The sequence below is a fragment of the Theobroma umbraticum genome, unplaced genomic scaffold (genome assembly GCF_002168275.2).
Source record: "Theobroma umbraticum cultivar Fairchild unplaced genomic scaffold, ASM216827v3 scaffold_86.0, whole genome shotgun sequence".
NCBI lineage: Eukaryota > Viridiplantae > Streptophyta > Magnoliopsida > Malvales > Malvaceae > Theobroma > Theobroma umbraticum.
The window spans coordinates 4,097,073-4,158,214 of record NW_018397263.1 but is presented as its reverse complement, the minus strand read 5'-3'; the positions used below and the strand labels follow the sequence as shown (position 1 = coordinate 4,158,214).

General features: G+C 31.6%; 3 protein-coding genes and 1 pseudogene across 5 annotated transcripts; 2 read left to right on the top strand and 2 right to left on the bottom strand.

Annotated features, from left to right (window-relative positions):
• The first annotated feature begins 558 nt into the window (after positions 1–558).
• LOC110420555 (uncharacterized) lies at positions 559–4,648 on the top strand (annotated as a pseudogene). The gene is made up of 5 exons (XR_016351465.1): positions 559–1,115; positions 1,201–1,514; positions 2,867–3,215; positions 3,512–3,841; positions 4,181–4,648. The product of XR_016351465.1 is annotated as an uncharacterized LOC110420555 (transcript).
• Positions 4,649–29,061: 24,413 nt separating this feature from the next.
• Positions 29,062–29,948, bottom strand: LOC149526930 (uncharacterized). 2 transcript variants are annotated; one of them, XM_089784315.1, is made up of 2 exons: positions 29,548–29,948; positions 29,062–29,345 (listed from the first exon to the last, which is right to left on the bottom strand). In XM_089784315.1, the coding sequence occupies exon 1, from the start codon at positions 29,946–29,948 to the stop codon at positions 29,580–29,582; it is 369 nt and encodes a 122-aa protein (XP_089640441.1). In that variant the 3' UTR covers positions 29,062–29,345; positions 29,548–29,579. The 2 variants fall into 2 exon arrangements, with proteins under 2 accessions (XP_089640441.1, XP_089640442.1); XM_089784316.1 differs by having other exon boundaries at positions 29,062–29,306.
• Positions 29,949–47,145: 17,197 nt separating this feature from the next.
• On the bottom strand, positions 47,146–48,127 carry LOC110420481 (Integral membrane Yip1 family protein). Its single transcript, XM_021433806.2, has one exon. The coding sequence runs from the start codon at positions 48,122–48,124 to the stop codon at positions 47,279–47,281; it is 846 nt and encodes a 281-aa protein (XP_021289481.1). The 5' UTR covers positions 48,125–48,127; the 3' UTR covers positions 47,146–47,278.
• Positions 48,128–49,741: 1,614 nt separating this feature from the next.
• FACE2 (farnesylated protein-converting enzyme 2) lies at positions 49,742–53,233 on the top strand. The gene is made up of 8 exons (XM_021433837.2): positions 49,742–50,217; positions 50,628–50,687; positions 50,845–51,057; positions 51,357–51,468; positions 51,851–51,922; positions 52,144–52,206; positions 52,610–52,687; positions 52,810–53,233. The coding sequence occupies exons 1-8, from the start codon at positions 50,008–50,010 to the stop codon at positions 52,941–52,943; spliced, it is 942 nt and encodes a 313-aa protein (XP_021289512.1). The 5' UTR covers positions 49,742–50,007; the 3' UTR covers positions 52,944–53,233.
• The last annotated feature ends 7,909 nt before the right edge of the window (positions 53,234–61,142 follow it).

The following is a 61,142-nucleotide window of genomic DNA, read 5'->3' as shown; positions in this document are numbered from 1 at the left end:
TTTTCTTGAGGCCTTTGATAGATGAGTTGAAAGTATTGTGGACTGAGGGTGTTGTCACATATGATGCATATAGGAAACAAAATTTTTATTTGAGGGCAACATTATTATGGACGATTAATGATTTTTCAACGTATGGTATGTTGTCAGGGTGGAGTACTCATGGACGATTATCATGTCCCTATTGCATGGAACGCTTTAAGTCTTTCATATTGGATCATGGTAGGAAACCTTGTTTTTTTTATTGTCATCGGTAATTCTTAAGAGATAATCATCTTTTTAGGAGGAAAAAAAGATAAATTAATTAAAAAAAGAGTTGAGCAAGACTTACTATTCACTCGATTATCAACTGAAGAAATATTGTCACGTTTGAATTCGCTTCCTTATATCCCATTTGGAACAAAATGTGGGGAGCAGAAGATTTCGAGTTATGGTGTAAGTCATAATTGGGTGAAAAAGAATATATTTTGGGATCTATCTTATTGGCATACGCTTTTTATTCATCACAATCTAGATGTGATGCATATTGAATGTAATGTATTTGAGAATATATTCAACACAATGATGGATGTTAAGGGAAAGACGAAAGACAATTTAAAAGCACGACAAGATTTGAAAGTGTATTGCAAACGGCCAGAATTGGAATTGGTGGAAAATAGTGGAAAACTTTTTCAAGCCTAAGGCTTTGTATACCTTAAATAAAGAGGAAATAAAAAAAGTTTGTGCTTGGGTGAAACAATTGAGATTATCTGATGGCTTTGCGTCCAACATATCTCAGTGTGTTAATGAGATTGATTGCAAATTTTATGGGATGAAAAGTCATGATTGTCATTTTTTTTGCAACGATTGCTCCCCATTATCTTTTGTGACATGGTGCTTCACTCAATTTGGGATGCAATTACTGAGATATCTCACTTTTTTAGAGATCTATGCGCAACTGAAATACCTGTAGATCATATGAAAGCTTTGGAAGGAAAAATATGTGAAACTATATGCAAACTAGAAAAGATCTTTCCTCCAAGTTTCTTTGACTCTATTGAGCATTTGCTAATTCATTTACCTTATAAGGCAAAGGTTGGTGGACCCATACAGTATCGATGGATGTATCCATTTGAGAGGTACTATAATTGTTATTTGTTTTCAAAAAGTTTATTACAAGAGTTTAAGGTACTTATTAAGTTTGATAAATATTGTGATTTTTAGGTTTTTGTAACATTTGAAAAAGAAAGTAAAAAATCAAGCTTCTGTTGAAGGATCTATATGTGAGGCTATATGATTGAGGAAATCTCCGTGTTTTGCTCATGGTATTTTGAACCTACTGTGCGAACAAGATTAAATCGAGTGCCACGTAATGATGATGGGGGAGAGGTGGACTCTCTTGGTCATCTTTCAATTTTTACTCATCCTTGGTGAGCTTTTGGTCCATTAGATGAATCTCGATTGTTAGATGAGGATGAGTTCTATGCTGCTGAGCTATATGTTTTAATGAATTGTGAAGAAATGCTCCCATATATTACGTAAGTACCATTCTACCATACTCTCAAATGATTAATCATAATAATGAATTTAATCTGTAAATTGTGGATATGATGATAGGATATTTGATAAAATGGTGACGAGAGATGTTGTGCATATATCGGAAGATGAATTGGAGAAAGTACATGATGCAAGATTTGTGAAATGGTTTAAAAATTATATAAGTTTATGTAAATTGGCAGTGAATTTTCAATAACATTGAGGCATTAATTATTTAATTAATAATTTTTTGTTTTGTATTTCATGTTCGTAGGTTGCTAAACGTAAGGATGAAATTGACCCATGTATACTTGAAATCTGTCATAGTCCAAGATGTATGATAAGGTGTTACAAAGGATACTTTGTAAATGGGTTCAAGTTTCACACCCTAGATTACGGACAAAATCGTAAGATTATGAATAGTGGGGTCTACATAAAAGGGAGTTTTTACAATGATTATGAGTGTGACTTTTATGGTATTTTAGTGGATATAATCGAGTTGGAGTATTTTGGTATTGGAAATAGAGTTATGCTATTTAAGTGTCATTGGTTTGACACTAAAAAAGGTATTAAGGTAGATCCTTTGCATGGTCTTGTTGAAATTAAACACAACTCAATACTTGCCACTAATAAACCATTTGTTTTAGCTGCACAAGCTCACCAAGTTTATTATAGTAGTTATTCATCAACCAAAAGAGATCGACATGATTAGTGGGTAGTACCTAAAACAAAAGCTAAGAGTAGATTTCACAATCTTAATAGTGGAGATAGAGCAAATGAAATTGATTTGAATAAAGAAGTATACCAAGAATATGTGTCTATTTCAATTAATGATACTCCATCGGAAGCACTTAATAATTTTACAGCTTTATCAAGTGGTGGTTATGAAGAGGTTAATCTCTTGATTGAGGATGAAGAAGATGACATGCAAAGAGATGAAAATGAAAAAGATGAGATGAAAAAAATGAGATGGAGGGAGATGAAAATGATGAAGATGAAGATGAAATTGAAGACGAAGACAAAGAAGCTTTAAGTGATGATAGTGATAATAATGAAGAGGGTGAGTTTGCTTATTCTGAAAGTGATTGATGATGGTATACACATATGATATTGGTTTTATATTTTTGTTACCTAGTTGTTTAACTTTAAGTTTATAATATTGAAAGATCTTGACATATGGTAAAATTATTATAATTTATATTTATAAAGGTTGAAATGAATACTTTACAATGGCATCTTTGATTATACAAATGATTATGAATTACTTTTGATTGTTGTAAATTGATGATTTTTATACTTTCTTTCAATTTTTTTTTAAATTTGTGTATGCATTTTAATAAAAAAACTATTGCAGGAATGATGGTTAAAGGGAAGCACTCAAAATCGAGACCTAGATCAACAAATGCCTCTGGAATTATGTCACTGCCCATAAATGCTAGTGCGTTTGCTGATCTATCCATTCAACCATAGACGCAGCAGGTCAATAATGATGGGCCTTCTGAGCCACCTTTTTTGTTGGGTGCATCTGCAGAGCAAGTAGAAAATGAGTCGTCTACTAACGATTCTCGTAGATCTCCATCTATTGATTTAGGTGCAAGTGTAGATGATACATCTTCAAGGTCAAGGGGCAGGGGGTTTGATGTAGGATTACAAACTCCTGTAGATCCATCGGACAGATTGCGTATAACTTCTATTAGGGAAAGGTAAGTTACCTTCTATTATAATGAAATAGTTTTATTTGTTATATATTTTAATATGTAATACTTTTTTTTATCTTGTACAAGTACTTTTTTTGAGCGAGGGGTCACAACTACAATAACAAGGATCATAAAAAATCACTTTCATGGTCCATGGTCGACATGGAGGAAAGTCCCTAATGACATAAAGGAGTTAATGTTTCACAAATTTCAAGTACTATGTTTGTTATTCAATTAAATTATAACTTCTTTTTCAATTAATTTGTATCAAATTTTTTAGTTACTCTATTATTTTGATGTAGGAAAAATGTGTTTGGCCTGTAAATCAAGATCTGTTGGTTCGACGAATATGAGATAAACTTTATTTCGATCGGTTAAGAGATATGTTTTTAGAAAAAAGGAATAAAGCAATGACAGAAGCTAAAACAGACAACATTAGGGATTGCAAAGGCATGTCAAGGGAATGAATCACAAATGAAAATTGGGATGCCCTTATCGATACGGCATGGGGTACAGAAGAATGGGAAAACAAATCGAGAAAAGCAAGGAAAAATCGTTTAACGCCAAAAGAAGGAAACATGCCAAAGTACACTGGTGGTTCAGTTCCATCTGTGGTTCATGCAAAAAGGATGGTATGAATTAATCTTACTTCGAATTTATATGTATGGTTTTCCTTTAAACTAAATTTAAATTATATGTTTACTAGTTTGACTTTAGTTTTTCCTTACATGTTATTTATATATATCGATTATGATTGAGCATATATAGTTGTAAATAAGTGTAGGCGATTGAGATGAAATGAGATATTAGCTTTTTGGAAGTGTTCAACCGCACTCATAAGCGTTTAGGGGGTCATAGTGATTTTATAGATAACAAGTCCAAATCTACAAGTATATGTACAAAATTGATTAATTTTTACTTCAAAGTTGACGATATAATTGAATACTAATTTTATTCAATTTTTTATGTAGGAAATGTATAATTTTGTATTATCGCAGAAGTATGGTGAAGATTCATCTTCTCAGCTAGAATTCGATCCGTATGCTTGAACTGAAGCAATTGGAGGGATGGAGGTTACACACACTCACGTGTATGGGTTTGGTACTCGAGTGCCAATTACAGCTCCATTGAGTGAAACCCACTGCAATGTAGCAACATCTGAGTCTGCATGTGGCCCTATCAGCTTAAACATGTCCAGTCCTGTAATTGCATTAGAAGAAAAAGTAAAAAATCTATGAAAAAATTTAAGCAAGATACGTGAAGAAATACGTGAAGAAATTAAGAATGCAATGGTAGAAAGCATGACTGAATTTATAGCATGTATAGAAACCATGATCATGGCTAATGCGCTTTTAAAACAAGGAAATGCGGGTACTTCATGATCAAATCTCGACAAGTAAGAACATAGCAATTTTCATGATATGATGTATCTTTTTCACTGCTAGACTTGGATACTTTTTAGTATAGGTGTTTAATAACATATTTAGCTTTATATTAATATGTGTTTGACATTTTTAGATATTGTGTGTTTATGAGCATGTTTAATTGTATGAACTTAAGTTTGAATTTTAGTTTTTAATGTGTGTTTCTATTATATATATTGAAACTTAATTGTGTATGTCAATTGATAATTTATTATTGAAATTTTAATTAAAAATTTTCAATGAAATTCAGGTAGAAATGCATTTTGAACAAAAAAGTATGCTGGAAAATTCCAACAGAATTTTTCTATTGGGAATGCTTTTTTGAGGAAATTTTCTGTCAGAAATGCTTTTCCAATGGAAAATTCCATTGGTAATTTCCAATGTAATATTTCATTGGAAAAGCATTTCCGACAGAATTTTTATCGAAAATTTCCAACGAAATTTTGCGTGGGAAATGCTATTCCAATGAAAATTTTCCAACGGAATTCCATTGCAAATTCTTTTTCAACGGAAATTTCGTTGAAAATTTTCAATAGAATTCCATTCAAAATTCTTTTCCAAAGGAATTACTATAGGGTAGCTAACAGATTATGCAACTTTTCCAATGAAATTTTTTGATGAAATTTTTTGTTGGAAATTTTCAACGGATTTTCAACGGAAAGTATTACCAACGAGGCTTTTACCGATGGATTTTTTCGTTGAAAATTCGTGAAAAAAAGGTATTTCCAATGGAATTCTAAGTATTTTCAACAGAAAATTTCGTCGAAAAACGCATGTTTTTTGGTAGTGATGTTACCCATTTGCACTCTCCCAACCTAGTTTATTTTTGAACCATACAACCTAAACATTATTGTGGATTTGGACTCAAGCCAAATAGCCCACCCTGACATTAATTTTTCCCTTTTTCAAATTCATACATTCTCCAAATCTACCTTTAGCTCACTCGCATCTATTCATCCTTCAAATCAGGACATTTCACTTCAATAATCCACTGTCAATTCTAACTCTGATGAAGGTATTTACTCTTTTTCGAAAAGTATATCTCTATCCCCTAATGATTCCTTTCATGAGTTTGATAACAAAATTAAGAAGAGATGAAAAGGCCTAAAGAGGTTAAGGAAAAATGGCATTCAAATTCTAAATCGGAAAGCCACTCAATCCAATGCATCAGTTAACACCAGTGAAGTAGTCTCTACTTGGAATCTCAACAAACAATTAGGGTTTGCTCTTTAGCCCCATTACCCTGAACATGCTGTGATTGATAATCTTGGGCTAAGTGATAAAGTAATTGTGCAAAAATGGTTCGCTACCAAATTGTCTTTGTTATCAACTGTATATTTTTTTTCTTAAGAATTATCTGATCTGGTAAGGTTTATATAAGTTCACACTATTTTTTGGTTTTTGATTTTTTCTCCATGTTCAACTGATGTGGTTGTTATTTTGGTTTCTTGGACTGAATCTTTGGTTTGCTCACTCCTTTACTAACATTTTGTATTTGGTTTCTTTTATGTGAAATCTATGTTTTCTCTGTTGGAAAATTAGGGCCTCGAGTAGCTCTCTGAAGATCAACATGGTCCGTAGGGTAGTCCTTCATTATGAGGTTGATATGTTTCTCATACAAGAAACAAAACCGAAAACCATTGATGATAGAATCATTAAAGGAATTTAGCAATTTGATAACCTAGAATGGTTTTTCAAACCAACTAATGGAAGATCTAGTGGCATCTTCTTTGTTTGGGACAAACTCTTTCATCTTTAAAGATGTCCTTTTTAAAGATAAATTTATTCTTATCTGAGGCTGTTGATAAACTTCCACTTTGTGAAGACCTTCTTTCTATCCGTTCAATCTTTCCATGGATTGGGGTCCTCGACCCTTTTGTTTTATTGATTGTTAGTTGTCTTCTTATGATTTTTCTGATGTTGTGGCTCAAAAATGGAACTCAATTAAAGTAAGCGGATCGACAAGCTTATGTCTCAAGGTTCGTCCAAATAAATTTCTCTGCATTGTGGTAAAGATCACTACAAAAACAAAGGGTATTACCAATGAAATGTTCTATCAGTAATATATAATATTCCATCGGTATCATGCATCAGTAATGGATTTGTCGACAAAAAGTTTCATTAGCACTCGGTCAGAAAAGACGTCACTGATAATGCAAAATCCATTGGTAATGGAATTTTTCATCGATAAATAACTAGTCAAAATTTTTATCGACCATTCCGTCAAAAAAGAGTTGGTTTCATCGCTAAAATGTTCATCGGTTTTTGTTGAAATCTGTTGGTAAATTCCATCATTAATTATCAACAAAATAATATTTGTCAACAATTTTGTCGTTAATCACCAACGAAATTACAGACGGATTATCGATGGAACCAACTGTGAAGCTTTCCAGTTGTATCCATTGGCAATGTCCAATTCCGTTGGTAATCCATCGGTATTGCGTATGAACTCCATTGGCAATTTTGTTAATAACTGATGAAATCCATTGCTAATAGATGAACTCCATCAGCAATTTTGTTGGTAATATGACAATGCAAGTTTTTTTTTTTGTTTTGGAAATTAAATTTTTCTTGTTTGTAATAAAATTATGATATGATGCTATTATTGGTAAAGTAAACATATAGCAAACAAATATGCATATAGAAAATATGAAAATTTAATAGAAATCATTATTAATAAAAAATATTCTAATGTAAACATTTGTCAATAATCCAAATATTTCGTCAACAAATCTCACTATAGGGGTGGGAGTCGCTACTGCTATTATTATTGTGGTGGAGGCTTTGAAGGCCTGGACTCGTCTAACTAAAACTACAATCTCCCAAATCCAATTAACATCTATCAGCAAACACTTAATATCAATGAAACTTGTCATCAAGGTCTTCATGTAGCCAAGCAATTGTCGATATCCCTCAAGCTCAAGCGTAGGAGTCAACGTGGAAAGTGGTGCATTGTTAAGGCCATAAACAGACTTAAATGTTGCTATTGTAACTAGAAATCTCGAAGTATGGATTGAGGTGCCAAATCTGCATACATGGGTTTGGGTACTCATCAACCTTCCAATGGCCTTGGTCCATGCCTCTAGATCAAACTTTGGTTGCCTCGACGGCTTTGCACCATACTTCGCCACTATTGCCTGAGTGTATGCTCTTTACAAATAGAAAATCAAGTAATTTATTAAGCTATTTAATCATAAGCAACATATATATCGAATATATATAAACACACATTATTTTCACAAACAATCTTGGACTTGTTACCCATAAATTCTTTAGTACCCTTATGCCACTTGTGAGTGTGTTCGAAAAGCTCAGAGAATGTAACTTGTCACTTTTTTTCCTCTTCATGTAAGCATAAAAAGTGAAAAACAAAATATACACATCATTAAAAGTATTGCAATTATTGATTAACATAAAGAATTATATGATTAAATTGAATGATTTATGTAATATATATATTAAAATAAAAGCACTTACCATCCTTTTTTGGTGAAGGGTGAAATGCAAGGAACCGTCGATATGTTTTGACAAACTACCTTCTTTTTATGTGAGGTAGTTCTACTTTGCCTTGCATGAGCATGATTGCCACTCTGGTGTTGACTATACCTGATCAGCAAGCTGGTCCTATACCTCAACAGTGATCCACAGTTATGCCTTACCCACTGTCAATACAAGATCGACGTAAAGGCCGTTCACTTCTTTCTTTGCCTTATCATGCTCATCCATTAATAGGTCCTTAATTTGGTCCTTGTAGATCTTCTCCCATATGAACTTCACCTCTGTTGCATCTGCAATAGCCCATGTGAAATATTCTTACATGAAAAATATAATTTAGTATGAAAAATTATGATATATTTACAATAATATATACTATATCTTTACGGTACCTCAAATTTTTGCTAGATGTTGTCCTTATGCTCTAAAGGAACCTACCTCCATATCGACCAAGGCCCACTAAAGTTACTCTTGATAATCCTCATAATTGTGAGAGTAACACTAGTTTCCTCAAAAGTACTAAAAAAAGACTTATTGGTTAGTAAAACTCATTACTTAATTAACTAAATATCGAGTGGATATAATTAATGATATAAATTTGTCTAAAGGAAATTAGCTCCTTTTGAAAGGATGAAGTAATATCCATCGATTTAGATGAGTTAGAGTCAACAAGCTGAGACTCACCCTCGGCCCCTAGCCCGTGATATGCTGTTGGACGCAATATCATCATCTAGAGTAGTAGGGATTTCGACTAAAGTAATCGGACTCGGCCTCAATACCTTTTTCTTTGACTGTACCTTACTATCTGCAACTGAAGTAATGGGAGTTCATCGTCTAATGGAAGGATACGGTGGTAGGGGGTCGGTTGAGGTGGAGGCAACGACAAAAGAGGTCGGCCAATTGAAGGGCTAGCATTACTAGCACTGCTTTAGCCTCAAAGGCCTTCCTTTGACTTGTTTTTCACCACAACCATATCTATCCAATAAGAAGAAACATGTACAACTATTAGTAAATTTATGAAAAAAAAAACCCTAAATGATATGAATATTAATTTAACTCTAAATGTAAAAAAATAAAAATAAACTTGTACATTTTTGCAACTAGTAAAAAAAAAACATCCATTAATCATCATCAGAATAAGAGACATCACGAACTTTATTATCACCTTCATCATCATAGTTGTCATTTTTGTTAGCTTTATTAGCTAAAAAATTATTGTAGTTTTGAAATGATAAAAGTGATCAAAATTGCTTTAATGATCTTTGAACTTGTTTGAGTAATCTTTGAACTTGTTTGAATCATCTTTGAAGTTGTTTAAATGAGTCTTTGAACTTGTTTGAATAGTTTTTAAACTTTTTTAATTAATTTTTGAAGGTCTTAAGTGTTCCATGTGAAAAGTTTTAAAATTGCTTGACTGAGATTTGAAATTACTTGAATGATTTTTGAACTTATTTAAATAGTTTTTAAACTTGTTTAAATTAGTTTTAAACCTCCCTTGCAATTGATTTTGAAATGTCCTAGTATTTGGCATCAAATAGGGTTTAAAAAAGAAGAATTTTCTATGTTTTAAGCAAAAGTATTGATACTTTGATCAAAAGTATCGATACATTTTAAACAAAAAGGTTCTACCCAAAATGTATCGATACATTTAGTCTAGAGCTAGCCGTTGCACACGAAAATCAAAGGAAAACAGTTAATTTCTTCACCAAACCTTTTTCAATGGCTCCAAAGCTTCTCCAACTGTAAAAAGACTTCTCTAATACATTTACAAGGCTAGAAGAGTGGAGAAAAACATCATTTGATCAAAAATCAAATTACATGAAGAAAAAGAAGAAAAAAAAAAGAGAAACCAAGTTAGAGCAAGCAATTCACATTCTTTCACCAAGCTTTTAAGCTTTCTTGTGCTATAATTCCTTTGTGTCTTATCCCTATCTTTTGTAATCATTTTTATACTCATCATACTCTTCCTACATTGCACTTACTTAGCAAAACCCACCTTCTAGAGGTATCTTTGCTATTCAAAATTGTAAGAGAGAAAAAGGTTATGTCTTAACCTTTAAAAGACATTGTGAAGGTTGTGCTTAATCCATAATAGGCATTATATTGAGAGGTTGTGCTTGATCCTTGAAAAGCATTGTAAAGGTTATACTTGAGCCTTAAAAAGTATTTTTCATGGTGGATTTAAAATTTCTTAGTGACCTAAAGAAGAAGATGTAGGCAAGGAAGTCAAACCTCTATAAAAATATTGTATCTTCTTTCTTTATTTTTCCCTCTTTGAATTTATGCATTTACATTAAAGAATTTATCAAATTTTTTCTTTACTTGTTTATTCCTTAGTTTACTCTTCAAATTATTATTGACACACTTTGATAGAAAACAAATTTATGAAAATTATTTTTAACTTGACTTGATTGGAAGCTTGTGAAAATTTTACACTAGTGCATTTTGCCTTAAAGAGTTTGAAAATTTATTTTCAACTTGTTTGTTCATTACTTTGCTTAAATTACTTTTGGCATGTTTTAAAATGAAAACAAATTTGAGAAACTTGCTTTCAAACTTGCATTTATAAAAGTTTAAATTTGTTGAAAAGAATTTTTAAAAATCCAATTCACCCCCCGCTTTGATATTTTTCTCATTAATATAGAGCTAACACTTCCAACAATTGGTATCAAAGGTTGATCTCAATTTTGTAGGTGTAATCGCCTTTAAGTGATCTTTGTTAGCTCCATGCCATGGCGATGAACTCTAATGTAACAATCCTTGGTGAAGGGTGATCACTTATGGAACCTCCTCTATTTAATGGTGAAAACTACATTTATGAGAAGAATAGAATGAAGTACTTTATTCCAGCCAAAAATTATGAAATTCAACGAACAATTGTTAATGGTCCATACAATCCAACTAAGGAAGAAAGAGAATGGGTTACAAGTGACATGAATATGGTACAACTCATTGCCAAGGCTATGCATATTCTTCTTTGTGCACTTGATGATAATGATTACAAGAGAGTTTCCAAGTGTTAAAGTGCTAAAGAGATTTGAGAAAAATTAGAAGAGTTGTATGGAGAAATAGTTAAGGAAGAGGAATCGAAAGAAAAACCTTGTAAAGGTCAATGCTCAACATGTGGCAAGACAACTAGAGATGAAGAATCAAGTGAAATTCAATCCTCAATCCAATTCAAATCATGCCTCATGACTCTTGAAGAGCTTAAGGTAAACCCTTCACTTTTCGAATACATTTCATATTTATTTGGTGAATTGCTAAATGCCTTTGAATAACTAGCTAGTGAATTGGAGAAAATAAATTTGAAACGCAAGAAAATGATTTCAAAACTTAATGTTAAAAATGAATTCTTATAGAAGGCAAAAGATGAATTAGAAAAAGAAAATGAAAAATTGAAAATTAATTTTGAAGCTTGCCAAAAGAAAATTGATGTTTTAGAAAAGGAGAATTTAGATGTGAAAATGAAGCTTAAGGATTTGACAAATGAAAAACAAAATGTTTTCATGAGTTTCCCATTTTTAAAGATGACTAAATGCATTTATCTTAAACTTTTTGGTCATTATTCATGCACTTGTCCAATTAGAAAATGTTTATCTTACAAGACTAGACAAGTGTGGATTTCAAAACGGACTATCTGCAATAAGACTAACTTTCAAGGATCCAAAGAAATTTGGATACCAAAAATCAAATAAAAATGTCTCATATAAGTGTGCTAGAGCAAGGAGAAACAAACTCTTGAAGATTGAAAGCTCTCTAGACACACAAAGAAAAATGGGTGATTTCCTTACCAAAAGTCTTTTTTTTTTGTCAAATTGTGAACTTTGATTGGCTGCTTTTATTTTGTTTTTGATTGAATTGATTTAGCCTGATTTCTCAAGTCATTTACTTTTTTTTTTATTGAGAACTTGATTGCCTTTTCTTGCTTGAATATTAAGTGCATAATTATTTGTTTACTCTCTTTGAACTTTGTTGATAAATTTTGGTTATACAATTTGATTTGATATGATACATACTATAAATTGCATAATCTTAAAGGAAGTACAAGCCTAAATATTATGCTTGTGGTTGATATTGAATATATCCTTACGCTTATGCCAAAAGTTATTAATTTTTTTGGGAAATTGCTTATTTTCTTATATATTTGAGTTTTATTGATTTTGCTTGATTGTAGAAAATTGCTTTGATATAATTTCCTCATGCTTTGTGAAATCGATTTCATATTTTTTTGAAAAAACAAAGGATTTTTTAACAGATCTTTAAGTATAAAAGGTTTGATGTTCATGGCATGTGAAGTGGTTAATGTGATTAATAGATTGATTTGCACAATTGCCTATTCTAGTACTCTAAACAAGGAAAATTGAGTTTGCAAAGTTGATCTTTGTTTTCGTTGTGACTAAGATAAGTTGACCATTTGAACAATCTTGGTTTACATTCTAGAACTTGCTTGAATAGTTTAAGATGGTTGATAATGAACTTGAAAGTTGTGATTACTTGAATTGGCATTTTTTTTAGGCAAAAACAAACTAATATCTTAAATGCTTTCCATCCTTGAGCTTATCATGATTTATGAATTGAACAAGGTTTTTTCATGATGAAGATACTTATTGACTTGTTCTTATTGGATGTGCAAGCTTGCTTATAAATTTGAATGGTCATTGGGGCATTTTTTATAAATAATTGTTGGATATTTAAAAATCACCCTTGGCGTACATAAATATGATTCATTACGCTCATTACACATTTTATAAATCATTTAAAGCATAACTGAAAAAAATTGAGTAACATTGAGTTCATAATTTTACACAAAGCATGTCTTACTCACACCTTGTATGTTTCATATGCAATATTTTGAAAAGAGAGATTAAACATCAAATGATTTTCTTTCAAAACCTCTTATTCCCTTTAGTTGAAATTGGTTTATTAATTCCTTGATTATGTTGATATAGCTTGCTTGAGCAAAATTGGTTTCATATATGTATATAAATTGCACAAATTTCTACTTGGTATTTTTCTTATGATTTGTGAAATTGATTGAAAAGGTTTTCTTGAACTTGATACTGAGTATGAAAATTCGACATTGATTGTCATTTTTCAAGCAAAATGAATTAGTTTATTGGAAATGCTTGTCATTCTTGAAGTTATAATGATTTCAATGATATAAAACTTGAATAAGTGTGCCTTGTGTTGAAAATGATATTATAACTTGTTCTTGTTGCAAATGAATGCATGATTAAATGCCTGAATGACCTCAAGGGCATTTCTTCCCATATGCTGAAAATGTTGAAAACGCTAAATTTGATGCTTATTATGTTTAAATGGTTCCTAACATGTGTCTTGTACATTTTTACATCATATTCATGCATCATGATGAAAATTGAGCATGCTTGATCATATTAAAGGAATAAATTTTAAATGAGCTATCTAACTTCTTAGTGTTTGACCACAATAAGCAAATATTAAAAAAATTGATAGCAAATTTTGGTTTCACATATTTTTTTTGAAGAATCTTAGGCTATACATGTCCAAAATGATGTTTCAAGTGTTTTTGACAAAAAAAAAATTCAACTCATTTTTACTCAAAAGTCAATTTTGGACCTGTCACGAGTTTTTGGAAAAAAAATCTTATTTCAAGAGTTAATGATTATTTCAAGATTGAATCCTTGTTCATGCATATAGAATTGATCACGATGAACTCTTTGAACTTAATAAAAAATATTTTTGGTTCATCTATTATTTTGGTCAAATTGCATGTTTACATTATTTTTAATTTTGCTTAACCTAATTATTGAAGTCTCAAGATTTGACTTAAGTCATAAAACTATTTCTAATGCTTAATTTCATAACTCAAGTCAAGTTTGATACCAACATATATTTGGTGTTGACATAGTTGAAAGTTATTTTGAACATGAATTTGACTATTGACTATGTCTTCCATGAGCTTTATTGTATACATGATCAAAAAAAGAAAATGGGTGAACATCAATTGATCACTCTAGCTTAGAGGTTACCTATAAATGACATGGATTCTCAAATGAAATATGACCTATAGTTTGGGTTAGCAATAAATGCTTAATGTGCTTTGATTGAATACTCATTTCTTGGATCATGACAATTGGTATTCATTGATGTTTTGATGTTCACTTTGAATATATTCATGAGTTGAATGCTTTACTTTCAATATTTTATCACAATTGGTATCACTCATGAATTATGAAGATTATTGAGAAGTAGCTTATACCTTGAACTTCAATGATTGCATACATTTTAATGGGTATATGTTTATATATTTTTTGAACAATAGAATCATGCTTGCATTTCATGAAACAAATTGGAATTAGGATTAATGAAGATAATCATATCATTTCTTGTTTGTGCTAACTTGAACATAATATTCTCTTACATGATTGCAACAATTGCAAAATGCATTGATAATGCTTCATTGATAATGATATGTTTTTTGTGTGAAAATTCTCCTTGAATTGATAGTTTTATATATAATTTGAAGAATATTTCTTGAAATGCTTGCTTAACATAGATTTGAAAGAATGCTTGCTATATGAATAATTGACGATGATTAAGAGTGCTAAATGATGATATTCTTTTGATATGGAATTTCTCTTTGAGTTGCCATTTTCATATAAATTGAAAATTTCCTTAGAAATAATTGATTGATATTGCTTGGTAATACTTTCTTGATAATGATGATGGTTGAGAATACATAATGAATGCTTAATGGTATTCAATGATGGATAATGCTTGACGAAAAGTGAGAAAGCTAAATGATGCTTGATGATGTTTGAGAATGATGCTTGATGATTAATGTTGCCTTGGACATGCATTGGAACTCATTTGCATAAACGTCTTGAAACATATAAGTAGTTGATGCATGTGTTGAATATCTACTTAAATGCTCACACTTATGTAGTTCCATGAATACTTGACTATTAGATTAACATATTAAATATCTACTTAACTACTCATTTTTTCTGAGCTCATGATTTCTCTCCTAACAATAAGTGTTAATCTTATGATTTCTTAAGGGGGAGTTTATCATTAACATCTAGATATGCACTATCCCATGTTTTTTTTAATCAAAATTGGTGTCATTAGCACTTGATATCTTCAATGAGTTGTGATGAGAATCCAACATTTGGTGTCTTTTACTATTGGTAACATCCTTTAACACCATAATTGGAATTGTGCTTTACATTCTATGCTTCTCACTTATGCTTGAATGTTGAAATCAACAATTAATATCAAGTGTTTAAGCTCATTTCAAAATATTGGTATTAAGCTTAATCAATTGGTATCTAGCATTAAGCTTTATATTACTTGAGCTTTAAAATTGATTAAATCCTTCTTAAATGTGTTTGAGCTTTGAAATTAACAAATCGATATACTTGGTCTAATGTCCTTTTAAAAGAGGGGAGCCTTTACTAGTGTTTTGTCAATTGGTATAATGAGTTTTAACATGATTTTATCCCTCACAATTGATTTTGTGCCTATTTGCTTATACAAAAGAGGAGCTTTTACTTTTATCTGCCACTTGGTATATTGAGACTTATCTTGATCTTTAAACAATGGGTACTTGTGGCATCATATCTTTCAAAATTGGCTTGGTGATAATTGAGGTTATTGAATTTTTTTTTCTAACAATTGGTGTTGGTGTTGAATATTGGTTGTAAGTATTGAATATTTATTTTTTTAATAATTGGTAAATCCCTTATTGTACTTATGGTATTTTGCAAATTGTGCTTCTATCTTCCTTTTTGATATATAAAAAAAGGGTAAAAATATTGCTTGAGAAGATTTGCATCTTCAAAAAGGAATGACTTGTAACTTGACTCAAGTTTTGAACCTTGCAACTATTGAGGAGGAGTTTTTGAATTTTTTAAAACATTTCAACCCTTCTCAAAGTTTTATAAAAGCTTAACATTTCTAATCAAAGTACTTGATGATTAAAATTAAGGGAGTAATTTTTTACAAGCAAATTTTGCTCAAAGTTTGTCATATTAAAAAAAGAGAGATTGTTTGCTTTATTAGCTCTAAAATGATTATAGCTTTGAAATGATGGAAATGATCAACATTGCTTCAATGATCTTTGAACTTGTTTGAATGATCTTTCAACTTGTTTAAATGATTTTTGAAGTTGTTTAAATGAGTTTTGGAACTTGTTTGAATAGTTTTTAAAACTTTTTTAATTAATTTTTGAAGATCCTAAGTGTTTCCATGTGAAAATTTTTAAAATTACTTGAATGAGTTTTGAAATTGTGTGAATGATTTTTGAACTTGTTTGCATAGTTTTTAAACTTGTTTAAATTAGTTTTAAAGCTTTTTTGCATTTGATTTTGAAATGTCCTAGTATTTGATATCAAATTGGGTTTAAAAAAGAAGAATTTTATATGTTTTAAGCAAAAAGTATTGATACTTTGGTCAAAAGTATTGATATATTTTAAACAAAATGGTTCTGCCCAAAATGTATACATTTCAAAATGTATCGATACATTCCAAAACTAGCCATTGCACACGAAAATCAAAGGAAAAATAGTTAGTTTCTTCACCAAACCTTCTCCAACTATAAAAGGGACTTTTCTAACACATTTACAAGGTCAGAAGAGTGGAGAAAAACATTATTTGATCAAGAATGAAATTATATGAAGAAAAAGAAGAAAAAAGAGAGAAACTAAGCTAGAGCAAGCAATTCACATTCTTCCACCAAGCTTTTAAGCTTTCTTGTGCTATAATTCCTTTGTGTTTTCATTCCTATCTTTTTGTAATCATTTTTGTACTCATCACACTCTTCTTACATTGTACTTACTTAGCAAAATCTACCTTCTAGAGGTATCTTGATATTCAAAATTGTAAGAGAGAAAAAGGTTGTGTTTTAGCCTTTAAAAGGCATTGTGAAGGTTGTGCTTGATCCATAAAAGGCATTATATTGAGAGATTGTGCTTGATCCTTGAAAGGCATTGTAAAGGTTATGCTTGAGCCTTAAAAAGTATTTTTCATAATAGATTTGAAATTCCTTAGTGAGCTAAGGGAGAGGAAGTAGGCAAGGAAGTCGAACCTCTATAAAAATATTGTGCCTTCTCTCTTTATTTTTTACTCCTTGAATTTATACATTTACATTAAAGAATTTATCAAATTTTTCCTTTAGTTGTTTATTCCTTAATTTACTCTTCAAATTATTATTGACACATATTGATAGAAAACAAATTTATGAAAATTATTTTTAGCTTGACTTGATTGGAAGCTAGTGAAAATTTTACACTATTGCATTTTGCCTTGAAGAGTTTAATTTATTTTCAACTTGTTTGGTCATCACTTTGCTTAAATTACTTTTGGCATGTTTAAAGTGAAAACAAATTTGAGAAACTTGTTTTCAAACTTGCCTTAATAAAAAGTTTAAATTTGTTGAAAAGAATTTTTAAAAATCCAATTCACCCTTATCTTGGATATTGTTCTCATTATTAGATAGCTAACATTTCTAACAGTACTCTTCATGTTCATTTGATTCTTCCCCTGTCTTGTCGTATTCTCCTTCAGCCTCCTCATCTCCATCATCTTCTTCATTATGTTCAACATCTACAAACATATTAACCGCTTCATGTTCACCACTAACAGGAAGTGTATTATTGTCAAGGTTGATCAAAATATGATCAAATGGTGAATTAAAGGAAACTTAATCTTCTTGATACATCTTTTCATTTCTTGCTCATTATCCATAATGAGAAATCGACTTCAAGCTTTCATTGTGAATACTGCCCACCAATCACATCAATCTCTTTTATTTGATGGATACGGAGTGTAGTACACTTAAGTTGCTTATTCGGCTAAAACAAAAGGCTCATTATTAGTAAGAATTGAGTTGATTTTAATTTCAAGCAACCCATGAACAGGATTTACTCAAACTCCTCTATCGATATCAACTCAAACAATAGGACTCAATCGTTGACACTAAAGTATTCTAACCCAACGATATCTACCAACAATCTGTAAATGTTATGATCATAATCATTACAACAACTTCCCTTTATGCATATACCACTACTCATCATTTTACTATTGTCACCATAAGACAATGTGTGAAACTTGTATCTATTGACGTAATAACCTTTGAAACACCTTGCCATACAACCAAGACCGTAACCTCGACCACACATGAATCAATTTGACTCGATATTAGCTAACCTATGAAAAAAGTTGCATGGCTTCTAATTATTTGAAGTATTAAATTAAAAAAACCAAATTGACTTATTAAATATAAATTACATATCGTTTAAACCAATTACGAAATGATGCATCATGAACTTTTTCCAATCTCATATCGAAATACCATATTGTTCTCTGTTAACCATATTGTCGAACATCTTATAAATAAATCACTAATTAACAAAATTATTCTCCATTCACAATTTTCTAAATTATTGGTTAAACTTATACCTACTCAATGTACGGTAAAATCTCCTCGTAATTCATTAATAGATATAGTTCAATGGCATAGAACTCATCCTCTTTTAGGTAACAACATTCTCAAATTGATCTAAAGAGCATTCAGGATAGGTGAAAATCAACAGACAACTGGCTGCATCAACTTCTCCACCGTTGTCATTTCGTGGGACTTGGTTCATTCTTGTTATGATTGTAGGTACTTTGGCTTCACATTCATTAATTGGAACATAGCCGACAGTTTTATGTGTTTCTCGCATCCAACCCACAAAGGAGTGTCGGCATCATTTAACAACTAGAAGAATGATGCAGCGTTCAGATTAGATCTTCAGAAAAAACCAGTTCTTCTCGAGTCTTGTTATTGAAGTGAAACTTCGGTTATAAAGCATCTATTCCCACTTCAGCATATGGATTCTCTACTCTCACTTCATTAACTACTTCGTTCTGCTCCCTAACAAAATGTCTCGATGATTGGCCGGCATGGAATGATTCACCATGTGCATCTCATATTGTGTACTCACTAGTAAAGCTTTTATGAAATGAGTGGTCCTAAACCTTATTACCAACCAAAAACTTGCTATTCATACATCGAGAGCAAGGATATCTAATCTTATTCTCAATCATGTATCTTGGTTGATTGAACACAAATTAAATAAATTCATCTATGCCATTGATAAATTCTGTGGAAAGAAATCCACTTCAATCCACTAAGGAATATATCCAACTCCGATCTCATTCCATTTTGAGAAAAAAAATATTAAAACAAACATATGAAGTCGTCCATTATCAGATGTTAACACAAATATCATTCAAACACAAAATCCAACTAAATACAATTCATAATTATTTGCTTAATCACGAAAATAATTTTTTTCATAATCAATTTTAAACTTTTATTAAATTTACTTATACATTTGGAATTTATTAATTATTAATACATAATTATTCATAATTAGATCAATTATGTAATTAATTCCCTAATTAAGCACCTTAAATAATTATCTTAAGTAAATTTTATATAATATTACTAATATAATTAAATTCTTAAATAGTTATAACACATTACATACCTAACAAATTAATTAATTTAAATATTTTTAAATTAAATAATATTAATAATTTTGTTAATTGCTTTTTTACTAAAAAAAATTTTTCACTTCATTAGTTAAATTATTTAATTATTTATGTAAGAACCTTAATTAATTTAAATAATTTTTAATTATCTTCAATTAACTAATTTAATTATTTGACTAATGACTAATACTTATAATTAATACATTACATTACTTAATTAACTTAATCATCCAACTACATTATTAACATGTTAACTCATTAACTTAAATATTTTTAAAATTCAATAATATTACTAATTTTCTTGATTCCTTAATTACTAAAAAATTTTATTCATTTCGTTAGTTAAACTATTTAATTATTTATGTAAAAATCTTAATTAATTTAAATAATTTTTAATTATCTTCAATTAACTCATTTAGTTATTTGATTAATGACTAAGACTTGTAATTAATACATAAAAGTACTTAATTAACTAAATTATTTAATTACATTATTGACATAATGAAGTTTTAATGTAAATATTTTTTAAGTTAAACAATATTACTTATTTAGTTCATTGCTCAATAGTTAATTTGCTTAATTGAATTTGATTACTAAAAATTATTTCCATTTTGATTAATTACCAAAGTTTGCTTAATTAAACACTTCATTTAATTATTAACTAATTTTTAGTAAACAACTAAAGCCTAAACCAACATCTTTTTGATTGAATTTTCTTTGCCAACAACTATGTAACAAACACCTAAACTCTAACAAATCAACAGCAAAATGCCAACAAAAACAAATTATAAAGAAAAACTTGAAACAATATTATAGCAATACATTTTTTTCATTTCATTACAAACTATATAATCCAATTGAATCATATGGCGGCAATTGGTAAATTAAACCTTCAATCCACAACAACTAACACCTCAAATATTTGAACAAGAAAAACCTCAAATGTTCAAACAATCAAAACCACAAATTAATGGTAGGAATTCATTCATGGGAGAATGTAACCCAACCTAAGAAGGAGAAGGAGCACCTATTGAGGTAAAGGCAGTGATAGGGACTTAACAATGGTCAGCCAATCAGAGTTGCGAATGGATGCTACCTTCTGCCATGTGGAGGTCGACGTGGGTGTGTCATCAATAGATAAGAGGAGGCGTTCCTGTGGGGTGAAAGGAAACCAAAAAAGAGTGAAAAGAAAGTAAAAGACTGAAGAGAGAACAGAAAGGAGAAAAGAAGAAAGAGAAAAAAAAGAGTAAAGGGAGAAACTCGAGCAGGGATTTATGAATATTGCTGATGGAATCATCGATGGATGATTCCATGGTAATTAGAATGGGATAAATTTGGGAGAAATCTCACATGCGGATTTTAAATATGTATTATGGACAGATTACTCCATCAATACCTAAAAATTAATACTGACTGAAATTTTGTTAGCATATCTTTCAGTAATGTTACCAATGCTTAACTAAAATACCAACCACTCAGGCCATCAATTAGGTGGTCAATAAATTCCATCAGTAACATAGTACTAATGAAATAAGTCCATCAATAAACTTCCTGCCATGTTACTATTCATGCATGCCATTATATTACAGACAGAGTATCAACGGATTGCATTCTATTAGAATATTCAATTGATATTTAATCAGTATTTCTAACAATCTTGTTCCATCGGTATTTCAATAGTAATTATCGATGAAATATTATCGACAAAATTGATTCCATCGGTAAAAATAATTTTTTGGTAATGGATTGGAATTATTAGGCTTATGATCTTCTTCTTGTTCTATTTTTTATCAAATGCTTTTACTCAGTTGTCTCCTTTGCATTTCTTTGGTATGATTTGTTTCTTTTTTATGATTATGCTTTTTCCATCTTGCCTATCCCTACTACTATGTTTAAAGGTTTTGATCTTCTTCTCCTTTTTGCTTTCATGTTGCCTGTTTTCCAACATAGATGTCACAATTTCAGCACTGACACTCTGCTATCTGTTTCCTGCAAAGCATGGTTTCATTATCTTTATTTATTTATTTATTTATTTATTCATTCATTCTTAATTTTCAGCCACCTGTTATTTTGTTTCATTAAGAATTTTTGCTTGTGAACTCTAAGCAAAAATCTACCCATATGCTTACCCATCTTGTACTTTCAATTCTATTAATATACTCTTTTTTCTTAACAGAGCAAAAAAAAAAGTTTACAATTTCTGTTATTCTTTTACAATAAAGAACGTCCTTTGATTAATTTCTTCAATCTTCGTTTCAAGGGTCACGATGACTTGATCTTGAACTTTGTACTCCGCTTCAAGGGTTTTTGACTTGATCTTGAATTTGCTTCAAGGGTCTTATGACTTGATCTTGAACGAACGATTTAGAGACTTCGTTTTAAATGTCTTGAAAACTTGATCTTGAATGAATGATTTAGAGACTTTTCTTAAAGGGTCTTGACGACTTAATTGAATGAACAATTTGGAGACTTCACTACAAAGGTCTTGATGACTTGATCTTGAACGAACAATTAATAGACTTTGTTTCAAGGGTTTTGACGACTTGATCTTGAACAAACAATTTGTAGACTTTGCTTTAAGGGTCTGGGACTTGACTCTGAGCAAATGATTTAGAGACTTTATTTCAAAGGTCTTAACAACGTGATTTTGAACAAATATTTAAAGACTTTGTTTCAAGAGTCTTATGACTCAATCTTGAATGAATGATTTGAATACTTCGCTCTAAGGGTCTTGGGACTTGATCTTGAATGAATGATTTGGAGACCTAGACTTGTAGGTTAGAACTTTGGAGAAGCTTTTGCTTTTCAAATTTTCCTTCTTGAACTTAATTGGAAATCTAGAAAAGCTTTGGTGCTTCAGATCTTCCTTCTTGGATTTATGGAACTTTGGAGGCTTTGATCTTCAGATCTTGGACTTGGTTGAACTTTTGATGCTTTGATCTTCAGAATCTTCCTTCTAGGCTTTGATTTTCATAATCTTCTTTCTCAAATTTGGTTGAAATTTCGAGGCTTTATTCTTTAGAACCTTCCTCTTTCTCCTAGTTGTCTTGTTTTTCCCTTTATTTCCTTTCTTTCTTGTTCTCCTTTCTCCATCGTTCCTTTCCTCCATGGTTCATCAAATGGCTTGGAGGCGCATTGTATTTATAATGCTAGATGAGAAACTTTCATGAGAATTTAGTCTTTTTAAATTATCTCTAAATTATTTTAATTTAATTAAAGATATATCATGATGACTTATAGATAAGTTTTTGATTGGCCAAATTTTGAGTCTTTGAGTTTTGATTGGTCAAATTGGAGTATTATCTATAAATTATCTTGATTTATTTGGAGATAAATTGGATTATCAAATTTGGATTTTATATCTAAATTATCTTCATTTATTTAAAGATAAATTGGATGACCAACATGTAAAATTTAATTGGTCAAATTTAAATATTATCTCTAAATTACCTTGATTTCTTTAAGGATAAATTGGATGATCAATATTTGCATTTTTATTGGTCCAAATTAGATATTATCTCAAGTGATAAATATATGACTCATATGTAAAATTTAATTGGTTCAACTATGCATCTTTGAGATAATTCAACCAATAAATTAATTAGCTTATGATTAATTATATGGCTAACTTCATTGATGTCTTCAAGTCCACATGGTAATACATGATTGGTCGTTGACAAATTTCTTCAATTTACTAATTTCGAACATGTGGTATATTTTAATGGGATAACAATTTTTCTCCTTCTACAAATGCCCTTCAAAACTTGTTCAGACATGATTTTGAATGTGACAAGTGGACTGGTCTTGAAATTTAATCTTCGTTATCCATTTACAATGTGACAAGTGGAAAAGTGTTCGAAATATAATTTGTTTTGGTACCAACATTTGCTTAAATTCTTCATTTGAGGAGAATTCTTACATGTGTACAAGCCATGTTACTGATATGCTTAAAAAGATTCATTACTAGCTAAAAATCTTTTCTCGTTTATGCTTTTATTCTTCAGATTCTTTAGTGAAAGATTGGATCAAAGAAAATTTTCAAAATTGTCTTATTTTTGAACAGCTTCTATCTTAATTTAATTCACCAATTTATCTTACTCATTTGATTCTTATTTTTTTGCACATGATGTATAACCATGTTGGCTAAACGTAGTAAAAATTTGAGACTAGTGGAAGTTGATTTGATGGGCAACATAGAGTCAAAATTGAAGAGGTGAGGTATAAAAAATTGTTCTTAACAGTCTGATAGCCTCTATTTTGATTTAATTCACCAACATATCTAGCTCATTTGATCCCCATAATTTTTATACATGATGTATGACTATGTCGGATAGACTTCGTAAAAATTTGAGACTTGTTAAAGCTAATTTAATTAGCTAAACATGATGCCAACATTGAAGAGGTGGACTGTAGAAAATCATTCTTCGCATTCTAACTGCTTATGTTTTGATTTAATTCAACAATTTATCTTTGTCAAGTTGATAACTTCATCATTGTAAAAAGTTGAATCATCATCAATCTAAGAGACATTATTTTTGGGTTGATTGAACTTGGCAATGTGACCAAGTTGCCTAAGTACCTCCCAATATGAAAGATCAAGTCACAACATAGTTCTTTTTTTTTATGCCCTAACTTTTGCCTAATTCATCCTCTTAAGAATTTTCAACTTATGAAGGTTTTTTTCTCTTTTTTAGGTAGTTCATGCTCTTATTAAGGAGCAACTAATCTTCAAGCATAGTAGCACTTCAAAAAAAAATTTCATTGCATTATCTTTTGCATCAGCTTCTTGATGAGAAGCTACGATCCATCTTTCATCGTCTTAACCCTCATTTGTGTAGTCATAGTTATTACCCCCATTTTCTTGAAAATTGGTTACTTCTTTTTCAATTTAGGATTGATGTGATGGAGTTGAAAAATCCAAATTTTATAATTGTGCTTAACACATTACGTTGAGAAACCATTACTGATGTCAAATTTGATGACAAAGTTTCTTCCTTAAATTCACTTTTCCCATCATTGTAAAGCCACATGATTTTTTCTTTCAAAACAAAATATTTTTCTATAAGGTGGCCAATCAAGCGATGATACTTGCAATAGTTGGGGTTAGTCACTCTATTAGCTTCTTAAGGTCACTTTATACTTGGCAACTAAATGACCTTAGCCTTCAAGAGGTTTTCCAACATGTCTAAAATATCTAAATCAAGGAAAGGATATTACTTATCTTGTCTTTCCTTCAAAGAGGTTTTATTTTTACCTTAATTGTGAAGGGAGACACTTTTTTTTTTTTGAGAATTCTTTGAATTGGTGAACATCTTGAGGGCCTTGGTGCTTATAGTCATAGATTGTTCATTTTCACACATATCGAACATGTTTTGCCCCTTTTATGAATGTCTTCATTTTCCTTGTCGTCATTTTGGCTCTTGAAAAATAGATCTTTGATTTCCAGCAATAAACATATTTATCTCCATCTCATGTGCACAATTAGCTAACTCTTTAAAGGTTTTAGGCTTAATACCTTGAAAAATATAACGCAATCCCCAATTCATCCCTTGGATGCACATATCGAAGGCTAATGACTCAAATAATCGTTCTTTACAGTTAAAACTTAGATTTCTCCACTTATGGATGTAATCAATCATAGGCTCACCCTTCCATTAATGTGAAGTTATGAGTTCAATCATGCTAACAACATGTTGCGTGCTATAAAAGTGATTAAGGAACTCACACTCTAGTTGTTCAAACTATCAATTGTTCCGAGCTCAAAATCAATGCACTAGTCGAAGGGATTGCTTTTAATAGAACAAATGAATTGTTTCACCGTAAGATCTCCATAGGTGTCAACGTTGTTGCAAGGTTCCACAAAAAGCACAACATGTTGGTTTGGATTTCCTTTACCATCGAATTGTTGAAACTTTGGTGGTTGATAATTCTCTGCCATTCTTATGCAATCAATCCTTTGGGAGTATGGTTTTGCATAAGTGTAGGAAATTTGGGTGACATTTTCCACTTATTTCTTGATGAATTCTTTCAATTGGTCAAGAATGACCACTTTATTGCCACTTTATTGGCTTTTCTTGGAGATTTTTTTCCACTTCCATAGTGGAATTCTCATAATTTTCTTGAAGATTCTGACACTAATTTTGGCCAAGATAAATTGGAGCCTTTCCAATAAGGCTATTAATTTTTTCCATCATTAAGGCAATTTGATCATCATTTTCTTTTATTCTTGTTGTTAGAGATTGCACAACCTTTGTCAAAAGCATAACTTGCTCTTCCAAAGATGTCGTGTTAGTCGTCATGACAACTATCACTTTAGAATTTTCTCTTGAAGAGGCATTGTGGCATGGGGATGATGGAACAAAACTGCTTCTTGAATAGCCATCTTGTTCATTGAATGAGAGTAGGAGATTTGTACTTGATTCTTTAAAGCAAGCAACTTTCCATGCAAAAACTTTTTTAAAATTTGGGGAAGAAGTATCATACAAAGGATTTAGGTTGAACACTAGAAAAGTCTGCTTATACAATTCATTACAAGTCTTTGTCCTTTGCCCAATGCCATATGGATAAGTTGGAACATCCGTGCTTGATGATGAATTTGAAAAGAGTGCAAGATTCGCTCGTTCATGCCTAAAAGTTAATTTATCAACGTAGTTTTTAGCCATTATTACAATTTTGAGATTTGCTTGAAGAAAATATATGAGAGGTAGAGATTGTCCCACTAGACGTGCAAGAAATTTGAACACACAAATTTTGAGTCAAAATTTTAGACTAGAAAAATTTGAAGATAAATTTAAAATTTATTTATTTATCAAACATAAGTTTACACTCTCTGGTATTTTTTTAAAATAAAGAATGTCTTCTAATTAATTTCTTCAATCTTCGTTTCAAGGGTCACAATGACTTGATCTTGAACTTAGTACTTTGCTTCAAGTGTTGTTGACTTGATCTTGAATTCACTTTAAGGGTCTTATGACTTAATCTTAAAGGAACAATTTAGAGACTTTATTTCAGAGTCTTAACGACTTGATCTTGAACGAATAATTTAGAGACTTCATTTCAAGGGTCTTGACTACTGATCTTGAAAAAATGATTGGAGATTTGGCTTCAAGGGTCTTGACGACTTATAATTTGAAGACTTTACTTCAAAGGTCTTGACGACTTGATCTTGAACGAACAATTTGGATACTTCTCTTCAAAGGTCTTGACTACTTAATCCTGAACGAACAATTCGGAGACTTTGTTTCAATAGTCTTGATGACTTGATTTTGATCGAATGATTTGGAGACTTCACTTCAAGGGTCTCGTAACTTGATTTTGAATGAATGATTTGGAGACTTCGTTTCAATGGCCTTGACAACTTGATTTTGAACAAACGATTTGGAAACTTTGCTTCAAGAGTCTTGGGACTTGATCTCAAAAGAAGGATTTGGAGACTTCACTTCAAGGGTCTTTCAACTTGACCTTGAACGAATGATTTGGAGACTTCGACTCATAGGTTGGAACTTTGGAGAAACTTTGGTTCTTCTAATCTTCTTTCTTAGACTTATTCAAAAATCTAGAAACGTTTTAATGGTTCAAATCTTCCTTCTTGGATTTATGGAACTTTGTTGGCTTTGATTTGCAAAATCTTCCTTCGAGGCTTTAATCTTCACAATCTTCTTTCTAGGATTTGGTTGAACTCTGGAGGCTTTGATCTACTGAATCTACCTCTTTCTCCTAATTTTTTTCATTTTCCCTTGTTCTCCTTTCTCTGTCGCTTCCTTCCTCCGTGGTTCATCAAATGGTTTGGAGGAGTACTATATTTATAGTGCTAAATGAGAGACTTTTATAAGAATTTAATCTCTTTGAATTATCTCGAAATTATTTTAATATAATAGAGTTAAATCATAATAACTCATAAATGATTTTTGATTGATCAAATTTTGAGTCTTTGAGTTTTGATTAGTCGAATTTAAGTTTTATCTCTAAATTATCTTGATTTATTTAGAGATAAATTGGAAGACCAAATATAGATTTTATCTCTAAATTATCTTGATTTATGTAGAGATAAATTGGATGACGAATAGGTAAATTTATATTGGTTAAATTTAAATATTATTTTAAAATTATCTTGATTTATTTAAAGATAAATTGGATGACTAATTGTTGAATTTTTATTAGTCCAAATTTGATATTATCTTAAGAGATAAATATATGATTTTTAATTGATCCAACTATGTGTCTTTGAGATAATTTAGCTAATAAGTTAATTATTTTATGATTAATTATATGGCTATCTTCATTGATGTCTTTGAGTCCATATGGCAATACATGATTCGTCTTTGAAAATTTTCTTTAATTTACTAATTTCGAACGTGTGGCATCTTGTAATTGGATAACAATTTTTCTCCTTCTACAATATATATTAAATGAGCCTCTACCATCACTACTTGTAGGGGTAGATCCTTTGTAGTTAAGGGGGTTGTGGCCCTTCCAGAATTTTTAAAAATTTTTATATATCATATAAAATTTTTAAAATCGTTTATATATTCTCTTAATAGCTTCCTCCAATTTTTTTATTTAATAATTAATACAAATAAGGAATAACAAAATGACTCCACATGTCTCACTCAACTTTACTCTCTTAAGTCTTAAAATTTCATCAATGTATCATTTTTTTTATTAATCCTGATTATATAAAAGAAAATTATCTGAAGTATATCTTTTTTATTTGTTTTACGTTTTATATTTAGTTGAAAAAAATTATCTTGAGTATATAAAAGGAAATTTATTTGAGTATGTCGTCTTTAAACAATCTTGATTATATAAGAGGAAATTATTAATCTTGTATATTGTATTTAACTATTTGTATTTTATTAATTATAGTTTTATATTTAGTATTAAATAAAAATAAAATAAAAATATTAGATGTTGATTATATTAATTTTTTTCTAAATTTGATTAAAATATGAGTAAATTGAAAACAATTGATAAATTCTTTAAAAAAAAAGATGTAAATTGTCTCAATGATTTTCTTACAATTAAGCCACCAAGCCTCAATGCTTCAACTCATGAACAAAATCAATGTGAATTAAAACATCTCAAACTTAATCATGGAAAAATGTATGTTTTTCAATATAAAATTAATAACTGATAAATTTGAATTCAAAAAATATCATCGAGTACAATTTTACTAAAAACCTATCATACCTCTTTTCCATAAGTGAGATGACATGCGACATTCCAAAAACATAATTAATATACTAATTTTTAAAATTTTTAATCTTATTCTTCTAACCTCTAGCAAAAGTGGACAAGCTCCACGGAATACTTGCTTTGCATAATATAAGTTCTTTAATGGTGGAAGAAAGAGCTCAACCAGCTAGCACCCGGCAGACTGCAAAAGCATGTACCAGGGAAGAGGAGACTTTCGCTAGATATCAATCACACAAGAAGAGAAGAGAGAGTGAAGGATTTTCATTTTTTTTGTTTTGTTCATTCGTTGTTTGTGGTTGTACAATGTAAACTGTGCCGAGTGACGCTTTCTTCTCCGCTTCATTTACTGCCTTTTAGTGTAGCTCTGGGCTGATTAATGGAACACTGTAAACACTAAACAGGGCTAGGGAGTACACACAGTACAGCACAGCCCACATGTTTTCGAGAACGTCTGAGTCTGATGGACAAGGAGAAAGAAAGAACCAGCTCAATTGTACTGGGAAACAGGTACATAAGAACACCCTCAGAAAAAATGAATTGGGAAAAAGATTTTCAAAATATAACTCAATGTGACAATAAGTAGATGTTATAACACGAATATACGGATACCCAATATCAGACTGCATGTGGATATCATCAACTTAATTCTTCAATTACATGTTTTTCAACTCAAATAGCAGAGAGAATCTAGAACTTACCTTTAGGTCTTTTTTCTGTTTATATGTGAACATTATGCTCTCATTTCCTTGTGTTGTACCCCAAAAGCCTCAAAACATGGGATCCCAAATAACTTCCGTGGCAAGGACTCTGCAACCATGACAATATTCGCCAGTCCTTCCCTGGACAATGTGCTACAAGCCGTAGATACCGTGGGGATTGCGCTGGAAAGATCAGAAATAGGTAACAAACAATTGGCAAGTAATGCACTGCTGGTTGCGGTGAAAAACGCTTCCCAGTAATGGGGAGGAGGGATACTGTTAACTGCCTCAAGATTGATCTCGAAGAGCTCTTCTTCTTCGTCTTCCATCTCTGCCAGACTCTGGGTCTGGCTGCTGCTTCCTCCATCTTTTGAAATTTCTTCTTTGACAGCAGAAGCCATTGTTTAATCTCAGGTTGCTTTTCGTTTTGTGGAAGTTTTCACGAGTCTTAATTTGTATAAATAAAGGGTGGTTTATGTGTAGTGGAGTGGAGGGAAGGTGGTAAGTAGAACGCTCTTCAACAAACTTACAACAAATTTTGGTCAAAAAGAAACAATCCAAATCAATTCGGATTCGGAGGTTGCTTTTCAAATGCCATTATCATACATAATCTTCCTTTTAACAATTCCGGAATACAATCTCAACGTATTCATGAACATAACTAACCCTCTTGCTTCTCATTATTGTTTTCCGAACCTACATGTATAATTTAATCAGTTATATAACAAAAGAAAAGGCCAATAAATGCTCGGCCCATTACTACTAGTATATACAAATCGTGGACGGTTCAAGTCAACACCAACCATTTGAAAGGCTTTCCTTTTTCAATTAATATTTTCTGTTTGATGAAATTTAATTTCTGAAAAGATCGTAGTAGAAAATCTTAAGGTCAATTACTTGCTATCAAAACTGCTCATCTTGCTGTAATAGATTTTTTTTTTTTGAAAATTATAGACGAATAGATTTATATTGGCATAATACTTAAAAAGAGTTCTTAAATTATTTAAAAAATTTATAATAAATTTTTATTTTTTTTATTATATTCAATCAAATATGTATATTTTTTATTTTGAGTCAAATAAATTTTTATAACTAATAATTAATTAATTGTTATTAATTAAATTATCAATTATCGCTTTACATCATATGACGCTGATGTGATATACTAACATAACATAATAGATGATGATGTAGCATGTTAATGTTAGATGATAATATGATTATAACTCTCCACCTAAACATTATATTAACATAACGTGAATATAAAATAATAAATAATATTTTAATTAATGACAAATAATCAATTAATCATCAGGATCTATTTGATCCAAAATAAAAATATAATAACTTGATTGAACTTATTTATTTAAAAAAAAAATTTAAATAGTTTAAGAACTTATCTAAGTATTATGTAATTTATACTCTAATAAAAATAGAATTTTGATCTTTTTCACTTTTTACTTTTGAATAAATTCCAACTTCACGGAAATGAGAGAGCAAAGAGAACTTTGTCCCATTCGTAAATACTAGGTTAAACATTCCTTGTGCTGAAAAAGAATGTTGGAATTTGGAAGTTTGAAAAAGTCAATCGTATGATCTAATCGTAATCGAACGCTATAGATTATGTAACAAAGTACATCAGATTTAGACATTCTGTACTTCGCTTTGATGAGAATCCGTTTCTTAACAGAAACCAAACCTCCAAAACTGTAGTCTAGTTTCAGAGGAACTGGTAATAATTACTTAAAATTCTCAGACGAAATCTTTTCACTGTAAAGTTATTAGAAGTAGAGCTAACCACCCCAACGCAACACAAGATAGTGCACGTTTTCTGGAAAAATAGAACAACCAGGGAGCAGCCTTTTAAGAGTCTCATTGTCTCAACAACCATTCCAAAACAACATATCCATGTATATTTTTTCCACGGTGGTTGTATCTTAGAGGAACATCTTCAAGTATAATTATCGTACAGAAATTTTTTTAGAAAAAACTCTTTTCGTTGATCAGATTCAGTCATAAAATATTAGACTTAATGGTTCCTGGTCTTATAGGCCAACTAACCAAATGATAGCGGTGAAGAGTCGGTGACTGATACTTAATTTTTTGTACCTTTCTAGCAGCGTCGTCCCTGTTTCTTGAAGATTGTTAGTTCTAATATACTTGCTATATGGTAAAACAGGGACAACCCCGGAGCCAGATGTCCAGGGAGAGGCCTTTTCTGTAGGGAATGATTTCGACCAATTGGAAATGGAAGATTAATGTAGATAGCCATGGCTTACCAGCAAAAGGAGTAAGACAAAATGAGGGAACTGGTTTCGAGTAGGAAATAGATAAAAACTATCCATTAGAATATTCATGGACTCTTTATCCAAAAAATCTTGAATTGACCAATTGCCTCCAAAAAGAAACCAATTTTGGAGTAAAGAGATAACATGGCAGGTTGAATTTCTAGAAAAAAATAAAAAATAAAAAGTGTTGGTGCAAATGGGTTTTGAAGGTATTTAATAAATGACAAAATTGACTTCAATATAAGCTTTTAAATAGATGTTATTTTAAGACTTATTTTACCTCCATCACTTGATATGTAAAAGGGAATAATGTGAATAACTTTAAGGATATAATAAAACTAACGTCTAACTTCGTATTGCACTTTATGAAAATAGACCGCTAGATACACCCCAAGATTTGTAAAGTTGTTTAGCCTTAAAACCTACTTTCTGCAGCAAGTAGACTATAAGGAATTTGAAAACTTTTGTATTTGATGGAAAAAATGTTTATGTTATTAGAACACAATACTTATCTTGCTTTTGATATTTCTATTCTTGTTTTCATGTTTGCTTTGATGTGTCAAAATGGTTGGCAACAAGCTCTTTATATAAGTTTGTAAGTATCTCTTCTGTAAAGACACAACCCTTTCATTAAGGTACTATTTTGTTTAAAAGGTATCTTTTCATTTTGCCAAACATAACTTTTAAATATAGTTATTGTTTTAATAATTATCTTATGAAAAGATAACTATTCATTTTATAAATTATAACTTTTGACTTATAATTTGAAACAATAATTTTTCATATCTAACTTTTGAGCTATGGTGTCTTTTTAATATGTCTCATAACTTTTAGATATTATTTTACCAAAAGATATAACCATTCGCATGAAAACCTGTCTATAATCCAATAAACACATTATGTCACTTTATGTGACATAACTTCTGAGCTAAAATAACTTTTCATCATGTGACGTAACCTTTGATCTTGAAAATATACCAACAAAAAGCATCTTCAATTTTTTATATACATGCAAATAAATTGCAATAACCTTTTTTTTTTTTGTCTTTTTGGCATTTAAGTACAATTAAAGTGTAATTCTGATTCTCCAAAGCTATGCCTTATGCTATGATATTGATATGTTTATAATTAGGGTACTTGATGAATTAGACATTTTTATTTGCAGTTTCATTCTTGCATATTGTCTATCTCTATCAATTATGTAAATCATTTTTTTCTTTTGCGAAGCATATAGATTTTATTAATCACTGTCCTTAGGATGCCACTTCCAGTCTCTAGCTAAGATGCAGGAGACTCATTATGGCACAACAAAAACCCCAGGCTGGAGGCTCTGTTTATATATAGTTGTTGTTATGGATGTTCACAAGCACTAAACAAAACTCTAATTCATCTGTAATCCTGCACTAACCGACCTGAGTAGCCTCGACAATCGCAGCATCATCAACAGTCAGCATACCAGCGAATTAGAATTACAAAAAAAGAATCACCTAAAGCCTCCAATGGCTCGGCGCAACACTCAATAAACAAAATCCGCACGGGAACAAACATCTTTGCCTTTGACAAATGACATTGGTGGCTCTACTATGTAAACCAAATTGATTAACTTAAATTAATAACAGTAGACGAAATAACATGTACCATGTTAAAAATATTTGTATTTGGTTGTATGGTTAAGATGTGATGCACCGCATTTTATAACTAAACAGGGAAGGAAACAGTGTAAGAGCAAAAGACAACAGGAACCAACCATATAAAGTACATGAAAGAGCAGAATAACTGATAAGTTAATAGTATCTATTATCACCTTTAGTCTAGAACTGAATAGTAATATGGATGATCAACACGGTTTCAAATGAAATTTGGGTTTGAGGGATAACACACCCATTATTGTTAATATATTGGCCTATTAAAATTTAAAAATGGCATATTTTGAACTTATGCAAATCCATTCAATTTATCAACACCTCAAGCAAGAAATCCAAGTTATGATTTTATCATAACTTGACAAAATATATATGACTTAATGATTGATATTTTATTTTTTATTTAGAACCTATTTAGTTTAGTTTTTTAAAACTTAAAAGCTATTATGAAATTTTTATAAAAAAATAATAACTTTTAAAATTAAGTTAAAACTGCTTAACAAGTTATTTGACAAAATAAATTATATAAGTTCTAATTTTCGTTAAAATTACCATAAAAGAGTATTCATACTATCTTCAATCACCTAATAAATTAAAGCTGAATAAATCTGCTTTAAACTTATATACAATTCCAGATGTTAAAATAAAAAAAAATATACAAAAACTGAACAATTCTCAAACTTCGTATAATAGTAATAGTATTAGATTTTTATTGATTTAGCAAGTAATCGAACCATAATACTTCAATTTCTCAAGAATGATGAAAAAGAGAAAATGATATAGTTAATATTAAAATCCTTAATAAAGAAGAAAAAAAACCTTTAAATAATATCTAAATGCAACTTTGAATTTTAAGTCTTCTTTTCTCTTTATCTTTATAAGAACAAAAAAATTTTAGATTTTATCATTCTGTTGCTAAGTCTTTTTTTTTTCTAGTAGTCTTTGTAGAGAAAAATAAAAGAGATGGAGATCACGATTGTGTGAGAAAAAGGTGATTTGAGATCTATTGGGAGAAAGGTAGTTCTTGAAAAGCTAGCATGTTTTTAAAATAAGAGAAAAGAAAGCTCCATTGTTTTTTGTTTGAATTTAGAAGTAAATTATCTACATTGAATTCATTGAGTAAAATTAATCATTTTTTATGTTTTTTAATACATTTATAATATTATATTATAAGTTATAAAATTAATTTTTTTAATATTAAGTCAAGTCAGGTCAAATTCAGAATTTATATTGAATATTCATCAAATATGCAATTTTTGTTCAGTTCATCAACAAAACAATGGACAACATAAACAAAAATGTATACAAGTCACAACTCACTTTGATCCACTAGTTGTTTTTCCATATCTACAACTCCATTAGTAGACATCTTAAAAATCCACTTACCATGAAGAAGATACTTTGTGTTCACCCACGTGATGTCTCTAGCTTAATCTACATGTGGTAAGGACTTCCTTTTACATTCTTTTATTTCAATATCTAGCACATTCGCGTCGAATCTTTAAGAAGGAATGAGTTAATTAGGTACTTGGTAAAGGAAGAAAGGAGTGCATCAATGTCGGGGATGGAGGGTTTTGGTTATGATTAAAGGAGGGTGTTAAAACCCAACAGCTGGACCAACAACTTAGTTAGCCTAATTCAATCAAAGTGGTTCCTCTTGACCAGATTTACAAATGTTTCACACATGAAAAAAAATAGCTATCAATTAATGTATTAATTATCATTCTAATTTAAATTATTATGGAGTTGACTTTGCATTATCTATCATTCTAATTTTTAATTATTGTGGAGTTAGTTTTGCATTTACATGTTCCTAAATAGCTGGAGTCAGTTGCTTTTAATACTAAGTAGTTGGTTTTGACAAGAGTCAGTTATGATTAGTCATATTTGTAATCTAGTTTAAAAAAAGAATTATGAGGAGAAATAAAATAAGCATTATTTCTAATCAAATTTCCAATTCTAAGATCGAAAAGTTCTCTCTAACAAGCTCTTAATTTCTAATGTCAAAATAGGTTAAAAAGGTAGGAAACTCATAAACATAACTTGCAAGCTAAGTTGCCTTTAGATTTCAAATTGCAAGGTCTTATAACCATATCATGCTCAAGGACCTATAACAACCTTGTATCAGATGAGGGTATTATGAGAGACTCTTGTACTCTTTAACAGCAATTCAAAGCCTTCATGGCTATGTATCAAAAGATCGAGCACGAGATAAAGTCGAAAGCAACAAGGATAAGGTTACTGATGAGGCAAGGCCAATTGATGTTATAGCCTAATTGGAAGAACTTTCTCGTGACCTAGCTATAAACCGATTGGAAGGTAAGGGAACAAGAAATGGGAATAACAATTGTGGTCATAAAGAATAAAAAGTGAGATTGGAAAACCTAAATGGAGAAAATTTTGTGCCAAAATACTCGAAACTCGATTTTCTCCATTATAATGGCTCTTATGATCCCTTAGGATGGTTAAGTCGCGATGAACATTTCTTTCGTCACCAACGAACATTAACAGAAAAAAGGCTGGGGTTGACATCCTTCCACTTGGAAGGACACAGTCAACTATGGTTCCCCAAGTTGGAGAAAGAACAACCACAATTGTCTTGGGAAGATTTCAAAGCCAATTGCAACCTGCATTTTGGGCTGCCAATCAGAAGCAACAAACTAGAAGAGTTATCTAAGCTTCGTCAAATAAACACGATGGAGGATTTACCAGCAGCATTTTGACCAACTCGTAACATGTGCTAGTGTGTCACCCATTTTGTTTCATTAGGAAAGCTGACTCAATAGAAGGCATCATGGCTCACAAATGGGGTAGATCTCTCGCCACTAGGTAATGCTTAAGCTCGTAGGTGACTGTGGCAAGCAGTTTTGGCATGCAGGAGGCCCAAGCAGTGGGGCACACAGAGTAGGGCACATAGGTACAAAAACCACTTTGGCATGCAGACCACTAAAGTTGGCGCCTAGGCAAGCCAAATTGGCATGCAAGACAGACCCAAGTTGTGGGGAAAAGACTGGCTAGCCCGACAAGCAAGCTAACCGTTGCATAGTCATTGGCCAACAGCCCAAAGGTGCATCAAAGAGCCCAGACAGACTCGAAACGACACTAGAACCATTGGAAACCCCTTGGGACTGCTAGAGGAGGCTTCCCATTATAAAAGGGGACGTTTCCAAGGTTGTTGGTTGACTAGTTATTCTTAGTTGGTTGTTGGCTGGTGCCTGGTTGCTGTGAAAGAGTGAGCAAAGCTGGGAACCTAGAGGCTGAGTGGCTAAGCACTTGGGGGCCATTGTAAGGGGCTATAGTGAGTTTAAGCCAAGGCTGTTGGGTTGGGGTGCTGAGGCACATTATGTAGCTAGCTTAAGCCACCCTTGTACATTTATATACATTGAGTGTAAATACAAATACCCTTTTTTCCTATGCACTTCCTTGTTGCTTTGTGCCTTTCTTATTGAGTGCCGATTGCCTCAATTGACTGAGCATGCAAGCTAGATAAGGTGTCCGAGAGTAATGTGCGTGAGACGAGGGGCTACTAGAGGTGGTGCTTTTCGAGCAAAAAAGGCTTAACACAAGAATGTTCTGATTGTCAGGATTAGAAGCTTAGCGAGCAGGGCTCAATTGACTGAGCATTTCAATGTTTGAAATTTCGCTTCTGCATCAGTAATCTTGTCCACGGAGACCACCTTGTCCGAGCAAGTTTGGCTTAGCCATCGAAGAGGTCCAAGAAAGTGCATGGTTGAGCACCACACAGGTGCAAAGAGAAAACTCCCATGACACTAGCACTCTGACCCAAAAACAAGAAATTGAAATTTTCATCAATGGGTTGAAAGAGGCAATAATAGTAGAGGTCAAGCTACAACATCCTTAAGATTTATCTAACGCTATGAGGTTAGCCCAATTGTGTGAATGACAAAGGTATAGACATTGGGAAAAAGCAATTGGCCTACGAAGAAGCATAGCAAATGGTGCACCACAAACATCATTTGTGAAGCAGCTAAGTAAAGCAAAGATGGAGGAAATGAGGGCGAAAGGGCTTTGTTACAATTATGATACATAATGAGGCATTAGTGTAGAAGACTTATTTGGTTAAAGGGAATTGATGACTTGCAACCTAAACTAGATATTCTAGTAAAAGAAACAGAGAAGCCTGAAATATTAATTCATGCTATAACAAGAATGCAAAAATCACAAACGATGCAAGTGAAAGGATTTATCGATAGAAAGCCCCTATTGATCTTGATTGATTTTGGAACACACATAACTTCATGGATAAGGCCTTGGTGGATTGGATGAAAATACCAACTGAATCAAAGGTTGAATTACAAGTAACAATAGCAAATGGGGAAAGGTTGCATAACCCAAGAGTATGTCGATCACTTCTAATACAACTAGGTCCTCAAACCTTTTGCTTTGATTTATTTTTACTGCCTCTATATGGGTTTGGTGCAGTGCTAAATGTCATTAGCCAAAATTGTATCAAGTTATGACAACATAGAATTAGATAGGACATTAAATCTTTTGTATTCGCAAGAGAAATGTCCCTTTTTCAAACATTATGATAGCATTTGGTAATAGTTCTAAAAATACTTGTTAAGTTTTTAAAGGGAAGAACTTTTAGGAAGGGAATGTCCCCATCTCACATATTGTAATGGCTATTGGTGAAATAGTTATAAATCCTCGAAGTTCTTTAGAAGGAGTGAGCAGTCAATGGATTGTTAGATTGTTTCACTGGTAAAAATATGTTTAATCATCTAAGACTACCCCTTTGGCCTGAAGATGATGTGTCTTGATCTCTTTGTACTCATTTTAATAAAATTTTTTTCTTTATGCAGCTTCAATGGTTACATGTATGACATTCAGTATGCCCTATGATTTCAATGTGCATTTCTTTAATATAATTTGTGGCTCCTGTTAATATTTCTTTAGATATAAATGAGCTATTGGCTAGCTAGCGTGTAAACTTCCGTTCAAGCGCCACACAAACTATCGCATACCTAAACGAAGAAGTGTAGTTTGTGATAGTTGGTATCAAAGTTCAGAAAAGACGTGTTGAGCTAAATAGTAAACATGATGACCATGCAAAGTTCACCAAAAGACCATTAAAGGATTGATGAAATAGAGGCCACGGTGGTCGTAGTAAAAGCTCAAATAATCCTACACGAGTGAATAGATAAAATTGAGACAATCTAGTAAAACCTACTTGAGATGATTAATACTTTGAATGATGAGATCATAGATGTGTGAGCACTCCCCAAGGCGAGATTGAAGAATTAAAAGTTCAAGTAAATCTTTTGATTATTACTGTAAGTAATACCAATGCAAACTTAAGAGATCAAGGTAAAAAGACTAAAGTCATGCTCGACACATGGTCCTCCAATACCTTTATCGCCCTAAGAGAGGCAAAGAGATGCGATCTCAAAGTTAAGAAAGACTTCAAGTAGATAAAAACAGTCAACTCGCTAACTTCAACTATTATGGGGAACTCTAAAGACGTAAAGATTAAGATTGGTTCTTGAAAGAGGATGATGAACATGACCATAGCCACTACAGATGACTTTGATTTTGTTTTAGGCTTGAATTTTATGACGAAAGCACAAATCATCCCATTTCCTGTTGCAAATTGTCTAATGTTATTCAGGGAATAATCGATATCAGTTATCTAATTCAAGAAAAGAAAGCCTTCTTGTGTGGCCATGCCCATCTACAAAAGCGGAGATAGTATAAATCCAATACCCAAGGTAATGAAGCTAATTTTGGAAGAATTTCAAGATGTGATGCCATAACAGCTACCTAAGGTCCTACCTTCTTGATGAGCTGTTGATCATGAGATAGAATTACTCTCAGGCGTCAAACCGCTTGCAAATAAACCATATAAGATGGCTTCCCCAGAGTTAGCAAAGCAAAAAAAGCAATTAAAAAAGCTAATTTAAGCCGGATTCATCTAACCATTAAACGCACCTTTTGAGACCTCGATACTTTGTCAAGAAAACCAAGATAAGAATTTACGATTATGCGTGTATTATGGAGTTCTAAATAAAGTCACAATTAGGAATAAATATCCAATTTCCTTTATAACAAATCTCTTTGACCAAGTCATGTAAAGTACTTCTCCAAATAATATTTGAGATCGAACTACGATTAAATTAAAGTTACAGAGGGAGATGAATTGCAAATCACCTGTATGACGCGGAATGGTGCATTCGAATTTCTTGTTATGCCTTTTGGACTAACCCATGCTCCTGTAACTTTTTGTACATTGATAAATCGGGTTTTTCATGATTATTTGGACAAATTCGTGGTAATCTACTAGAATGATATCGTAGTGTACAACGCAACCTTAAAAGAGCATCAAAAGCACTTGCAACAAGCCTTTCAAAGGTTACGCAACAACCAATTGTATGTGAAAAGAGAGAAATGTGCATTCGCGCAAACTCCATTTCAATTCCTTGAGTAGATAATCGAACAAAAGCATATCTAGATGGATTTGTAAAAGGTAAAGGCTATCAAAAGGTAACCTTAAGAATACAACCAAGCTTCATTCATTCTTAAGACTAGCCAATTATTATCAGAGATTCATGAAAAGATATTAAAAAAAGGCGATAATATTAGAAAAATTACTGAAAAAGGGACAAAAGTGGAGTTGGACACCGAAATGCCAAGAAGCTTCCAAAGGCTTGCAAGACTCAATGATGACGAATCTTGTTTTAACACTGCTTCATATTGCAAAACACTTCGAGTTACAAACGGATGCATTAGACTTTACCTTTAGAGGAATGTTTTTACAAGGACATTTATTTGCATTTGAAAGTTGTAAATTAAACAAAACTAAGAGAAAATACACAACACAAAAGAAAAAACTACTAACAATGATTCATTTTTTACGATCCTGATGACCACACAAGCGAGATGGAAAAAGTTCTTGGCCGAGTTTGATTTCACCTTCGAGCACAAAATCGAAAAACCAAACCATGTGGCAATGCCCTCAACAGTAAAGCTGAGTCCATAATTCTCAAGATGATTGCAACAATTACAGGTAGCAAAGTGAATACAAATATCTGTAATCTTATTGAAAAAAACTTGCATCGAGATCACCAAGCAATTATCATAATGGAATTCATAAAGTGGGACGTCCAGATACATTTGGTTTGAAAATGGACTTCTACTAACAAAAGGACCTTAAATCATTGTCCCAAGAGCAAGAAAGTTAAGGCCACAATACTCCATGAAATAAGCAGCAGACCATTACATTATTGAACCAAGGGTAATATTGACCTCATATGCACCACGATATGATGGATTAGACCAAGACATGTTTTATTTTCCAACAAGACAAAGTGGAAAGACAAAAACAAACATGGATGGTCAAACTGCTATCAATACCAAGCAAGCCGTGGGAAAGTTTTTCTCTTGACTTCATAATAACATTTCCTAAAGTAAGAGATATAATAGAAATTCTAGTGATAGTGAATCATTTTTCAAAGTATGCTACATTTATCTAAATACAAAAGCTTGACTCTACAAAAAAAAAACAACCTGCACGATTTTCAAACATGTGAAGTACTGAGGCATACCTAAAAGCATTATCAGTCACAAAGATCCCCAATTTACTAGCTTTTTTTTGGAAAGAGCTCTTCAAGTTATAAAGGTCAAAACTCAACATTGCCTCTAGTTATCATCCACAAACTAATAGTCAAACATAACATTTCAACGGATTACTGGAAGATATCTCCGACACTTCGTGTAGGCAAACCAAAAGAATTGGCCTAATTTATTATATGTGGCTTAGTTATGTGTCAATTCATAGAAGAGTTTTGCCACAAACAAAATCCCTTTCGAGGTTTGTCACAGGGAAACAATCTAAACTTCCCCACACCTCAATGGAATCTTATAACAGGAAGAGCCCTCAAGCATTGAACTTTGCTAAGAAGTGGAGACAAAACACAGAAATCCTCGAGCTTATTTAGAGAAAACCTCTAACCACATGAAGAAATTGGTAGACAAAGGCTATAGGAAAAAACACTTTAAAATGGGGGACCTTGGGCTAGTGAAGTTAGTATCGGAACAACTTCGATTATTAAGAAAGAAGTATAAACGACTGGTGCTAAAATATGAAAGGCTCGTGCAAATTACAACCAAGATAAGAAAACCTCTTACAAGATTGATCCACCCAAGTGGATGAGAGTACATCCAATGTTTCACATCAACCTAAAGCCATTTCATGCAAATCCAACAAATGCAAGCAAAAGTCAAGCCACGTAAGCTACCATCACCACCAAGCCACCATCACAACATCGAGAAAAGAAGACTCTTGCAGAGAGGAAGACAATAATCAACCGACGACCAACACAAGAGTATTTGGTGAAATGAAAAAGCCTAAGAATAGATAAAATCACCTGTTAGAAGGAAGTTAATCTCCACATCATCAAGTAAAAGTTTGAAGAATTCCAAGCTAACCAATCAACGAGAACGTCGACAGATTGAGTAAAGGAAAGTGTAATGAGCCTATCTCGTATAAGACTATAATAAAGTAAAATTACATAAAAAAATTAAGTGTTTTATTTTTGTAAGGGAGATGTCCCCTTTTCAAATATTGTAATAGCATTTGATGACAGTTTTAGAAACACTTGTTAAGTCTTTAAGGGAAAAACCTTTTAGAAAGGGACTGTCCCCATCTCACACATTGTAATGACTATTGATGCCATATTTGTAAGTCCTCGTAAACTCTTTATAGAGATGAGCAGTCGACAGATTGTTAGGCACCTCACTGGTAAAAGTATATTTATAGCAAATCATCTAAGGTTGTCCTTATGGCCCAACAACAGCGTGTCTTGATCCCTTTGTACTCATTTTTATATTAATAAAACTTTTTTCTTTATGTGATTCCAATGGTTATATATATGACATTCGATATGCCCTATAATTTCAATGTATATTGCCTTAATCTAATTTGTAACTATTGTTGATGTTAAGATACAAACGAGTTATTAATTGACTTACGTGGAAGTGTCCACTCAAGCGCCGCACGGACTATCACATACTTCAACAAAAGAGCGTAATTCGTGACATTAAATGTGATTTAGCTAAAGACGCTTAATCTTATTTATTGAGACTATGAAAATGCAATTTTGGTGGAAAAACCGAAGGGTAGAGTTGTATGGAATTAAGAACTTCAATTTATTTACAACTTTTTCAACCATACTAGTTGAGGTGGATAGGGAATTAGAGCTTAAAAGAATCTTTACAAAATTCCAACTTGTTTAAAACACTAAAAAGGCTACTTCCTTCTCATCAATGTGATCATTTAATTATTCTCCAACTAAAAGTAAGGCTTGTAGCAGTCCGCCTTTACTGTTATCTTTATGGGCAAAAGGATGAGATCAAAAAACCATGTGAAGAGATGCTACAAAGAAGATTATCCACCCTAGTCAATCCCTTTTCCCTTCTCCAGTTTTCTTGGTTAAAAAGGCAAACAATTCTAGGAGGTTCGTTGTCAATTATCACGCCCTGAATGCCCTGACTATCAAAGATAAATTTTCAATTCCAATAATCGACGAACTACTGAAGGAATTACATGAGGCTCACTATTTCACAAAATTAGATTTATGCTATAAGTATCACCAAGTCAGGATGCGTGAGACAAATGTAAACAAGACGGCTTTTCGCACTCACCATGGCCACTTCAAATTTCTAGTCATGTCTTTCGACCTCACCAATGCTATTTCCACTTTCCAAACCCTCATGAATGATGTATTCAAACAATTCCTGCACAAGTTCGCCTTGATATTCTTCGACGACATACTAATTTATAGTGGTACCTACGCAGAACATATCCAACATCTTTGAATTGTGTTCACCTTATTGAGACAACATTGCTTGTTCTTAAAACACTCTAAATATTTATTTGCAGAAACTCAAGTCTCTTACTTGGGGCATGTGATTTCATCTTGTGGAGTGAAAGCAAACCTTCAAAAGGTGGCAGCAATGCTTCAATGGCCACAACCAAATACCATTCAAGCATTACGAGACTTCCTTGGTTTCACGAGTTATTATAGAAAATTCATGAAAAATTATGGAGAAATTGTTGACCCGTTGACAGCTATGCTACGAAAGAATTCCATTGTTTAGACTCAAAGACTCATTGGTTATTTTTGACGCTTTAAAACTGGCCATGACCAAAATGCTAGTTTAACCTTTCCAAATTTTGAAAAGAATTTTGTAGTAGAATGCGATGCCTCAAATTATGGAATAGGAGCTATCCTACAGTAGGAAGGTCGAGCACTTGCTTTCTTTAGTCGTACACTAGCCAAACGTCACCAACATCTACATGTTGATTAACTTAGCTAAAGCCATGCGCCATTGGAAGTCCTACGTGTGAGGATGGCCTTTCCTAATACGAACAGACCATTGCAGCTTCAAGTTCCTCTTGGAGCAACGCATTATTACCTTTACAAAAACATTGGGTTAACAAGGTAATAAGCTTTCAAAGTAGAATATCGAGCTGGGCGAGAAAATGTGGTTGCTGATACACTATCCTGTAAAGATAAAGATGTGGGAACCCTAACATCAATCTCAATACCTCAATTGGGATTCTTTGATGCAATCCAAGCAAAATTTCCAACTCACAAGAGTTACAATTTATGGGACATATCACCATAGGTAAAGAAGGCAAACATTAGACATATCGTGACAAGCTAATCTTTTTCAAGAACAAGGTTTATCTACCAACTTCTTCTTCCCTTCTTCAAGGAATAATTTCAATAATCCATGCTTAATGCCATGAATGGTATCAAAAAACTCTCCAACGGGTTTCAACAAATTTTTACTGGACAGGAATGGAGCGTCAAGTTCAAGACATAGTCAGAACTAGTGAAATTTACCTAAGGAATAAGTCAGACCACTTATAACTTGTAGGGCTATTGGGACCTCTCCCAATTTCTACACAAGTATGGTCAGATATTTCCATGGATTTCATAGATGGACTTCCCCCTCAAATGGAAAGACTGTCTTATTGGTAGTGATAAATCATTCCTCAAAATAAGCATACTTCCTACCTCTAGTGCACCCCTATTTAGCTATCACAGTGGCTCAATTGTCAATGACCGAGACATCACATTCACAAGTTCCTTCTAGTCTAGGCTATTCAAGTTGAGTGGCTTTAAATTATCATTCAGTACAACCTATCACCCTCAAAGTGACAAGCAAACAAAAACAATTAACAGTGTTATCGAGATGTATCTTCGATTTTTACAGGAGACTGTTCACACTGATGGATAGATTAGGTATCTTGGGCTCAATATTGCTACAACACTCGTTACCATTTTTCTTTGAAAACCACTCCCTTTGAAGTAGTTTATAGCCATTCCCCACCTCGCTTGCTCTTTTATTCTCCAAGCCTCGCACGAGAGGCAATTGTTGATATTGAATTGCAGAACAGTAACCTGCTTTTGCACGATTTGCGAGAACATCTCTTACAAGCTCAAACAGGCATAAAGAATGCATACGACGCTCAACATTGAGAAATCTACTCTGAAGAAGGTGATATGGTCCTTTTAAAACTTCAACCTTATCGCCTAGTGTCCCTTGCCTCCAAAAGTAATCACAAATTATCTCCCTGTTTCTATGGCCCCTTTCCTATCTCAACTACAATTGGTTTTATGGCTTATAGCCTCTCCCTTCCACCAAAAACCAAAATACACTCAATATTTCATGTATCCTATTTAAAGAAATTCCATGGCCCCAACACCAGTACACTACAGTTGCTTGTAATTCACAAAGGTGAAGTACAACCACACCTAAAGCCATCTTAAACTCACGCACTCTTGCAGGCACTTCACAAGTCCTTATTCACTAGGAAGGCCTTTCACCAACTGAGGCATCACGGGAGCTTGTTTTTACTATTTTGAGTTGCTATCCATCTTTTACGCTTAAGGTCAAATGCATTCTTGATGGGGAAAGTAATGTTAAGGGCCAACAACATGACCAGCAACTAAGTGAGCCTAGCTTAATTAAAATGGTTCCTTTTGACCAGGTTTACAAATATTTCACACATGAAAAAAAAAAGATTAACTGTCAATTAATATATTAACTATTATTCTAAGTTAAATTATTGTGGAGTCAATTTTACATTATCTATCATTCTATTTTTAAATTATTGTGGAACTAGTTTTTCATTATCTACAAGTTCCTAAATAGTTGGAGTCAATTGTTTTTTAATAAGAGGTAGTTGCTTTTTAATAAGAATCAATCATGATCAATCATGCTTGTAATCTAGTTTAAAAAAAATTATAAAGAGAAATAAAGTAAGCATTATTTCTAATCAAATTTCCAATTATGAGATCGAAAAGTTCTCTCTGACAAGCTCTTAATTGCTAATTTTCAAAATAGGTCAAAATAAAGTGCTCTATGAAGTTTCAACTATGACTTCTAAAGACCCTAGGACCCTTTGTTGCTGAAAAGTGTGAAATAAAAATCTACATCTCCTGACTCTTAACATAGTGAACTAAACAACAAATCAACAAAATTTTAACCTAAAATGAAAAGGAATATAAGAGTTTTCCTCTTGCAAGATAGAGTGTAAATTAAAATAGCAATCAAGTATTTACACATCTCACCTTCAGAAAGAATGCAGTTTAAAAAAAATTGCAGTTCTAATCCATTGGGGAAAGAGCATATACCGAACAAGAGGGACTATCTTTCAAATGGAAAAGATGAATAAAAGCATAAAGCAGTTTTGAAAGGAACCTTTAGAATTTAGAAGTTATCCTATTCCACCCAATGCCTATGATAGAAACCTAGTTTACAACCTTTTGTCTTAAATCCTATAGAAAATCAAATAGAGCATCATCCTATCCAACATCTTTTTTCCAATTTGAAATGTTTACAGGCTTACAGCCTCCAACAAAGTTAATTGATATTTTATATAATTATATAGCATTTCCATACCTCATTCACAATCATCATCTTGCAAGATCATTAATCAAAGATTCAAAACCTATAAAAGCACTATGACAACATCTTACTGATAGGCACGAATAAGAAGTAAATTCAAGTACTAGTTTACAGACTGCAAATGTCAAAGTGCACCTATATCTAAATTGTCAATGGCTTCAAGTTGAGCAGCCTACTAACCTTGACACCAACCAAATAAGCTAAAAACAACATTCAGCATTTTATAAAAGAGAAAGTTTTACTACATGTTCAAGGCACAGAGCTCTTAAATCCTCCAAGCCTCTCCAAAACTAAGCTCATCTAGCCTCTAAAACTGTAAAAAGATATAATAAAAGCATTCTCAAGACAATCAAGGTGTGCAGCAAAAAACACTCTTTTCCTCAGGCCCAAATAGAAAGTTTTCTCCTGGCTTCCTTAATTCTTTGCTTTGATGAATAAATAGTTGTTTTGAAGAGTGCCAATAACCCCAACAGCCACACCACCTCCAACAAGATAGTATCCAATTAAACAGAATCATAAAAGAAAGCATAACGAGGATTGGGTTTGATCATGAATTAAAAGTAATATTCATGCGAACAAATCACAAAGAAGGTAAATCCTATTTCAGTTCATGAAAAATTGCAAACAAGTTCATATTCCAATCAAAAAATAATTAAAGAGTTTTACTAGATCACGAAAAGCAGCTAGAAGTAAAAAAAAAAATTTTAAAAAAAAAGAAAGCACAATTCTGCTAAATTTTAGTTCCATTCAACATTGTAGCTATCGAAATTCAACAAAAAAAAAACCCTTTTACATTCATATCATCCACTGAGAAACTAACTCTAAAGAGAAAAGAAAATAAAAGAAATTGGACTTCAATTAAAATATAACAAGAAGCGAAAACAAAGTGTAGATCAAGAAACAAGCGTACGCAATAAGGCCACGATGTTCTTCACCTCCATCAGCAAGCGTCACCATTAAATTGGTGCAAGCCCTAGTGGCCCACACAACAAAAACTCCCGCCAATGCATACCTAGGGACGCTGCTCCCTTGCGGAATAAAAAGCGACGCGGCTGATAAGATCACCACCGGTAACATACAATAACCAACCACACTCGTACACGTGTGCAGATCCAGGTTGCCGTTGCGTCCCGCTAACATATTGAAAACTATATAGAGGAAAATCGAGGAGACGACGATCCAGCCGAGGATTACGCCGAATTGGATCTTGCCGGCGAGGAGTTGGAATAAGCAGAGGGATAAGTAGAGGAAGATTGGGCCGGATAGGTCCGAGTCTTTGTGGGCCGTCGGGTTGACCCGGAAAGGGTTGAGGATGGATTTTGTTTTGTGCCAGATTTGGTCCGGATGGATGCCGAGTTCGTCGAGGAGGGGTTCTTCGTCGTCGAAAGAGGCGGATCCGGATGCTGCTGAGGTGGAGATTGTGCCGCCGAAGGGTCCGGACGATGACGCTGCGGAGCCGATGTCGAAGGACATGAAAGGTATGGCGGAAGAGGAGGAGGATGGAGGGCGTGAGGGTTGGAAAGGAGCCGTTGGTACGCGGCGTTGGTTAACGTTTCCGGCAGGAGGGTTGACTCCACCGCCGGAGCGGAAGACTACCGGTGGCACCGAGAATTCTTTGGTCATTTTTGTTGAAGCCACCGCGATTCGATTGTGGGTACTAAGCAAGAAAGCAGAGAGGGATTTTTTTTTGTATTCTTTTTTCATTTTCTGTGCGTCACTTTGCTTCTTATAGTGGCTTTTTTGCGGTGAAATGAAGGGTATTTTTGACTTTTTGCACGTATTTTCGAGATTGTTTATCAAGGGAACGGCGGGGGCTTAGTAGGGTGATGCGTTTTGGACCAGCGAGATCACAATGTTGCACATTTCTCATTTATTATCTTCTTTTTTTCTTTTAATTTTGGCTGAAATGAGTAAATGTCATTTTCCCTGTACTGATCAATCAAAATTAGGGGAAAAAATCAATCCAAAGTAAAATAATGGATACCTTTTCCATACTGATTCTTCTTTAAGATAATTGAGAGGTAAATGCAGGTCTAGATTGGATTATTTGACCCTACTTGTCCTTAAGCCTTAAGATTGTAGGACCAACAAGGTTATTCTTGTTTGTGTTTAACAAGACTTCGTTTTTTGTTTTTACTACAAGAGATGGTATTTATAACTTGAATTAAAGATGTGTACTTTGAAGCTATGAGACTTACTATTCGAAAAGTTCTTGAATTATTCAAAAATAGTTAAATAAATTTTTATTTTTTTATTATATTTAATTAATTTTTTATATTTTTTATTAAATAAATTTTTAAAATTAATGATTGATTAATTATTATTCGTTAAAATGTCATTTATCATTTTATATTTATGTGATGTTGATGTGAAAGATAGTATGCCACATGGTCTTGTCATCATATTGTATCAACATGTTATGTTAATACTATATGACATAAAATAATAAATAGTATTTTAATTAAATCAATAATTAGTCATACAGTTTTATTTGATTCAAAATAAAAATATAAAAATTTAATTAAACATAATAAAAAATTAAAACTTATTTAAATATACCAAAATAATTTAGGAGATTTTTAAAGCATTATGCCAAACTATTACTACTCCCTACATTATAATTGTTGTCTTAATTACTTTTTCTGTTAAGTAGAATTTGATTGTTATGATTTAAGAAAGATTGTTTCTTTCTCTAAAATTGATGAAGTTGTAAGAAAAGGTGATGATTTCGATTCTAACCTATTTAAAGGATTAACAATTACTTAAATAATATTAAAATGAAATTAAAAAGAGAAAAATACTACAACCAAAGTAAGAAATTTTATGATTTAATATCTTAAAAAATTTATGAACTATAAATTAATATTTAAATAAATTTTTATTTTTATTATATTTAAATAAATTTTTAAATTTTATTTTAAATTAAATAAATTGCTAATGATCTTACTCACTAGGTGTAGCATGCCAAGAAAGAAATCATTTGAGTAAAAAATGAAAATGATCATTTGAATTAAGGATAGTTGTATTTTCGTTTGTTCTAAAATCATGTATAACTGGAAATAAAAATTTAAAAATTCGTTTAAATACAATAAAATGTTAAAGACTTATTTGAAAAATCATGTATACTTCAAGAAATTTTGAATGCATTTAAGTCAAAATTTATACATATAAAGCTTTATTAGGTTTGAAAGAGAGGTTGTGTTTTCTCATTATATAAATTGCATCCCTCTTATCTTAAAACTTCCAATTAAAAATTTTGAAATACAAATATCAAACCCCATGCTTCTAAATTCGTAAACATTATTCCTTTCTTGTTTTCATTTAAATATTATTTCGTGTTAAAATTTTAAAACAAAACTATAATGGAAGGCAAAATGTCGTTAACCCGAGCCCGCGAGCTTCGCTGCAAAGTAATCCAGACATAAAGGTCCAAAATCCAAAAACCACCCAAGCAAGAATCGCCAGATTCCGACCCACCCAGTCCTCCCAAGGTCAAAACCCGAAACCATCGAACCGGAAGCAGTTGACATTTCCCATTCTCTCTTCCTCTCTCCCGCGCCCCAGGCTGCCGCCACCGTAATCCAATCATGGAAGAGAACCAAGGGAGCTTATCAAAGCCAGTGGCGGTGATGGCCTGCACCGCCATGACATTGTTTTACGTTGCTATCCTTTATGCTCCTACTTTGATCCTCCGCCTTCCGCCTCCCCAGTCCTTCAAGAATTTCATGATCCGACGATTCGTTTGTGCCGCCGTTTCTTCCGTCGCGTCCGTTATCTTCGTTCCTCTTATCCTTCCAGTAAGCCTCTGCTCTTCCCTTGTTTCCCATTTTCAGTTCACTCATTTATATTTTAATCTATTGCCCCAAGTTGAAAATTCTTTCACTCTATGAACTATAATCCACTTTATTTATTAACTTAACACTTCCAGTTTTTTTTATTTGCGCTTAGATTGTAGTTTTTGTTGCTTACTCTTTTGCAATTTGCTCAAAAAATGCTAAAAAAGTAAAAAAAAAAAACTAAATAAACTCATAAATGATTAGAGATTAGCAAATGGTTAAATTCTAGCACCCATTCTAACAAAATTGCTTCAAATACAAGTAAAATCATGCATTTTGCATTTTTAAAATAATATTAGTATTTTTTTGTATCCAATTTTGTTTATTACTTTTTCCTCTAACCTGAATTTTAACCTGTTTGATTATGCTAGATAAGGAGTCTGGAGGCATCTTTTTTATTTGGGGTTTATGGCATTCGATCGGATCATCTTGTAAGTGTATTAATTTTTCATTCTTTCCTCCAATTTATTAATTACTGTCTAGGAGCAAATTTTTTGCACACTGCAGTTATCAGGTTTATTATTTAAATTCTTGAATGATCTGCAGATTCGAAATGGTGACTGAAATGCAATTTTATGTATGAAACAGTGGCAAGCGGTGGTCTTTCCTCTTTTCTTGACTTCTCTTATGTATGTTGGATCTTTGATGCTCAAGTCTATCTTATTGGTGAATAAATGGAATCAGCATAGGAATCAAGATGGCAGGCCATTGTTCGATTATATCAAAAGTACCGTCCTAAGCTTCCCCAGCCAGATGTCATCAGTTGCTTCCAATGTTTTATTCTGGCGAAATTTTGTTGTGGTTAGTATGCTCACCATTGAATTTCTTCATCTTTGGGGTGAATGCATATAATTGCACGGTTTATAATTAGGTAAATAGGATATGTTTATGCAATACTTTTTAAATTGTTGAAGTTTGCCTTTTCTATTCTGTGAAATAGTTTTTGTGATGGAGAGTTTTTTATGTTATGTGTTCCATTCATTGTTGAACATTTCACTATCCTTCTTTGGAGAATAACAATATTAAAAGTTAGAAGGAAAAAATTGAAATAGTTTCCTGTTGCTTAAGTCTTCGGTCCTTAATAGTACTTTAATGAACAGGCACCATTAACAGAGGAGTTGGTGTTTAGAGCGTGTATGATTCCTTTACTTCTTTGCGGGGGATTTAAAGCGTACAATGTCGTTTTTGTCTGCCCTACTTTCTTCAGTTTAGGTGAGTCCTCTTTTTTAAACACAGTTTGATCATTTATGTAGAGAGGCTTTTATTATCATTTTTCTTCTGGTGTTAAGTACTTATAATGTGTCTATTAAGTCTTTTTACTTCTACTAAGCTTGGACACATCTAACGGTGTCATAACTGTGTCAATATCTATATTTAACGTTTTTGCCACAGTTCGAATTAGTTAAAGGGATAAGATTGGCACAAAGTAGATCCACTGCCAAACTCTTATCATTCAAGTGTTCATACTTCATGCTTGCAGATGCTGGTGCATTTATTGGATTTGTCAAGCATCATGCTACCCATATGTGCCCCATTGCATTGTGAGATGAATGGCATGTAAACTGTTTTAATCTGTTTTGTCAATGTCTTGCAGCTCATTTGAACCATATGATGGAGATCTATAGCCGGCAAAACTATAGCTTGCTTAAAGCCTCAATGGTTGTAGGTACAAAATTAGATTTTCCTCCTTCAATTAATAGCTTCAAACTTTGTTTTAAAGGAAAAAATATATATAACTGTAGAGTGGATTGCTTGTTTTTCTATTTCTAGTGAAAACTTTGTAGGGCTTGAAATTTTTAACAACTTTGTTTGAGGAACAAGAATCATATTTGATGTTTTCTAGATGCTAATATGTCTTTGCTTATTGGAATATTCTAAGTTTCTCAGGTCTCCAGCTGGGCTACACTGTGATCTTCGGTTCCTATGCTTCATTTCTCTTCATTCGAACAGGTTGGTGATTACTTGTTAATAAATGTCATCATCTTTTTCATAAATTCTTCATTAAAGTACTTTGTAGTCCTGCTTCATTTCTGGTTTGCTAGTGTGTTTGCACGAGGCTTTCTTGTTCATTTATTTGCTAATTCACCTTTTTGTAAATTGGAATGGTTAAAAATGGTGAACTGTGGATGCAAATGCTTAGTATTGACTGTGGGTACAATCCAACATGGCATTAACCTGGAAGCACATGTACAGAAAAGTCAGTTGTTATTGTTCTTCATTTCCTTGTGATATTTGCTTTTTTGCTTACATAGATCTAAAACAAGATGTGTGTTCTCTAGCATGGGTTAGTTTGTTGTTTCATTACTATGTATTTTTTTGCCTCATTGATTCATCTTATATTAATTCTTGGCAGGGAACCTTGTTGCTCCTTTAGTTGCCCATATATTTTGCAATTATATGGGATTGCCAGTGTTGTTTGTACAGAGGAAAGGTATGTGATTAGAGTTTCTATTCGGATTTCAGACCCACTAGTGTTTGTTTTTTTGTTCGTTTTCATAGTATACTAGTATACCTAGGCAATTTGCTGACCCATTTTGTCCATTATATTTTTAGGGCTAGTTAGCGTGGCAGTTGTAGCTGGAATGATATCCTTTGCATGGCTTCTGTTTCCTATAACACGGCCTGATTTGTACAACAACAGAACAAATAATTGCAGATGTTGGCAAGGATATTGTTCATGGAGTTAAACAAATGACAGAAATATTGTTGTTACATTGACCAGATGGAATATTATAAGCAAATGAGGAAAGGAATGAATAGCAACTGCTGCTTCATTTCCCATGCCTTATACTCTGTTTCTTCACCTTTCTTGAGTTGCTGATACCTGCTGACTTTGATGCTTAAGTTGTCCATTGTGAAGCATATGCACTTTCTTTATATAGCCATTTCATATTCAAACCTTGTCTAGTCATTTGGCCTGGCTTTTTTGACTTTGGCCATTCAAATTTGATTATAAAATGAGGATGAAATTGATTGATCCTGGTCTCAAGTTCCCTATTGGAAATATTAGTATATTGCTATGTTATTTCATTTTTTTTCGACTTTTCATTACGCATACTAATTTCGAGAGCTTTTTCTTTCGTCCATTTTGTAATCCTTTGTTTAAAAATAATTTCATTTTTCATTTTTAGAATCTCAGATTCGTATCCTTGTATACACAATTGAACTGTTTCTTTTTTCACATTTTTAATTAAGTTCTAATATTAAAAAAATTAAAACTTCGGTGTAAAAAAAAGTAGAGTGAGGTGTTTATTTTTTGGTAAAATGCATGTCCAACAATGTTTTCTTGGTGCCTACATGTCAACAAAATTTGAACATTCAATTTGGGGTAGTATCTACCTATTTCTAAATTGCAATTTGCTTACCCTGGAATTAGTACAAATTTTCTATTGATTTAGTGAATTTTTTTATAAAATTAATTATACCCTCTCAAACATACAAGTATTTTTGATATTTTCATATGATTATTCTATATACTTTTATATCTTCACCATTTGTATAAAGAAAATAACTCCAATAAAAATTCACAATCTCAAATAGTGATAATTGTTTTAACTTGAAGCATATTGGAACCTTTGAAAAAATGTGGGCAAAGATTTGAATATTGTGTCCCCATTAACAAATAACTTTCTTGCAGATTGTCCCATAAGGCTTTGTCTCCCTCTTCTCTCCTGGCCAGCCTTCCTCCCCGTTGCGTTCAATATCTATTACCATTGAGGTTCTCGAGTACAGTGTCTCTAATTTTTTTTTTGAATTTGATTAAATGTAATAAAAAATATTTTTTTTAATTTTTTAAATAATTGAGAGATTTTTTTTGGAATTTATGACTTCTTTAAAATCTATAGATCAATTACAATAATAACTATTTTGACAACCATTAATTAAAAACAGTACATTTTTTCAAACATGGATCAAATAAAATATTAAAACTTTTTTTTTAATTTTTGCATATAGAATCTAATTAACATGTCCTATTAACTTATTAATTTTGGTTTTCATTTTAGATTACATTCCATCCTTTTAAGAATTTCATCAAAAGGATTATAATCAAATCTTGTCATTAATTCTATAATTAAATGGAATTTCAACTAAGTATTTCTAAGATCTTGCTTACATTTGGCATCCTATCAATCAATTATTACACCAACTCAATCAAGATTATACCATATATCTAATGCAATTTATTCTTAATTTTTTTTAGGAGATGAATCACACAATTTAAACATCAAAATGAAAACAGAATCACTTACAAAATTGAATATCAACGAAACTAAATAAGTTAGGTACATTGTAATTTTTAAATTTCACAAGTAAATTTATATAATTTATATTTTATAATTATAAATTTTTTTAATTTTCTTAATTATGACGTAATGAATAAGTGATAATATGTATACACTTGGTTTTTTTACATTTTTTTTAGTTAAAAAGTTCTGTATATCAAGATTATTTTTTCCAATGCCTTGTTTATTAATATTATATTAATCATATAATTTCTTCATTTGGTGGCCATAGCTAAGGCCAATGGTTTTGCAACAACATGATATCCCCCGCCCCACCCCTCTAATTCCTTTGGTGCTCAAAAATCTATCACACAAAGCCTTAAATAGTGAACAGCTAAGGCTTGGACAGAGCACCAGTTGGAATCGACTACAATTGCAACTGCTGGTTTGATTATTCAGTGGCAGTTGCTAGCGTCGATTATGATTGACGGTCTTAGGCTATCGCAGTTCAGTTGCTGGGGTCACTCCTCCCCTTAATCAAACCAACCGAAAAATTAGGGGGGAATTCCATTAATAAGCTTCATTAATCCCTCACCCCTCTTCTTTCTTCCCCTACTAGCCTTCCCCCAATTCTTCATTTGTCCTCTTTGTATAAAATCTAAATCCCTAAAAATTAGAACATACCTCCCAATCCTCCCTTCCCCGACTCCCCCTTGTTTTTTCCTTCTTTCTTCCTCTGCTTAATGCACTTTGTCGTCTCCTCTTACCATCATCTATCTTCCTCCTTGTTGTCAACCGCCTCTGTTTCAAGGTCTGTTGAGTAGTGAATACTTTCATTTTTTCTTTTTTCTCTACCAAATTGCCATTGTGGGTTATCATGTTCAAGGTTTCTTTCTCGGGGCTTTTTGGGTTTTGGCCATGGTGTTCAATGGTTTGTCATTAAGCAAGTCATTACTTTACCTTATTTCCTGAATGCATTAGTTTCTTTTTTTCGATTAGAACAAAAATTCCTACAAAATCCATTACTTGAAATATTTGGTATTTATGCTTGTGCTACTTGGAGAACAAAGTGTGATATTGGAATTCACTACTTGTATTTATGCTTTCGTAGCTATCAAATGCAACTCAATGTTTCGCAGGTTGTGTAGAATGAAATATCAAGGGGAGTTTGGTATTTCTAAGCTAGGTGTTGTTGGACATTTAAGCTCTTGTATAAAGCTATGACCATGATTGTCAATTTTGGTCATTAATAAAATGAATTGGCTTATGAAAAAAATAAAGGTATAGCTGTATAGGCATTATTGGGATGAGCCATGTAGCCAATTAGAATTGTTTAAGGCTTGATTCCAATCATATAATAATACCATTCATATTGAATGATTGAAGGTTTTTCTTCATCAATAAGGCATTAATTATAACAAGTTATAAGTCTAATTAAATGAAGTCTATGAGATTAAATGCGTTGCAAAGGAACTGTAATAAGTTGTAGTTATGAGATCCTTATGCATCAAAGTATACTCTCTAAATGTTCCTAGTCAATGTATCATTGATGTCCAGCCTCAATGATACCTAAAGACTAATACATTCTGTATTCCTTACTTAATAAGTAAGCAATTGATCTCATAAATAAAAGTATAGAGATACTTGAAACTAGAATGTAGGTACTTACCTAGGAGAGCAAGTTCACTGAACTTAACTCGCCTTGAGGAGTGCATTTGGTATTTTACTCAAGTTTTTATGCAATACTTCTCATGTCTCAGTTGTGTAAATGCTCCCTAGACTTGAGACACCAAGCTATCTTATGTGTAGAATGTTATGCTTTGATTTCATTTCTACGAGTGTCTAACCTAGGACGTTAAAAAAAAATGCTTTTAGGTATAGCATGAAGCATGTGAAGGTAAATGAATAATCAAGATAGGAATCATCACCCCAAGTGATTCAAAAGACATATCCTAACTGTTCTCAGTTGATATTAGTTTATTGAAATCCTTGGCCAAGGCAACTTAAAGATTATGAAAGGAGTTTCATAAGTCTTTATAAAGCTGATGATCAAACTTTAAGAACGAATATAGAGATTAATAAGAATAGACACTATACCATGCTCTTATCATCTCCGGGATATATGATGAGAGAATGAATTACACTGAAAGGCTGATTACTAAAAGGTTAAGTCAAACCATTTTGACTCTTCTAACATTTGGGTGGTCATGATGGATTGCTAGATCCCAATCTTGGTCTATCAACTTTAGGTAGTTAACTTGATTAATGATAAATTTAAAGTAGTTTAAATTTTTCTATTTCTAAGTTTAACTTAAGAATTATACATTGAGTTCATTACCAGCATGTTAGAAGCTTAATGGGTGACATACCTAAAATGAAAGTTAAAAATCAAATAGGAGAGGTGATTAAGTTAGACTTAATCAAATTAGAAGTTATGAGCTTTTCAAGCACTTGATAAAAATAATTAAGTTGTGCCTAATTAATTAAATTATTTAATTAAGTCATTAGACCTAATATATTAAATTGTTTAATTAAGCCATTTGGCCTAGTTGATTAAAATTGTTTAATTAAGTTATTAGGCCTAATTGATTAAATTAAACAATTAAGTTAACTAGGCTTCACAAGGACTTAATTAAATTATTTAATCAAATTATTAGATTAATTAGTAATTACAAAATAGTTTTGTAATTAGGGTTTAAAATTAACCCAAGGTATAAATTCCTTATTATAGCCTCTAAACAAAATGAGAAAGAGCGGTTGAAAAATTAAGAGAACGACACATTAGAAATTCCTTTTGCCTTGTCGCTTCTTGTGTGAAGAAAAAATAATTTTTCATTCACTTATTTTTTTTTTTTTGTGTTCAACCCCATAATTTTGTGTGGATTATGAGTTTATGAAACGCATCTTTGCTAGCACATTGTCAAGGTATAGCATTGCTTATTCTTAAAGAAGTATTTTCTAATTTATTAGTATAGATCACTATTAGAGGCTACACAGGACAACTTTGATTTGCAACAATCAAGCTGAGGTGGTTGAGCTTTTTGAAGGCCGATTTGGTAGTTTAACAAAAAATTCATCAACCTTTGTTATTTAGGTAAACTTGATATGATCATACATATTTTATTTTAAATTGAATTCTATATTCAATTTAGCATGAAAGAGAGCCTAAAAGCGTGAGGCGTAATTTAATTTTTAATTTATTTTTATTACATTTTATTTATATTTGATACATGATCAGCCTTCTCCAACAAGCATCACATTACTAAAATTGATTCAAGAGACTCCAAAAGAAAATAAATATAAGCATTGATTCCCATTTCCCTTGATTATCATGTACAGGCAAATCCAAATCATTAGTCAATTTCATACAAAATATATAATTGTCTTTCTTCATAGATGAAATATATAATAAGTCTATTATTTAGATTTTTTTTAAGAAATAGATAGATGATATCTTTTTTCTTTACAAATGAAAAATCAAATATCAGTTGATATTATTAAATTTCATTATAAAATATATAATAGTCTATAATTGACATGTGATTGTAAATTTGTAACAAAAAAATGACCATGATTTGTATTTGCTTAGTTATATTAATTTGTGCACTTGTTTTCATGGAAAAAAAAATTGAAAAGGATGAATTACACTTCACCATTGGGCTTTAGGGTTTGAGAAAGGCTACCTAAGGCTCTAGCATCAATCTATTTAATGTTATTATTATATTTTTAATTAAATTTTATTAAATATAAGAAGTCATTGAATTTTTTTTATCACATTTAGTAAGAAGAAAATGTTATGAGTGACTTGGTACTATTAAACAAATGTAAACATGCAATTTAAAAAATAATAGCTAAGTTTCAAAACTATTCTTATCTCACAACTTCTTTTTAGATAATTAAGTTTATATAAACAAAGTTATATATATAATTAATAATTTTATAAGTTATAATTTTTGTAATGTTAACATAAAATAGAAAGTAAAGATGTTTATATTTAAAGTGTATATATATATATACACACACGCTAAAAGTATTTTAGAATTGTATTATGATAATTATATTATTTATTCATGAATCCAATATATATAAAGTAAATATATTAAAAGGCATTAGAAAGTAATTAATAATTATAGTTTTATGAATTAATTTAATTAATTATCTAAGTTTATCCTTAATTACATAAAATTAAAAAAAATAACTAGGTCTCAAAATTATTGTAATCTCACAACTTTTTTTAAAGTTTGTATATTATAAGTTTATATAAACAAAGGTGTATATATTATAATTAAAGTATATATATACTAAAAGTATCAGTATGTATATAATATAGTAATTATATTTCTTATAAATGAACCCAATATATATAATGTATATAGTAAAAAACATTCTAAGTTAATTAATAATCATAATTTAATGAATTAATTTAATTAATTATATGAATTTATCTTTAATTATATAAAATTAAAAAAATAGTTAGACCCCAAAACTATTATAATATCGAAAGCTCTCTTTTACGTATATATATTATAAGTTATAATTTTTGTAATGTTAATACAAAATAAAAAGTAAATATATTTATATTTAAAGTAAATATATAATAATAATTATATTCTTTTGTAATATGATATGATATTCATATTATTTAAACATAGTTAATAATCTAATAATTTTATAATTTATATATATGAATGTCATCACATTAGTAATTTGAGTAACCATACTTTTTAATATATTTGTCGATTTTTCATAGATATATTAATATTGATTATTTTTAATTCAATAATTTAAGTAACAATAAAATAAATATAAACAGGTATTGAGATCAGGTTCGGGGCGGGTACTCGCATAATTTCAAATATTAACATAATCGGGTTTAGTTAACGGGTACCCAAAGGATAATACCAGAACTCTACTCGAACCCGATACGGATAGTAAAATCACTACCCGAATCCATCTCAAACCCTAGTATAAGATACCTATTGCCATCTCTAATTTTATTAATTATCTTAATTTTTATATATTTTTAATATAATTAATTATATTATATAAAAGTATGAGGCTAATAAAAATGGTGGGCCTAAAGGACGGGCTTAGCTAAAGCCAGCCTTGGAGAACAACAAGTGTTAGCTCCTTGGTGATCAGGTGAGTACTTTAGGTCGAAAGCCCAATGTTGGAGCTAAAGAAGCCGAAGATCTAGCTGCAAACAACAGTAGCTGCAACCGCAGAAAATAATGTTGGTCTAGTAGGCATGCCGATGCCTTGAAGGACGATGATTTGTCCGGTACCCTCTGTCTCCGGTACTTTAACAACTCATATAACCCTTGCGCTTCCTCCAAGTCCAAAGGATAGGAACAAGTGCAAGCAGTGAAACTGAGCTAGCTACACAGCTTATTAGAAAGCTTAGAAAGTGATGGAGCTTTTCTAAATATGGTGTGCTTGAGAATAAACGAGGGAAGTAACATGTTAGAATAAGACAAAAGCATGTATTTTATATAGTATATGCACGTGCATGTTAAGCTTCCTCCCAAAGAAATAAGTTCTAAACATGAGTGTGTTAGGTTATGAACTATCATGTCTGTAATGCAAATCAACGTCTCTATGTGTATTTACTATCTTGTTTGCATGGAATAAAAGACCAAACCAGCCTCTCATGCACCCTCAAAATTTTTAAAAATTTCTATATATTACATATATTTTTTTAATGAACCCAAAAATAATTTTTTATTAAATTATTAATATAAATAAATAATAATAAAATGATTTATAAATCCATTTAACTTTACCCTAACTCTTAAATTTTTCCCTTTTAAGTTTTTTCATGCGTCTTTCTATCTCTCTCTTTCTGTTTCTCTTTTTTTTTTTTTTTTGTCCTTTCATTGTGAGATCACCAAAAGGTGAAGATTTTTTTATCTTTCCCTTTCTATTATTATTATTATTATTTTAATTTTATTCTATTTGGTCATATGTTTTAAGTTTCTATAAATTTTCTTCTTCAAATGTCTATAAATTATCAACTATATTCTTCTTTTTTCTGTTTTGTTATATAGTTCTATGTTCTACTTGCTATGTTTTTTTTTGTTATGTGTTCTTAATAATTTCAGTTTTTAAAAATTAAAAAATTATTATGTAATTTTTAAATATGCGTTGTAGCGTTTCATTATTGATTATTATTAAAAATTTCACCAATATATCATTTTTTTATTAATCTTAATTATATAAGATATTTTTTTATGTACTTTATGTTTTATATTTAGTTGAAAGTATATTATCTTTGAGTATTTATTCTTTAAACAATATTAATTATATAAAAAAATTATTAATCTTATATATCATATTTAATTATTTATATTTTATACATTATTGTTCTTCATCTTTAACCCCCCAATAAAAGTTGGCTAACCTACCCATATATATTTATATATATACTTTATCATTATATTATTGGTTAACTTTTGTTTTCAATGAAGTTGTTGCATCATTTGAGATTTTAGTTTGTAGGTTAAATCGTTTAAAACGCCGTTTTATTGTGATATTGTCAAAAAGATACTTCTCTTTTATGTTAAAATAATTTTTAATGGCTGAAATAGAGTTTTTTAGGGGACAGACCTTTTTCTTCGCCATGAAAAAACAGCAGACACAACTTTAACTAAAGGTTGATTTTCT

Coding starts and splice junctions, on each gene's coding strand:
- LOC149526930 (XM_089784315.1), bottom strand. CDS start 29,948: ATGGCTTCTGCTGTCAAAGAAGAAATTTCAAAAGATGGAGGAAGCAGC.
- LOC110420481 (XM_021433806.2), bottom strand. CDS start 48,124: ATGAAAAAAGAATACAAAAAAAAATCCCTCTCTGCTTTCTTGCTTAGT.
- FACE2 (XM_021433837.2), top strand. CDS start 50,008: ATGGAAGAGAACCAAGGGAGCTTATCAAAGCCAGTGGCGGTGATGGCC. Junction 50,218..50,627: donor TCGTTCCTCTTATCCTTCCA/GTAAGCCTCTGC, acceptor TGATTATGCTAG/ATAAGGAGTCTGGAGGCATC. Junction 51,923..52,143: donor TAAAGCCTCAATGGTTGTAG/GTACAAAATTAG, acceptor TAAGTTTCTCAG/GTCTCCAGCTGGGCTACACT.